This window comes from Tasmannia lanceolata, unplaced genomic scaffold (assembly GCF_043159265.1).
Source record: "Tasmannia lanceolata isolate RefF3 unplaced genomic scaffold, GAP_Taslan_0.1 ptg000012l, whole genome shotgun sequence".
NCBI classification, from domain to species: domain Eukaryota; kingdom Viridiplantae; phylum Streptophyta; class Magnoliopsida; order Canellales; family Winteraceae; genus Tasmannia; species Tasmannia lanceolata.
Genome location: NW_027518689.1, coordinates 40807827 through 40878871, shown reverse-complemented (window position 1 = coordinate 40878871; position 71045 = coordinate 40807827). Strand labels below are relative to the sequence as shown.

Here is a 71045-nt window from a genome sequence, read left to right as displayed (position 1 = left end):
AATTTGGATGAGGCAAAGAGAGAGTTGGATAAAAGAAGTACCACGTGACAAGGGGAAGGGATAGGGTTGGTGTTGGGGTGCAACTTGGGTCGGGTTGAAGCCAACCCTAGCCCAACCCAAGGTAGCTTTCCTTCAACCCTCACCCGACCCAACGTGAGTCTTGGCTCAAGGATGGTCAAGCCTGACCCAATCCGCCTGTAAATCTCTCAACCCTAGCCCAACCCATCTAACCTGCTTTTCTCCAAATCGGGTCGGCTTGATTTCGGGTTCACCTAGGGCCAAACGGGAAAAATGCAAGAAAAAAAAACTTAACTCAGAAAATCAAGATAAAATTAGAGGACAGAGGTCGGGTCGGGTTGCAAGGCCTCAACTCTAACTTAACCTGAAATTAAATTGGGTTGGCTTTTCCCAATCCTAAGTTAAAAACGGGTTAAGCCCGTTGAGTTCTGGTTGAGTCCGACCAAGTTGGACCCCTAGGTTGGTGGACAACACTTGCGTAATAAATTAATATTCGCTAAACCTTGTATAAAATGTGGTCATCAGCAATATTAACTATTAGAACCTCAATTGTATTTAAATAGCAATTTTGTATTTAAATAGCAATTGATGAAAATATGGTACTAAGCCATTTAGCAGCCCTGTTATGGTGCCGAAACCATATTAATTGAAAGACCTAGCCGACTTATAAATGTACTTTTGCCTGTTAGACATGGACCACCGATCAATCTTGCCTCTAACCATTCTTTTAAAGGCCATTGGATCTAATGGTTACCATTATTGTCTATCAGCATGAATTCCTTTTGCCATGACCAGTTCAAGATAGGACACACCACAATGGTCTGTGATAGCTAATTTGTTGTTGGTTGTCTTAAATTTGTATGTAATCGTTGTCTCTGAAAAAGTGGAGTGTGAATATCAATTCCACACTTTAGTTCCCACCTAAACAGGTTTCTCTTCTGCCTTTGCAACGACAACAGAGGTAATAGATGTTGGCATAAGAATTTATAAGAAGAACGGGAAGCCTTCCTTGGTTGAGAGGAACTTCCTCCAAACCCTTGCTAATAGCTCTAATAGTAAGGGGTGTGGAAGTATCAATTCCTTCTAAAACCAAAAAGTAAGCATGGAATTGATATTTCCACACCCCTTGCTATTAGAGGGGTTGGAGGAAGTTCCTCCAAACTGATTTGGAGCCAGTTTTGTTCATCCATTAGCTTCTTGAAATTTGTTTACTTTGTTTTATTGATAGAGAAGGAAAGTGATAGTTACACCCCCTTTGTCTTGTATATTAATAGAACAGCTGAGACATTGTTATTTTTATATTAATAGAATAGGAAATTGATAACTCCTTGCTTTTTAATCTAATTCTATTAAGATGAAAGGGTCAGGTATTGTGCCTTTTTTCTCATATCTTACTTTTATTCAGTTTTCTCTCTCTTACATTGGTTGAGAGGAACTTCCTCCAAACCCTTGCTAATAGCTCTAATAATAAGGGGTGTGGAAGTATCAATTCCTTCTAAAACCAAAAAGTAAGCATGGAATTGATATTTCCACACCCCTTGCTATTAGAGGGGTTGGAGGAAGTTCCTCCAAACTGATTTGGAGCCAGTTTTGTTCATCCATTAGCTTCTTGAATTTTGTTTACTTTGTTTTATTGATAGAGAAGGAAAGTGATAGTTACACCCCCTTTGTCTTGTATATTAATAGAACAGCTGAAGCATTGTTATTTTTATATTAATAGAATAGGAAATTGATAACTCCTTGCTTTTTAATCTAATTCTATTAAGATGAAAGGGTCAGGTATTGTGCCTTTTTCTCATCTCTTACTTTTATTCAGTTTTTTTTCTCTTACATTGGTTGAGAGGAACTTCCTCCAAACCCTTGCTAATAGCTCTAATAGTAAGGGGTGTGGAAGTATCAATTCCTTCTAAAACCAAAAAGTAAGCATGGAATTGATATTTCCACACCCCTTGCTATTAGAGGGGTTGGAGGAAGTTCCTCCAAACTGATTTGGAGCCAGTTTTGTTCATCCATTAGCTTCTTGAATTTTGTTTACTTTGTTTTAAGATGAAAGGGTCAGGTATTGTGCCTTTTTCTCATCTCATACTTTTATTCAGTTTTTTTTCTCTTACATTTTTATATTATAATACTTTATTTTGCAATCACACATGCTATAAGAGTTAGGTTACTCCTAGGGCTGCAACTCGAGCCGGGTTTTACCCGACCTGCATCGACCCGACCCGAAAATAACTTGGGTCGGGTTCAGGTTTCATGGGTTTCGGGTCGAGCCGGGTTGAGCATTCAAAAGCCCGCATGAATCTCGGGTCGAGCCGGGTTTGAAGGGGCCCGACCCGACCCGAGTTACATAAGTTATAGTATGTTCATTTTTTTCTATTGTTAGTTAAAAGTTAAAAGTGGAAACCCACGCACCCACTGTTATTGTATGTGAGTGTAATTTCTGCTTCTATGAGTTGAGTTGATTCAAGCGTTTGATTCAGCATTGTTTGATTGTAATTACAACATTGTTTGATTACGGCATTGTTTGATTCAAGTGTAGTGTGAGTGTAATTACATCATTGTTTGATTCAAGTGTAATGTGAGTGTAATTTCTACTTCTATGAGTTGAGTTGCCTTGCCAAACAAGAATTTTCCTTAAAAAATTGCGTCAACATGAAAAAACTCGACCCGACCCGAGATTTATCATGGGTAGGGCCGGGTTTGGGAATCGTGGATTTTCCGAAAAAAAACCCGACCCGACCTGACCCGAGATATTTCTCGGGTAGGGTTGGGTTCTCCAAAACCCGACCCGCCCGACCCGAGTTGCAGCCCTAGTTACTCCTTTGTGACTCCTCTCAATTTACCTTATATTGATGCCTCTCTTTAAATCTTTCTCTCTCAAGAATTCATCTCCTCTCCCAGATTTTGTCTTATTCATTTTATTCTTTGATGGTCCTTAGGCAAATCCCTTGTTATAAAATTGCTAAAATACTTGTATCCATGCAATATAAGATTTCTAAGGAATCCTTTTGATTTATTCTAAATCATAACCCTAATCAAATTTGGACGTGGACACCCCTAAATTTTCAAGCCCTCATCGATCCTCAAAGAGGATATTTCGGATTAAAATTGGCATCCAAATTAAGCGAAAACTAGGAGAAACACCCTAGATAAAAACGTATCTACATGAATCCCCCAAAATTTTCATAATTACCAATCACGCCATAAATAGCTTTTAATTTTACCTTTTACCCATTTTACCCTTTCTCATACCGCACTTACAAATCCCCAAAATCTCCCCATCCATTAATCTCTCTCTCTCTCTCTCTCTCTGGCTCTCTTAATTGAGAAATTTTAGCCGTGCATGGACGTGCAGTCCAAAATTACAGTGGGCCCACATTATTTTGGTGATCGAAGCTATTCATTTGTTAGTCCCTGACGTGGATAGGAAGTGCACTGAAAATCTCCTCCGTAGATGATCCTAACCCTCCAATTTGTTTATGTTTAAAATGGGGATCAGAGGGTTATGATCGTCCTATGGAGGAGATTTTCTGTGCATTTCCTATCCATGTCTGGGACAAACAAATGAATGGTTTGATCACCAAAATGATGTAGGCCCACTGTATTTTTGGGCTGCAGTTCAAACGATTAATGGATGGAGAGATTTTAGGGATTTGTAAGAGTGATATAAGGGTAAAATGGGTAAAAGGAGAACTTCAAAGCTATTTATGGCACGATTAGTAATTAAGAAATTTTTTGGGGTGATTCGTGTAGATATTATTTAGGGGATTTTTAGTAGTTTTCTTTGATTGTAAAAAGATCCGTTTGATCAGCCGGATTGTTGAGGCCCGTTGACACCCTTATATCCTTTTTACAGGGAAATGATATATTCGCCGGATTGTGTAAACGAGTAATCATAAATACACTACAAGGGGGCTGTCCCAAGTAAAAAAAAAGTGGCAAATATATCAGTTCCCCACCTGTACCATGAACTTGAAAGAAGCAATAAAGAGACGGGGTGTCACTATCAGAACAGCATGGAGTTTTTCATAATGCCCTTCAAGTTCGATTTGGACCTCAGAGAGGAAACTAAGTAGAGGCACACCACCTAATATCAAGTGTCTGCGTCACAGCATGTCAGCATGCCCAACCTTACAAGTTACAATAATGAAATGGTATATTCGCCCCCATTTTCTTCTACGGACCACCACCTTCTACTCTAAAAGAGTAGTCATAACTCATAACGAAGGTTTTAAATTTAAGACCGAAATCCTCCTAAATTTCGGATCTTGGTCAGGACCGACATCGAAACGTTCCAAAACCGAAATTGCTGGAATTTACGAAGTTTCTGCAGAAATCTTTGCTAAAATATTAATTTTTATTTCTTTACAAAATTTCAGCCGAAATTATCAAAATTTCGAGTGCTTCTACTGAAATTTCGATTTGGGTGAAGACCGAAATTTAAAACATTGGGACTACTCATAAAATTAACACACACTAAAAGGGGGTGGCACAAGAGAGAAAAGGGAGGCGAATATATCACTTCCTTTCAATAAATACATGAGACATTGGTTTTCCGCTTTTTTCTGAGAAATCATGCACATTTAGGGGCACATGTGGCTATGAGGGAAAGTTTTTCTCGACATATGGCCATCTCCAAGTGTAAATTGGAGAGAAATCAGGAAACAAAATCCTGAATCAATCGATCAGTTACACTTGGAGATTGTGATTTGTCAGGAAAAAACTTTCCTTGTCAGCCAGACCGTGCCCTTAGTAACCGTGATACATATATACATAGACAGCTCAAAAGCATTTCCTCTGTTGGACCAACTTGAGAATCATTTTTTCCATGGCGGATGGAACACAGAGAAAGCCTTTAACAGGAGGATGGAGATCCTCCATTTACTTAATAGGTACTATTATATTTATATAGAATAATCAGAATTGATTTTTTTCCATCCTGTTTTTTCAGTATTTTTTTTTTTCTGTGAAGAATCGCTTCTCATAATCTGGGAATGGTTTTTTGGTAGGAGTGGAAGTGGGGGAGAGATTTGCTTATTATGGAGTGTCTGGGAATTTGATAACATACATGACTAACATCATGCATGACTCTACTGTGGTCGCGGCTAAGAACATTAACGTATGGAGTGGTGTTTCCACATTGCTTCCTTTCTTTGGAGCCTTTGTTGCTGATTCTTATTTGGGTCGGTATACAACCATTCTCTTCTCTTCCCTCATTTATCTCCTGGTTAGCTCTCTCTCTCTCTCTCCACCTAGCTTTTGACCTTTTCTTTTAAAAGAAGTTTTATTTTGATTTTAAATTAAAATTTTGTCTTTATATGATATAACCACAACTTGGTCTCTTGGGATTTTGGCAACTGATATCGGCACTGCTATGTTTTTATAACTGTACTAACTCATCTTGTCTTTTCTTTTTTAATTGGCTTCTCACAGATTTTTTTTTTTGGGCATTGTAATAAACTTTGAAAGCTAGTTAAATGATAATTCCCTACTTGTTCAAGATTTTGAGAATCAATTGTGAGTCCAAAACTAATTGTTGGACTTTACGGTTCTGTTCGTTTCAGATTCTGACAACCGGGGTGTGAGAGCCCCACCTGATTATTGGCCCAAAATTAAACATAATTATGGGCCAATAATCACTTTGGGTTGTCACAATCTGAAACGAACAGAGCCTAAAAGTTAAGTTGATTTAGTGCAATTATCAAAACATGGTAGTGCCAATATCATTGGCCGGGTTTATTTATTTATTTATTTTTTTCTGCCATTTTAAGGGTAGCAATTCTATGATTTCCACTTTATTTTGTATAAATATTTGAAATTGCTCTTTAAAAAAGTAATTGTATTTTGGTTCTTTGCTCTCCAATTTTTTTTTATAGTATGTGTTTGTAAGGCTGCCATGTTGCTTGAGGGGGCACCACTAGAGCAGGATCATTGTATCCGCTAGAAAACTTATTTGCACTATCGACCAGTAGTTTGTGAGGGCGGTGTTTATCTTAATTAAGTACAGAGGAATTTGATTTGTGCCTCTGGTTAACCGATAAGTCAACTTACCTTTATCATCTAACCCTTTCACTTTATTTTATTTTAATTTTTTATGATCTATGACATGACCTTCGTCATAATGTTAGTATAATTAGAAACCATATATAGCCCATACATAACATCCACCTGGCTACGCTCAGTTGGTGTACCTAGCTGTTTATGTTCAAAAGGTAAGACACAATGGATGGACGATCCGGACCACTCTCCTTCTTCACTTCATAATCCATATATGCATGTATATATGTGTATGGAATTTGCTAGGAAATTTCGCAAAAAAAAAACTGCTTCGCGGCTCACTCTTTCAGGAGAGAACAGCCACCTCAGATGAATAATACAAAATCTGCTGCTAGGTGGGCTGTTCTCTCCTGAAAAGGTGAGCATCAGAATGGTTTTTTGCGAAATTGCCTAGTTTGAATACTATTAGTGCTTTTACTACTCTTACACACACTTAATTAAGTAGGATTGATTGCAGGGACTCATCAACTTAGTTCTAGTAGCAACAGTGATCAATCCTCGACTTCGAAAATTCTTCCTTTTCATCTCTCTTTATCTAGTATCGATCGGCCAAGGAGGACACAAGCCGTGTGTTCAAGCATTCGGGGCGGATCAATTTGACGAAGAGAGCGTCGAAGAGAAGAAAGCCAAGAATTCCTTCTTCAATTGGTGGTATTTTGGGATATGCAGCGGGGCAGCATCAGCCTTGGTGTTTGTAATATATGTTCAAGACAATGTGGGATGGGGGGTCGGGTTCGGAATTCCGGCTATTTCCATGGCCTTTTCACTTTTGCTCTTTCTTTGGGGACGGAGATCGTACCGGCAACGAGCTCCGGCAGGGAGTCCCTTAACTCGAATTGCACAAGTTCTTGTTGCAGCAGCTCGTAAGAGGAAGCTTTCTTCCACAAGGGATAACCAAGGTGTAGACATGGAAGATCCTCCAGGAACAAGATCACTTGCTCATACCAATCAATTCAAGTAAGTTGGCCAATACACTTGTTTTACACTTCTAACACAGGGTTTAAGGGGTCCGTATAGCAAATAAAAAGTGAGCTGGTAGAAGTACAAGTAGGGCCCACTTGTTCAATGATCCAAACCATTTATCTGTTAGGCCTTGTTACAGATGAGCCATGGATCAAAATCTAGTCTTGTCGGACAACTCTATCCTTTGTTGGCCTAATTGGATTGATCTATGTAGTGTTCTGATCAGAAGAGCAATGTAAGGGAGCTTGGGAGATACGCGGCCAAAGGGCCATGTAGAGCTCCAATATAAACACAAATAAAACACCGAAATAAATGAACTTTTATATATCAAAACAACTTACAATTAACTTGGTGTTCTTTTCCCCCTTTCCTTAGAATCTATACACTTCTTCTCTCTTGAACCTTTACACTTGAACCTTTACTCTTTACTCTACTCTTTAAGCTTACAATTCTGTACACCCATGAATTCGTACTCATAGATACAAGACACTCATAAAATAGCTAAATACATTAAACACTATGTTGTAGTCCCCACGAGTCCTTTAGGTATCTTAATCAATATCATAGGAACTCCCCATGACTTTTTATGATCTAGCCTAGACATTAACAAGTGAAGAAAACATGCAATGACTTGCATTTTCCACACAAAGACTTTTGACAAAACCATCAACATTGATTTTGATTCTTTGTTTTCTCATTGTCCCTTTAATAGATGGAAATCAAAGGATAAGAATAATCCGATGTAAGTGGGTTTTGATGCATTGCACATCCATAGCTAGGGCAAGCAGATAAACGGTCTGGATCATTGACAAAGGCCCCGCATGTACTTGTATCTCCTCATATTTTCCGTCGAAAAGGAAATGATATTTTTACCGCTCGCATTTCCACCTCCTTTTGTTTGTATTTTCCCAAAAGTGAAGTCATTTGTACTAATTCTTATCACCAAACTATTGGACCCCTCATATGCTTTTGCATCAAAACTCGGTGGCTCAACTCAGCCCAAAGGTGGGTTGAGCCGAGTTAACTGGAACCACTGACTGTTGATTGAATAAAAACCCAAGGATATTTTGCTACTAATGTAGTGCTTAAATAGCTTTACTTATATTTCTGACATTGCACTACGAAATAAGTGGTCATAGTTGGAATCTTAAAAGTGGATTTTTTTTTTTTCACTTTTTATGCACAATGAGTTGTTGACGAGCCAACTCGTTTTACTAATGAGTTAACTCAAATATGAAAGAGTTTAGCATCTATGAGAACAAGGGGGTTGTAAAAAATATCATCTTCACCACTTATGACACTTATCACTAACTCTGCCATTGTAGATTTTTGGACAAAGCTTCCATCATAGATGAGCAAGATGAACTATCAGAGAGCAAAAATGACTGGAGACTTTGCACCATGACTCAAGTGGAAGAAATAAAACTACTAATAAGACTAATCCCCATCTGGTTAAGTTGCTTGATGTATGCAGTGGTGTACACCTTAGGTGGGACTTTCTTCACTAAGCAAAGTAGCACAGTGGACACCCACATTTTCTCCTCCTTCAAAGTTCCCCCTGCTTCCCTTCAAGTCTCTACAGGCCTCACCGCCATCATCTCCCTACCAATCTACGATCGCCTTCTTGTTCCGACCTTACGAAAAATCACGAAAATCCCGTCAGGCCTAACGATGCTCCAACGGATCGGGGTCGGGCTCTTTCTCTCTGTGATTGGCATGGTAGTGGCAGCTCTGGTAGAGATGAAGAGGCATAGAATTGCTGGAGAATTCGGGCTTATTGATCAACCAAAGGCTACAGTTCCAATGAGCGTGTGGTGGTTAATTCCACAGTATGTAATTACTGGTGTTTCAGATGTATTTACCATTGTGGGTCTGCAAGAATTCTTCTATGATCAAATGCCAGATGGGATGAGAAGCATGGGGTCCGCCGCTTATCTTAGCATCTTCGGCGTGGGTAGCTTCTTGAGCAGCGTTGTCATCGCTGTTGTTGAGAAGATCAATCCTAAGTGGTTAGGGAATAATCTTAATGATTCACATTTAGATTATTACTACTGGGTTCTTGCAGGGTTGAGTACTTTGTGGCTTTGTTTGTACATGGGTGTTGCTAAGTGCTTTGTTTACAAGCAATTACAGGAGTAAGCTTCAATGGATCCTTGTGTTGGCTGATCAAGTTAGGAAAGTTAAGGGCTGTTTTTGTTGTTCGTTTCACAAGGTATGAAAGATTCTCTCTCTCAATACCATCACCATGGTAAAGAGAGATAATTGGACTTTTTACAAAAGATAGTTGTGGGCCAACCAGCATTCCATCACTTGTTTTACATTGACTTTCTTCCTCTGGCGTTGCCTGGCCTGACCTGAGTCTTTCTTAACTTCTCTCTTCTTTCTTCACAAGCCCTATCTTGTTTCATTAAAAAAAAATTGTCATTCAAAAAAATCAAATATTAATAATTTGCGTGCAAGGGTTATAATAGTTTTAGAAATGGCAAAAACTCTTTCAAGCATTTTTATTTTTTATTTTTTTCACAACAGAATTCTAATCACTTCTTTGTTATATCATAAATTAAGGGAAATGATATCAGCGCTCCACTGGTTTGATACTGACGCTCAAGTTTCTTGTCTTTTAGTATTTAAAGGGCTTGTGAGAGCTTTTTGGGACTGTAATAACCTTTTGACCGCCCTTTAAACACTAAAAGACAAGAAGCTTGAGCGTGAATATAAAAACATTGCAGTGCTGTTATCATTTCCCTAAATTAAATGCTTAAAACATTTATTTAGATTAAATCATATACAATCGATCTCTGTTATTAATCCACCACAAATGGAGAAGTTTGGAATTGAAATGCTTGAAATGACAAACATCAGAGGGAAGGGAAAATAAAATAAAATCTCAGGCCACTAGTTTTGTAGTGATAAAGTGCATTCGACCATTATGACGCCAATTATATACATAAGTCCCATTTGGGACCCACTTTAAATGGGACCCACTAGATCGTTAGGATTAATCCAATGGCACCTGTCCACGTAGTCAGTCATCTTTTAAACCAAGATTAAGAATCAACTCACTTAACAAAGCCTTTGTCCCAAACTATCTGGGGTCGGCAAGATTAAGAATCCTTACTTAAAATTAATGATTTGGCGTGTGTGAGAGATTCACATTTGGGACCCACTTGATCGTTAGGATTAACCCAATGGCACATGTCCACGTAGTCAGTCATCTTTTAAACCATGATTAAGAATACTTATTAAAATAATGAACGGGTGTTTAGTTACTGGTGCGAGACATAAAAAAAGGGGTGTTTAAAACAGATCAGATAGACAGGAAACAGCCACCTTCAAAGAACAACCATATCCATTGGAACTCCTAAAAAACTGATGTTCAGAGTCTCTTTTTAGAAGCAAAAGGAAGTTCAAGAAGAATAAAGTCATGTATTAATGTACAGCATTCTAATTTATAGCCTTCCATCCTATGGAGAAATGAGATCAGAGAAAGAAACAAAGGAAACAAGCAAAAGCACAAAACAGTGGACAGTCCCATGGCCTCAAATTTTCAACAGAAGCTCTGGACAAAAAAAACCCATTTCCTGTTTGTTACATTGAACTAAATTATAATAATAACAAGATTCCTAAACTATTGTTGTTTTTAATGGTTGGGATGTGAATGGATCAATCAACCTTCCATCGCCGCCTTTTCAATTGATGAATACAGGACACCGTTTGAGAAGAACGCCTGGCCAACTATACTCAAGACTGGTATGTACCTTGGGTATGTCACCCTTTTCTTGGTGAAGGGAATTCAGAAATCGGCAGACGTGTCTGAACTAAAGTCACCGGAGCATTTGTTGGAGCTGCATGACTTGTTGTCGCTGGTCTGGTGGCAATGAACTCAACTGTTCCGGTGTCAGGCTCTTAATTTGCTGCAGTAGAGCAGGCTCTAATTCAGGCAGAAGCTGCACTCGAAAGAAAAAATCGATGAGAAAATCAATACACACAGCATAATAACTAGTTTTCATCCCATGGCTCATTCTAGTTATCAATTACGAACGCTTAGCAAGAGCTAAAATGAAGATTAGCTTGCCATTTTTCTGCATCAAATCAATGTTTACTTGTAGTCTTAACAGAATTTTATGTTCTCAGCAGTGGGGCAACAAAACTATTCACCAAGAAGAACAAATAAAAGTGAAGTGTGCATTGTACTCTCTGTTAAGTGGAACTATCACTGGGGGAAAAGTGCGCTTGAATTGCGAAATGAACAGAGGGAAAAAATAAAGGAAAGCATTCAATGGAAGGATATGAAGGCAATATATGGCATTTTATCTTTCAGCTACCCTGTAAATAGCACTATTGCAAGGACAATTGTGTCACATATGTCCAGAATCAGGCATGCCAACTCCTCACCAGTAGCTGTCTAGACAAAGTTGGCTGCATAACAACACAAGTCCAGAATTCTCAGAATAGGGAGTAACATGCAGAAAAAAATTGTCATTGACGTTTCTGTCCTTTCTATAACCATGTTTAAGAAAAAATGTGTCATCCTTTCTGCAAGTTTTTTTTATCTGTTCATTTTTTTTTTTTGGGGAGGGGGGGCGCTGGTAAGTATGGTTGTCCCTTTCCAGAATTACGCAAAATAACTGAACTGGGAAACTTCAAACAGAGTAGAAATTGATACTGATGAAGGAAAAGATAGAAGATGGATGAAGGGAAGAAGAGAGGGAAGAGTTGAGAGAAAACTTGGGAGAGAATTAGAGATATTGGTTGACCCCTCGGTCTCCTCTATCTCTCCTTAAATATTATAAATATAAGGTATTTACAATAATGCCACTAGTAAGTGAAAACAATATAAAATTACACTTATACCCATGTAAACATAAAGTAACCCCAATAAACTCCTTATATCTCAACACTCCCCTCAAGTTGGTGCAAAGATATCATTCATGCCCAACTTGCTAACTATCTGGGACAATCGATCTGAAGCAACAACTTTAGTAAGGATGTCAGCAAGTGGTGCATGTGTAGGAATGTAAGGTGTACATATCAGTAGTTGCTTGAGCTTCTCATGTATGAAGTTACGATAAACTTCAATATGTTTTGTTCGATCGTGTTTTAAGGGATTATGTGCAATTCTAATGGAAACTTTTTCATCATAATACATGTTCATAGGACTAAATGTAGAAAGTCCTAACTAAGCTTAACAATCTATGAAAGCAACAATACCTCACACTCTATGAGCCCACTAGATCTGGGAATAACTAACTGTTTCTTATTGCAATAGGTAGCAGGATTACCCCCATAAATGAACAATAACCCAATGTCGACCGTCTGTCTAATTCTAACACAGATCTAGGCTAGTCGACATTTGTGCATGCCTCAACTTTCAAGTGACCATCCTTCTTTAACAGAAATACCATGGTAGGTGAACACTGATACCTCAAACTGCAATATATAGCATCCATGTACGGGGTTCCTCGGAGTGTGAATCGACATACACAATATCAGGTTGAGCAAGAGATAAATCAATCAATCTCTCACAGTCTCACCATCCTCACAACCCAACCTGTGATTTTACTCAATAGGTGTCGTTGTTGGCTTCAATCCCAAGAAAGTATTGCAACTTGAAAGGGCCAGTTCGATTTCAAGAAAGTACTGCAATTTGCCTAGTTCTTTAATATCAAATTCAGACCTTAAATGACCTTCAACTTGTGAATTTCCTCACAATCATCAGAAGTTACCACATATCATCAGCATAGACGATTAGAGCAATTCTGCCTTGAGTTATTCATTTGATGAACATGATATGATCATCTTGGTATTGTGAATATCCCATCTTTATGGTGTTACTAAACCAATCAAACCAAGCCAAAGACATTTTTGATATCCAAATGATGAAGGGACAAATTCGATTTTGCAGCAACATAGAATAGCATTCGGATGGAGTTTATTTCGGCAAATGGGGCAAATGTCTATTGAATCTGTCCACCGATCCATCTTGCTTGTACTTTATGGCATATAATCACTCATATCCCACCGGTCTATGTCCTATAGGAAGATCCACTAATTTTCAAGTACCATTTTTTTTTCTTGAGATTTTATCATCTCTCCCATAGCATCTCTCCATTTAGGATGAGATAAAACATCTACAACACTGGAAGGGAAAGATATCGAAGACAAGGTATCTAGAAAGGAATGGTAAAGAGACGATGACTATTCTTAAACAAAATTAGATATAGGATGTTGCATACATGTACGCTTACCTTTACAGACAACAATGGAAAGATTAAGATCAGTGGGAGATATACCAACAGAAAAAAGGGCTAGTATGATCAAGAACAACAGGAGGAGAACTAGGATCAACCACACATGAATTCAAGGGTAGATTCTCCAGAGGTAATCGGTCCCTTTTTTTTGTTTCCTCCTCGTATTTACTTGCAACCCCTTCCTAGGCTCATTGTCCTTCAAATTAGTGTCATCGTCCGTGTCGCTTGTGTCAAATGAAGAGGGAAACACAACAATATGAAGAGAAAATGGTTCATCTCTTCGTTGGCACTAGTACCCACTCCCCTGAAGAGATGACCCCTGGGAGCAAAAAAACAGAACATATTCATGGAAAGTGACAACCAAGGACACAAGTCGATGGCAGTCGACAGGATGGATGATGATAACATGGATACCCTTTCTGTGTTGTGGAGTAACCCAGAAAAAACACACTTGAGGGCCTTGGGATCAAGTTTAGTACGCGATATCTTATGAATTTGAACAAAGTGCACAGCCAAAATTTTTGGAGGAACAGGGAATAAGGGTCGATTGGGAGGAAGAATTTTCAACCTGTGATTTATACCCAAGAACATGTGAGGGCAGTCAATTAATGAGAAATGTAGCAGTAAGGACCCCATCAGACCAAAATTTTTTTTTAACGTTTGTGCTAAATATGAGAGTTTGAGTCACTTCCAGTAAACATATGTTTTTTCTTTCAGCTATACCATTTTGCTGGGGCATATAAACACACGAGATCTTGTGTAATATCCAAAGAGATGAAACACAATTTTTGGAAAGCTCCTCACAGTATCTGAATGATCTTTAGCTTTGTGTCAAATTGAGTACAGACCATCATTGCGAATTTCTAAAGATAGCAAAAATGTTGTCCTTGGATTTCATCAGGTAAACCGAACTACAAGGAGTATAGTCCTCTACAAAAAAAAAAGCACTGATATCCAAATAATGCAGTAGGGGAAGGCACCCAAATGTCAGAGTAAACAAGTTCAAAAGGATTAGTACTGGTACTATAACTCATCGTAGAAGACTAGAAGAGTACAATGGTTTTTAGAAAGCTCACACATCTAACAATTAAATTTCAAACGAACTTAATCAAATAACTTGGAAAATAATCGTCCCAAGTACTGGAAAGACAAATGACCAAGTCTAATATGCCACTCCATTAACACATCTTTGTGACATTCAGGACTACTACTGATTATACTAGAGTGGTGAGCTCCTGGAAGCCGGGATGGGGTCTCGTGTAGTCGTGTAGTAGGTAAAGTTCTTTAGATTCACAACCACTACCAATTGTCACCCTCGAATATAGGTCGTGAAACACACGATGAGATGGAAAAATGTGCAATATCGTTCAAAGCTTTGGTAATGGAACAAATGGACAGATGACTAATAGCATGGTTTTAAATTTTGACCAAAATCCGAAATTTCAGACCGAAAGACTGAAACCGAAATTCGCCGAAATTCCAAATTTCGCCAATTGGACCGAAATTTCGTTTTAATGGACCGAAATTTCATTTTAATGGCATTTTTTTATTAAAAAAAAAATTGTTACAAAATTTCGGTCAGAAATTTCGGAATTTTGGTCAGAAATTTCGGAATTTCGGTCCGAAATTTCGAAATTTCAAAGCTTAATACCAAATTTCGGACCGAAATTTCGGATTTCGGTGGGGTTCGAAATAGGTACCGAAACCGAAATTTTAAACCTTTTCAAGTTTTGGAACATGCAAGACAAATGATAATGATAAAATAGGCGTGATGGGAGCATCTCCTTTCCCCACAATCAAGGCAAGCTCACATCAGCAACTTTGACTTTGTCACAATCAAAACAAACAGAATAAGATGAAAACATACAAGGCATATCTATCATGTGGTCTGGACCCGGAATTAATGATCCATGACATGGAAGCCAAAGAGTGGAATGGAGATGCGCATGTACCTGTGTGGGTATAGGCAGAGGTAGATGAACATTCGAACTGGGACACTCGAAGACGCATGTGTTCCACCTCATTCTGAGAATTATGAACCACCATAGGAGAGGCAGAAATTGTGGGAGATGCCTCATGGGAAGTTTCCAGTGTAACAACAGGTGTAGGCTATGTGGAAGATGCAATGTGTGGTAAGAAGACTCCTTTTTTGCGTAGACTGTGTTGGTCGACCTATAAGGTCCCAGCAAAGCTCCCTATCATGGCAGGTGCACTTCAACTTATCGCAATCCATGGAGAAGTTCTCGCCACCTCCTTTATCACCGTTTTGGAAACTGTAGGTAGAGGAAGGGCCAACTTCTCTATCTGAGGAGGGTGATAACTTTGTGCATTGGCCAAGCGGCTCTCTTCACTCTGAACATGAGCATAGACTTGCTGAAGATTTGGTAAGTAGTCGTGATTTAGAAGTTGAACTAGAATCGAACTCTTGCTCCAAATTAAGGCCAACCAAAAGATCAATAATACGGTTCCGCCTGGCACGTTTCCTGTAATCAACTGCATAAGGATTACACATTGGCTCAAATGATCATAAAAGTCGAGCTCCTCCCACATGCTCATGAGTGCATGGTTTTAAATTTCCCCGAAACGACCAAAATATTTTTGTTTCCATCCCCACAAAATGAAATCCCAATGAAGTCCTTCCACATCATTATTTCCAACTGAAATTCCGGAAATTTGATCGAAATTCTCGAAATTCCCAAAATTCGACCGAAATGGTTGGAATGGCAAAAAAAAAAATGGAAAGATGCCAACATCATTGAACTGCACAGCAAAGTAGCGGCATCTTATGCATGGGATGTCAGATCGGCATGGGACCAATGCAACTCAACTCAACTCAATTAAGCCGTCGGCTAATGAATCCTTTAGAAAATTTTCATGAAGAAGGTGAAAGGATTTACCCGGCTCAAATTGACTAAGTCTAATCCTGACACTAGTTAGGTTCGTCTACATGAATCATTTTCTTCCATTCTATCCTATCTAAGCCTCTAAGGTCATGTTCTCTGTTATGTTCCTAGCCCTTAATTCTTTCCTCACTTATTCTACCCAAGTTGTTTTCAGTCTGCATCTACCTCTTTTTACTCCGTCGACTTGGCACGAGTCACTTCTTCTAATCGGAGCATCCAAAGGCCTATGTTGGATATGGGACCAATAATACCTCGTAAATCTATGTGGTATTGACATAGAGTTGGGGCCTAGGAGGGGAGACAAGTTACTGTAATTTCTTATATTTCATTACAGTGTACTTCTTTATTGACTTTTATTGTTCTAGACAAGCGCGCCAATGCATGTAACTAGGTGTTCGATGTGATTAAGCCATTATTGATGGTTTTGTTGCTTATGTGATGGTTTGTAATAATGTATTCGTGCTTATTCTAGCATTTCCCAAAGTTCCATCTTAAAATTTCATCATTTGAATATGTTTCCCTGAGTTTATAAGATTTCCACCAAAACCGAAATGTTTTCGCTTTTGTGCCGACTGAAACCAAACCGAAACCGAAATTTAAAACCTTGCCCAAGTGTGGCATAATAACTAGAAAGCGACTTCTCCTCCTGTCGAAGGTGGAAAATATCCATCCGGAACTGATAGATCCTCATAAAATTTTGTACTTTGAGAATAGGTTTGTGCTGCCATATCCCAAATATCCTCTGTTGTCTGCAGGAATACAAACCCTCGACTAGTTTCGGTTCCATAGAGCTAATAAGAACCGACATCACAGAGAGATTCTTTGTCTCCCAACGGTCACGAGCTGGATCATCTTTTGTTGGCTCGATGGCTCTCCTTGAAAGATGCCTCAGTTTGCCACGTCCTTCGACATGCATTTTTACAAAATGTGACCACTATAAATAATATGGTCCATTCAATTTAACAGGGACCATAGGCACCAGCATGTTATCAAGGGGCATCACTTGATTCATAGCCAACTCTGGAACTTCCAATGTTGGTAGAACCAGTATCGTTGCTACTGTTTGACATTTCTCTTCACTCCAGCGATGATAATCTAATAATATTTTGAAATGGCAGTGATACTATAGGGTCAAGGCAAACACCAATTGATGGAGAAAACACAAAATTGGATTGCTTACACTAAAAAATCCAATAAAAACATTACCTTGTGTAGATTTACGAAAAGGATAGCCAAGATTGGATTTCAAACATGAAGAGAACCCAAAAAGCCCAATGAAAAAGTTGCCCCGTCTAGCGTTGATCTCTGGACCCAAAACTCTGGTGGGGTTCTACTCCCAGTATGGGGTATCCATGATTAAAATTTCAGCAAAAAAAAGGCGATGATTGATACGGTAAATAGAAATCACAGAATATGCAAAAAATAGGAAAAAATATAAAAACATAATACAGAATTGCCTCCCCAAAGCATCTTAATCTATGGCTAAAATTTTAGGGCTTTGTTATAACCCTTTGGTCAAAAACTAATCAAACACGAACAACTCTTAGTAGGGAGAATAGAAAACCTTAAGGGGCTGTCTGGATAAGCGGATTCTAGAATCTTGGATTTCCTCAAAATTGTAGATGGGAGACAAGAGAAGAAAGAGACCAGCCGTTGTTTTCTGATTTCTTGCCCTTCTTTCCGACAGCAATAGAGCAGGCGATCGTCCCATGTTTCCAGGTTTTAGAACTCTCAGGATGGGGGAGGGATTTCTAAAACCCGGGTTTCTTACTTAAAATCCAAGAAACGCTGTCAGGACAGCATACAACAGCTTGATCATGAACCCTCTTTTACACTGTTTTCAAACTAAAACCTGGATTCTAAAATCTGCATATCCAAACGGCCCCTAAATATACCGCGAAAAGAAACATCGAACTTCATAAACACACCAATTTGATTCCTGACAAGATGTAAGGGGTTTCAAGATATGTCTTTTAAATTTGTCCAATACATTCATTGCTTTTGTCCAAGAAATTAATTGTATCGTCCAATGCAGGATGATATGTATTAGTTTTCTAGTGTCCGATAGCAAAACATTTGAACACTCAACTCCAAACTGAGGCAGATGAGCATGCAGAAATTACTTCAGCAAAAATGACATTGAACCAGAGATTTCATATTGCACCCATTGACAAGTAAAGATGGCATGGATTGTGAGCTACCAGACCGTCTGGTTTAAACCGTTTGATAGTTTATCCCATAAAAGCATAATAAATCATGTGAATTAAAAGGCTATTGACGGGCAGAAATTACCTGTGGAACTTGTTTCTCGGACTGTGGTGCGCCATCACCAGAAGGCATTCGGTGTGCAGGTAATGAGCTGGATCCAAACACTTGATTTGGCACAGACCCAATTGAAGAGTTCTTTCCGCTCATCATCATGCGAGAAGCACTGCTTCCGTCTTCCAATTTCGCTAGTTTTGAAGGATGATTCATCAGTTCCGATGTATCACTGCCCATGCCGGTTTGCTCGGCCATCCCCAAAGGAAAGTTCATATGTGGGTTACCCCTAGGCATCCAAGTTGCAACATTGCTAACTGGAGCGGATGTCGCAGCCTCCCTAGAGATCGTCTCGGCTCCGCCCGGAAATAATGGAGAACTTGATGAGCCCGGCTGCAATTAAACAAGGATTAGACATGAAAATAATAATCTGATATAGATGTCAAAACCCATCCAATGGAATTGATTCCTAGCCACTTAATAGCTGAAAATTTGTGAGAAGAAAAGCGGACCATGCTGAAATAGATTCTCCCCCTTGATTGTAGTTTTTATCATTCGTCTGTAATTTGTAGGGAATAAAGACGTATGCAGAGAATGTCAAATAAAATAAAATAATGCAACATTTTAAGCATATATTCAGGGAGATTTTCAATTCCCTTTGGACTGTTCTAAATTGTCTAATTATATGTTTTTTGCGTTGCATTTCATTTCTGGGGCAAACACCTAGTATCTGAATCAATTCAATGAACTGTCAGAAACTTCGCATCCATCGGATTTATGAAACCATTGCTTCGATCCAGAAAACAACGAGAACTGAGAACAAGCAGACCTAAGGCAGTCCCTCACCCCAGCCCATCTAACCACGAGAACAGCATCGTGTAAATATAGTTTGAAAGGCTCACACTTTGTGAGTGTTGCGTGTATGCGCGACACTCACAAAGTGAGGGTGCGTGCGTGTGTGTGTGTGTGTGTGTGTGTGTGTGTGTGTGAGAGAGAGAGAGAGAGAGAGAGAGAGAGAGAGAGAGAGAGAGAGAGAGAGAGAGAGAGAGAGAGAGAGAGAACCTGAAAGGTCGAGTGAGAAGATAGCACGTGGGGCAGAATTGAATGCTGGAGAGATGCATTTGGAGGGGCCAACTGATTATTCCCTAAATTTGAAGCTCCAACTGGTCTGGGATGTTGCAGCAGAGGAGGTTGTATTTGATGCGTCAAAGCTTTGGGAGTGGCCAGTGATGGGATCTGTGGTCGAATAGACAGACCACTGAATGGCTGTGGCCGTATAGCTGAAACCCCCGAAACTCCAGAAAGCCCTGGCATAGTTGTCGGTAACAAAATTTGCGCTTGCTGAGAATGCTGAAATTGAGGTTGCATATGGGCATGCTGAGCTGGAGGAACCGAAGTCTGGGAGAACAAATCATTTTGAGGACCATTCACAAAGAAAAGGAAAAAAGAAAGAAAGACAGAGTGCATTTTGAGGGATCGTAAACACCTGAGTGTCAGGTATTCTGGGAAGCATCCCAACCTGCATGTTATTATGCACAGGAGGTGTTTGCCCATGCTGAGATGGAATTACTGGCGGCTGTTCCGGTAACCTGTCGGACAATGGTGGAGGCAAGAGTGAACTGGATGACTGCCGAATATTTGGCATCTGCAACTGCGGAGTTCAGGGACAATATAAACATATTTGCTTAGCCGCAAACCATAAAGGCATGTTTGGCTACCGTGAATTTTTTTTTGGGCAATGATAAATTCGCACCCCCTGGAGTAAGCATACGCACCACTTATACCACGATTTGACGTCAAAAGGCGCTAAAAGGGGTGCGTATGCGTACTGCAGGGGGTGCAAATTTATCATTGCCCTTTTTTTTTCATGATAAATCGGTGGTCTCCAAGTGGAGATTAGGGTGAAGTGGCTAAAAATCAGGAAACAAAAAACAGGAAACTAGTGTCTTGGGCGATCAGAAGTGGCAAAAAATCAGGAAACAGAAAAATCTACTCGATTTTTTTTGTTTGTTTTGTGATTTCTAGCCACTTCACCCGCTCTGCCCCTCTCTCACCACTTGGGGAAACCAATTTATCATGTAAAAAAAAACCTGGCTGCCAGACGTGCCCTAAATGTGGGGAAATGACAATCTTTGAGGTAAATCTGTAAATGAGACATACTAGTTGAGGAGTGACCATCCCAAGCATTATCTGTGCCTGCACAGCCACATCGAGAAAAGAAAAGTCCAGGTTACAGTTTGGTACAAGAATGTTATAAATGAAACAAATGAAAATGGCTGTGCACAGACCCAAAAAGCTAAAGATCTGGAAGCAATCAGAAGTAAAGCATTCTTCCCATTGGACATTAGGAGGTTGTTTAATTCAAAACAACACACCTATTTTTTTTTAATTTCAAAACAACACACCTAATTATGTCATTGAATGAAAGTGGGTATGCATATATCAATGCAGGATAACATGAAGCTCAGCTTCAAACTTCTTAATCAAAACTAACCTGAAAAAGAGCTTTGGGTAATTGTGGACTCGCAAGCAATAGTTGTCGAGCTAGTGCCTTGTTTTGTGTAGCCATTACCTGCGATCAGAATGTCACACATTTAAAGCCTAAAAAATGGGCATGTTCAATCACCAAGACAACAAAAGAGATATATCCTACTTTCATCTCTGACATGATTGCATATAACTGGGTCTTGGACATTTTGGCCAGATAGTGAGTTAAAGGATCATTGCCTAGACCAGACTGGGTTTGGAACCCATTTGGGTTTGAAGAGATACTACTAGTTTGTACGTCACCCAGAGCCCTCGCCATGACAGATGCGGCAGTCGCAGCTAATGGAAGACCAATTGGCTGACTGAGAGCGGAGTCCCCAGGGTTTGCGGGGCCGCCTAATGGTTTCTGATCTGCTCCATGTCCATAAGAATTAAGAAGCAATATCAAAGAAAGTGGCAGGATGATTAAGAGTAATACTTACAAGAAAAGAGTTAACATGCAAACAAATTCAAAGTTGGAAGACTAACCGGTGTTTAATGTCAACCCTGGTCCACCACGACCCTACAGCATAAATTTCCAGTTCAAGAATATGAGACAAATATCCCGCCAGATAATGTGAAAATTAATATTGTCCTAATAATAGCATTCATTCATTATCCCATGATTGAACTGCATGAGAGAGAGAGAATGCATAGCATAAAAATACCTACAAACGTAGAAATCATTGCAGTTACAATAGAAATAAGGTTTAGTCACATACATACGAAATGGATACATGCTTCCTTTCTTTAAAGTTGATACTAAAAAATCACAAGGAAATTGCAATTCACAATATTTAACAGATTAGGACAACCACAAATTCTATTGCCATTTTCCATATTATAATAAGTTATCACAGTTGAAGTGGCGAAGGCTAGAAATTAGAATTAACAAGTTCAAGAAAACATGTCAAAGCCACAAATGAATCCCAGCTGTTTTAGCTAGGGAAACATGGGGATTTTATTGTGTTTCTGTTCCATAATCATCCCCAAAGTTAGAGATAACTTTGTTTAACAGCCAACTCTTCCCCCTATGAAGCATTCGTCATAGGATTTAAGCACTTTTGAATTTGTAAAGATGAAGAAACTTGTGTGCTTGGAGGGAGCTCTACAGTCTACACAGAGAACCATGGCCTCTGCAAAATTGAAGAGGTACCGAGTTCAGTTATCTCTGGTCCATTTATAGTTTGGAGATGTTAATAGGGTTCTTGTTTGTGGTAACAATGTTTTAAATGTCGGTTTTGGTTTTGGCTTCGGTCATCGGCGAAACGGAAACATTTCGGTTTCGGAATGAAATTTAGGATGAAATCTTGTAAACAAATATGTCGACATCTAAGTACGAATCATGGCCAAAACCCAGGTAAAAGATTATTCACCACTGTTTTTTTTTCCTTTTTTTCATCACTTTTCTGGAGTGGAGTTGATTTTTGTTAGGGTGTCTGTCGAAATTGACAGACACTTTTCTTTATTTATTTGCATGTTTTACATCTTTCGACTGAAATATTAACAAAATCCCAAATCTCAGGATTTCAGACGAAATCTAGTACTTTTCTGAATAGCTTCTGGCTACAAGTATAAAGTCATCTCTTGGCCTGGATGACCAACCCAACGTGTGTCATGAGTTTTCCTTAACAAAGCCCTCCCCTCCGCAATCCGCCACAGCTAGGAACATACACTCACCCCCCTTTAGCATAGCGAACACCATCATCTGCCCACAATCGCCGAGTAGTGCCATCAAGGACTTGTTGAAGAAGCTTAATGCTTGCTGCATCCTTCTCTATCTCCTCTTTGATCCGAGATTAGAAGTCTGACTCCACTGCACTAATGGCCACCACCTAAGAAGCACGGGTACGGGTGCGGGGTACGGGTACGACACAACACGGGTACGCGGGTACTTGATTTTCCAAAAAACCCGGGTGCGGGTACGTTCAGGTACGTTAAATATAATAATATTTTTTATTATTTTATTATATATTTATAAAAATTAAAAACAATTAAAGAACAATCAAATTACAATTAACATCAGCAAAATAGCAAAATCTAATATTACTCCATATTTCATAAGTTCCAACTTTAAGTACAAAATGTTACGATCGCATCATTCATAAGATACAATGTCCGTCGCCTCATCTCCAATATCATCATCTACATCATCGGTAAAAACAACGGCTTCCAAATCCGGCTCATCGAGTGAAAGGCTAGCAACTTCAAGCACCCCAACATCCTCAAAAGAGTCAAATGAATCTCCACCTATGTCCCACATCCTCGTCTCTCCCTGTGCATACTGTGGAGATCGTCTTGATAGAAGACGGAGATTACTATGAACAAAAACCAAGTCCTGAGCCCGTTGTGGAGTTATCTTGTTCCTTCTCAAAGAACGCACAAAGGAGTAAGTGCTCCAATTCCTCTCGGCACAAGATGAAGACGAAGGCTGCATAAGAAGCTTCAAAGCTAAGCTTTGAAGCATAGGAGCACACGTACCGTGGACAGCCCACCAATCATGAGGCTCTAAAGTAGCTCGGTCATTGATAGAATCAACGTCATTGAATAATCCAGACTTCATAGAGAAGTGGGCAAACTCCACATTAGCCTTCGTGCGATCTGCTGAATTGGGAAAGTACCTTTTGAGGCACTTTACCCTCTCTGCATAAATCTCTGTATCCTTATGTGGAGGAACACGATTTGAACCGGCACTAAGCCATTCTTCGCTGTAATACCTTCAAGAATAGAAAAAATAATTTAGTTTCATGTTAAAAGTAGGAAATAAAGTTCACAATGAACATAACTATTAATCTAAATAAAATTTTAAGTCACCTAACCTTGGATTCAATGAATGAGCCAAGCAATGAAGCGAAGTGTTGCTCTTTTTCAACGATCAAAAAGAATTTCTTGCACCACTTCATAAAAGCTAGACTCTTCTTCTTTTCTCTTTGCTTCCTTCCTATAGATTGCCGTCTTCACTTTCTCAATCATCGTGTCCCACATATCATAAACCAAATGAAGACAAGGCTTATCCGTGTCACACTCTCTTAGCATGTCATACATAGGAGATGTAAAAGAGAGTATGTAATCGATAGAATCCCACCAAATGTCATCCAACACCTTCTCTTTCACAAACTTTGCTTTTCCTACATCATCATCTCGATAGCAATTCCATTTGTCACTAATCACCATCGATTGTAGACCTTGCTTTAAGAGTTTAAATCGCTTAAGCATCACAATAACACTCGCAAAGCGAGTCTCGGCAACGGAAAGCAACTTCAAACTATTGAAGTCGTTGAATATGGCCAATCTCATCGAATGATTCATGATGAAATTCTTCACTAGCATGACATCTCCCGCAATATCCGAGATCCAACTACATTCTCCATAGACAATTTGATTTACTTCCACATTCTTTGCCGCACAAATGTTCTTCAAAGCAAGATTGAGTGTGTGCACCACACACGGGGTCCAAAATATGGAAGGAAATTGAGCTTCAACAAGTTGTCCGGCCGCCTTGCAATTTGGAGCATTATCGGTAACTACCTGGACAACCTTATCATGTCCAACCTCATTAATGACTTCCTTCAATAAGTTAGCAATGAAATGCTTGTTTTTTGTCTCCCCCGAACAATCTATCGCCTTAAGAAACATAGCTCTACCTTCCGATACCGCCATGAAGTTAATGAGAGGCCTCCTCTGTGAGTCGCTCCATCCATCACTAACAATGCTCACGCCTTTCTCCCTCCACGTGTCTCTAATAGGTTGCAACAACCTATCAATATTAGCCCTCTCTCTTTGAAGTAGAGTTGTCCTAAGCAAGTTGTACCCCGGAGGCAAATACCCCGAAAGTGCATTGTTAGCGGCAAAAGTGTAGGAACTAGCATAGTATGGGTTTCTTGCTAGGTGAAAGGGCAAGCCACCAGAGTAAAACATCCTAGCAATCTCGGCATGTAGTTGATCACGGGCCGCCATGTTGAAAGCTTTTTCAAGTGCACTCACATTTCCACTTGTCTTTCTCTTCTTCAAATCATAACTTGGAGCCACAAACATACTTGTGCAACCCAATGATCCAGTACTCGACGATGGCGGCAATGGCACTTTCTTGGGAGCATTTTGCTTCATAATCTCTTTGCATTCTTCCTCAAACCTTTGCATTGCAAGTAGATCACTTGCTTTCACTTTAGAACATGGTCCGATTCCTTGTCCCGCTATCTTCAACAAGTGCGCCCTAACCCTTGTGTAGGAGCTACTGAAGCTCTTACTGCAAAAATTGCATTGCCACCTCACATTCCCTCCACCCTTAGGATCTTTATCAAATCTAGAGACATGCTTCCATAAAGACTTCGACAAATCTTCATCAGTAGAAGACGTATGTGCGGTTTGGGCGGCACTACTAGCACCGGATGAAGACATTCTAAAATCTATTAAACAACAAAAACAATTTTAGTACGCAACGTTGCAACCCAACAAAACAAGGGACTCTAATTCTCAATTACACAAATTGAAACAAACAAGGTTACAAGGCAACACCAATTGTAAATTTGTATACACAACCAAACATACCCATGTAAATTAAACAATTGTATACACATTATACAACCAAACATACCCATGTAAATTCAAAAGGCAAGTGGCAAATGGCAAATGGCAAATGGCAAATGGCAATCCAATGCAATGCAATTATAAATTTATAATGAAGCAATTTTAGACTCTCAAGTCTCAAGTCTCAACAGGTACTGGCGTATTGCATCCAAAAATCAGTTTTGGACTCTCAACAGAGTAACAGACAACAGGTATTTGCACCCAAAAATAAGTTTTGAACTCTCAACAGCCAACAGGTATTCCACCCAAAAATCTGTTTTGGACTCTCAACAGCCAACAGGTATTGCACCCAAAAATCAGTTTTGGACTCTCAACAGCCAACAGCCAACAACCAACAGCCAATAGGTATTGCACCCAAAAATTAGTTTTGGACTCTCAACAGCCAACAGGTATTGCACCAAAAACTCAGTTTTGGACTCTCAACAGCCAACATGTATTGCACCCAAAAATCAGATTTGGATTTTGAGAACAGATTGTGAGTCCGAAGCTGATTCTTGGACTCAAAATTAGATTCAACAGACTTTGAGTCCAAAAATCTGCTTTGGACTCACAATCTGTCCTCAAAATCCAAAAGAAAGAGGGCCCAATAATCTGTTTTTGGACTCAAAATCGATTCACAAAATCCCCAAAAAAACAGATTCACAAAATCCCCAAAAAAAGAGAGAGAGACAGAGATACACAGATTTAAGGCCCTGTTCGTTTCAGATTTTGACAACCGATTGTGCTCCCAAAAGGGAGAAAGCCCAAAACCTATTTGGAGATTATGACAACTGATTGTCAGCCCTAAATAGGTTTGATTAAAATTTAAAAACAATCAGTTGGCAAAATCTCAAACGAAAAGGGCCTAAGTTTGGAGATTATGACAACTGATTGTCAGCCCTAAACCTATTAATCTGAGGAAATAGGTTTGGGGAACACAATCGGTTGCCATAATCTGAGGGAGGAAAAAGAAAAAAAAAATGGGAGGAATAGAGAGAGAGAGAGAGAGAGAGAGAGAGAGAGAGCAGTAGAGAGGGAGAGAGAGAGAGAGAGAGAGAGAGAGAGAGAGAGAGAAATACCGGAGGTTCCGTCGGAGGGAGAGCCGGAGGGAGAGGGAGCCGGAGCCGGAGGGAGAGGGAACCGTCGGGAGAGCCGGAGGGAGACGGAGACGGAGCCGGAGGGAGAGGGAGCCGTCCGGGCCGGAGGGAGAGCCGTCGGGAGAGAGAGAGAGAGAGAGAGAGAGAGAGAGAGAGAGAGAGAGAGAGAGAGAGAGAGAGATGTTAGGGTTTTAAAAAAACCTAAATCGTGCATTTATACTTTTTTTAAAGTTTTAAACCCCCCCCCCTTTTACTCCACACACACCCCTTAACTTAAAGTTTTTTTTTTTTTAAACGTGTCAGGTGCGTCGGGTGCGCACCCCCAACGCACCCGACACGCACCCGAATCACAAAAGTTTCTTTTTTAAAAAAAAATTTCTGGGGTGCGTACCCGGGACGTACCCGAGCGTACCCGCACCCCATATGTGTGGGGTACGGGTACGTGACCCCCGAGAGAGTACCCGTGCTTCGTTGGCCACCACAATCTCTTCTACATGCTTTCGGCTTAAAGCATTTGCCACTTGATTGTGCCGCCCCAGCTTGTGCACTAGTGTTAGGTCAAATCTGGGGCGGCACACTCCAAACTACATTTAGATGGTGAAATAGCGGTTGCTACATTGTCTGTCCACACTACAAATCTGGTGCCGAGTAAATAATGCCTCCATACTCGCAAACAATGCACAACGGCAGTCATTTCCGTCTCATGAACAGAGTATCTCTGCTCTGTTTCATTGAGTTTCTGACTTTCATATGCCACGGGGTGCCCCTCTTGGACAAGCACCCATCCAATAGCACGATATGAGGCATCCGTGTGAACTTCAGACGACAATTCAAAGTCCAGAAGGCGTAGGACTGGTTTTAAAGCTACTGCCTTCTTAATCTTTTCAAAGGCCTCTCTACAAGCATCATTCCATATCCATTTTTGGTCCCTACGAACGCTACCTGATCCCACCCAATGCCCAAGGAACATTACCTCCATTTGGGCAAACTCGCATTTTTCTTTCTTTACATACAACTGGTGCTCCCTTAGTTTGGTCAGCACCTTACATAGATGTACATGTTCTTCTAAAGACCGACTATAGACCACTATATCATAAAGATATACCACAACAAACCGATCAATGTACTCATTAAAGACATCATTCATCAAATTACAAAAGGTTGCAGGTGCATTTGTTGGCCCAAAAAGCACGACCAAATACTCAAAGGAACCGTAGTGAATCACGCATGCGATCTTTGGCTTATCTCCAGCAGCAATGCATACCTAATTGTAGCCTGACCTTAGATCCAGCTTGGTGAAGTACGTTGCTTTTGACAATTGATCAAACAGATCTGCCACAAATGGTACAGAGTACTTGTTTTTCGCTGTCATTTTGTTTAGCACGGAGCGAGCCGTTTCTTTTGGAATAGTACCGGGGCACCATAAGGGGCTTTTGATGGTTGAATCAGCTTCTAGAAACTCCGCCAATTGGCTGGGCAACTCCTCCAACTCCGAGGGGGCCATGCGATAAGGTGCTTGTGCAGGAGATCAAGCTCCTGGCAACAACTCGAGGTGGGAGGACTTTTGGAAGTTCTAGGAGCATTACTTCTTCAGACTCTCATAGTAGTTTGCTACTGAGTCCTCTACTTCCACCACTTTTCCGGGTTTCATTTCAACAAGAGCAGCAAGATATGTGACTTGCCACTTCCTCAATCCATCTTTCACTTGCAAAGCCGAGAGCATCACAGCCTTTTGCTCTCTATCATGCTGCTCATCTTTCATGCTTGGGACAAAACAAGGGTTTTCTTCATTTCCAATGAAAATTCCCCCTAAGTGTGGTAATACTGCCACTCTTGCTCTTGTAAAGAAATCATTCCCCAAGATGACTTCAAAATCGTCCCAAGGGAATAGCCATGAAACTAGCTTTCCCTTTCCACTCCTCCATTTGTAGATCTACATCATTGACCATTCCATAATACTTAAATAGGCTTTGCTTCCGAATTCACTCCCTTCATACGGCTAGAGTTTTTGGACACCTTGAACCCAAGTCAGTCAACTTTTCGATCTGCAACGAAGCTATGTGTGGCACCTGTGTCCACCATTGCCTTCACTACCTTGTCATTCACAACAGCCCTCACATACATTAGGCCCTTGAGAGGGGAGGGACTATCTTGTTGAATCGCAACCAATATCTATAAGAGATTCACTGTAACAGGAGGGGATGGTTTGGTTCTGGATTAGTTCTGTTAACAAAAAGTTTAGAGAGAAAAATGAATGAGTTAGGCTTAATCTCCCCCTGACTCATATCTTTATACTAAAGACTTAGTTAAGGACTTTGTAAACATATCAGCTAATTGGTCCCCTGACCGAGTAAACACAGTGCAAATCTCTCTTTTCTGGATTCTTTGATGGATAAAATGACAATCCACTTCAATATGTTTGGTGCGCTCATGGAAGGCTGGATTGTTGGCAATGTATATTGCAGCTTTGCTGTCACAATAAAGCTGTGAAGGAGCAGATGAAATGAAGCCAATTTCATAAAGAAGTGAACGTAGCCAAATAAGTTCCGTGCTTGTCTGTGCCATTGCCCTGTATTCAGCCTCTACACCAGACTTAGCTATAACATCCTGCTTCTTACTTTTCCATGAAACAAGATTGCCACCTACAAATGTACAATACCCAGTGGTGGACCGTCTATCTGCTGAGGATCCAGCCCAATCTGCATCAGAAAAGCCTTCAACTTTCATATGGCCATGTCTTTTGAATATCAATCCCTTCACTGGAGCCCCTTTTAAATACTTGAGAATTTGTATCACCGCAGCCCAGTGAGAAGTACGTGGATAGCTCATATACTGACTGACAACTCCAACAGCATATGAAATATCTGGCCGAGTAACCGTGAGATATATAAGTTTACCGAGAAGCCTACGATACCTGCCAGGATCCTGCAACAACTCTCATTCTTCTGAAACGAGTTTCATATTAGGATCCATGGGTGCAGAAGCTGGTTTAACTCCAAGATTGCCTGTTGTCCAAAATTGTCATATCCACATTCCGTGCATCGCCATTTGCGGTCTGGCGTAGTCCCTCTATTTTCTTCATTTCTTCTATCAGTAGCTCTTCGATTGCCTGCTGGGATGGTTCGAGTCCGATCTGCCCTTTCAAACCCATAGGTATTCCGTGGCGAGGTTCGGGGTGATGCGTTAATACTTTGTCCTTTTCCAATTAATATAAGGCTTGTCCTGTAGCAATCCTTCTGCAGATGTAACGCTTGAAGGGTATCTAGAACTGAGTATCCAACATCATTAAAGTCTAGATATACATCTTTTAAGACCTCTATTTCAAAACCACAACTGCAGTAGCTTCTACTGTGATGACCAAAGTAGTCCCGCTCCCGCGATCCCCCCTGTGAGGACCAAGGAAGTCACACATCGGCAATCTCCCCCGTTGTTGACCGAAGTAGTCGTGTACCGTCATCTCATCTAACATGAAACTGGTTTAACTTAGTTGGTGTGCCTGACACTGGCATATGGCCGGATAGTCCGAGCTTCCAAGATAAGGGAATGACACCGGCTCCAGCACGTTGGAAGGACAAATGTTAAAGTTACATTTGTAATTTTAGTAATATAATTCTTTGCCATTAAAAAAAAAAGGATTGGGAAACAAGGAAACTCCCAACAAGATGATGGTTTCCATGTTATTTTAATGCAGGCATTAGAAGCAGGCTTGCAGCCAAACATTTTATAAGATGGCCAATCAAGTTTCAATTTGCCACAATTGTTGGAAAATGAAGAAACAAAAAATGAGCTATAGCACAATATCTTCGGTTGTTTTAGAGAACCAAAGTTGCTCTAAGGGCAGTAAAGTAGTCCAGCCATTACAAAGGTTAGTAGAATACAAAAAATATATGAACAGAAAATAACACATACACCTAACCCCAACACCACCTCCGAACCACCACCGTAAATGAAATAAAGAAAAACAAATAACTGATCATTGTTGAGATTGAATGATAATCGAATATAACCTACCATATCTCCCTAGAGATGCCGTAAATTAGAAGAACAAACCAAGTAATAGATCTATATTTTGCCTAGACAAAACAAATTATGGCCACGAGAAATAAAACAAGAAAGGATAGATAAACCAAGAATGGAGAAGCCAGGGAATGCGGAAAAACCCGACCCGACTGGACCCCACCCAAGAAATTATCTTAGGTAGGGTCGGGTTTATGAATCTCGGGTTTTCCTATAAAAAAACCCGAACCGACCCGAGATAGTTTCTCAGGTAGAGTAGGGTTCTGCAAAGCCCGACCCGAGTTGCAACCCTAATAAAAACTCTTATGACTATCCTGAATTATGAGTACTCGACCGCGCCAACCGAGTACTCGACCGCGCCGTCCCGAGTCGACTAGGATTTACTTTGGCCGCGTCCAGCGCCGCATCCGCGTTTTTAATCACATACATAGATGTTAACTGTATTAATATATAGATAGGTTATTCAAAAAAGAGCACATATTTTATAGATATATGCGCACCGGTTTTCAGGAGGAATCTCTTTGATTGGGAGTTAGAGTCGGCATCTCGTTTTCTTGAGCTTCTTGATGGGTGTTACATTAAGAGGAACGGTTTGGATAAAAGAATATGGACCGCGGAATCTTCGGGCATCTTTTCTGTCAAATCTTTCAATTTTATCTTAATGCCTAATGGTGTATCATCCATTTCAACCAAGATATGGAAATTTCATTGTCCGCCTAGAGTTTGTGTTTCTTCGGGTGGGCAGTATGTCGTGATCAGATTCAAACGGTTAACTTTCTTCGAAAGCGTGGTATGTTGCTTATTGACCATTTCCCTCTATGCTTAGATGATGGGGAATCTGTTGATCATCTTTTCATGCATTGCTCATTCACCTGTCAGATATGGGCTTACATTTTTCTGAGGTTTGGTATTGCTCGGGTGTTTCCATTATCTATTTCAAGTTTGATGCTACAATGGGAATTAGTGCCATGGAGCAAGAAAGGAAAAACTTTGTCGAATATATGTTTGCTTGCGACATGGTGGGTGATTTGGAAAGAAAGAAATTCTAGACTTTTTGAGGGGATTGGCAAATCACCTCATTGGCTTTACATGAAAATTATTGCACTATCGATATCTTGGGTGAAATGTCTTCCGTCCTTCCGCTTTGTATCGGCATTCGATCTATGGGAGGGATGGAGGGTAGTTTGCTTCAGTAAGGGAAAATAGGCCTCGGATTAATCAGCGTTGGGAGGCTCCACCTTATGGGAAGTGGAAATTGAATTTTGATGGTTCGAGTTTTGGAAATCCGCGCCCGGCTGGGGTTGGCGGGTTGTTCCGTAATGACCATGGTGTAGTTGTGTGGGCCTATTTTAGTCCTTTGGGGAGATGTGATGCTTCGGAGGCAAAAGTGAAGGCTGTATATCATGGTATCAAGAGATTAGATAGAGAGTGCTTGGATAACGCCATTGTGGAGGGCGATTCACTCAATGTGATTCGTTGGTTGAAAAGGGTGGTGTTGCCTCCTTGGAGATTTTATCCTTTTTTGATGAAATTGAGGATTTAATTTCGGTATCGGGTACTGTCTTCGAACACGTGCGGAGGAGTGCTAATGGGGAGGCGAATGCGTTGGCTAGAAGTGGGGTTGGTCGTACGGAGTTGGAGTTGTTTGATTTTCTCCCTCTGTAGTTTATTTTGTAGTTTTTGTATTTTTCTATCTTGTTTCTCCCCTGTACCATTTTGGGTGTGGTCCATCTCGGTCGTCCCCCACCCCCCCTTCCTTTAATGATATCTCTTTGCCATTTCAAAAAAAAAAAAAAAATTATAGATATAAAGAATACAAATTTGGATTGACATTCTAACTATAAGCACATGAGTTGATCTTCAGAGTAAATATGTAAATCGTTCAGTCAAATAGAAAAACGTCATGGATAATTAATTATGCACCTCCCAAAACTAGTGAGCTGGTTTGCAGGGAGAATGTGTTGACCATTCATTCCAGAAAAACGACATCTCTAGTTACTTATATATCTTGTTTATGCTTAATTTTCAAGATAATCCTGATTTATAAGGTAAATTATATTACCACCATTTTGAACAAAATTGACTTAGAAAGCGTTCAGATGTCTGAAAGTTCACCAAATTACATTTTTTGTTCTAGGACTCGATAAATCCCTTGTTGGAAGGTTTAGAAATTTAGTTATTAATATCTCCAAATCAAGGTAAGTAGGCTACAATTAGAAGCAAAATAAAATGCTCCTGAGTCCTGAATCCATAAGCGCTTGAAGCCAAAACCACATTTCAAAAAGCACTACAACCCAGTGACAATGATGTGAAAAGAGCAAACTTCACATCATATGTAATCATCCCATATCTCGTGATTTCAAAAGCCCATCACATAGAAGGTCATCCTAGACAAACCGCAAGGACAGTAACAACAGTAAGTTTCCACCTTTATTGAGCAAGATAACAACATTATTGCAAAAAAGAGAGAACATGTTCAATATAAAAACTGAAATACAATCAAGTACAACAATCACTCTACAAAATCAAATCACTAATTAACATATCCACACGAGAAGCACCATCCTAAGCAAGTTTGTCCTAAGTTTGTACATACACATACAGGAAATTAGCATTTGGGAAAACAGAAATTTCTGATAACTATTTATCTAGCTGATCCTTACCTGTTCCCGATTTCTCTCAGCGCCTTTATCATTTTCAGCAAAGTCAACCCGCAATTGGCGACCATTGATTTCATACCCCTGGAGATTGCGACGAGCGCTCAGAGCTGTCTCTTCATCCTTATACTCACAGAACCCGTAACCTTTTGGCTTCCCAGTTTCTCTGTCAAGTACTAATCTGAAATAAAGAATATTCATAAGCAAGACGCCAACCAGTGTACGAAAAAAAGAGAGAGAGAATCTGAGCACATTCATGATATGGTTAATGTATGTACTCTGTCACACAAGTATTTTGCCATTCACCACTCTCACAAAAAAATGAGAAGGATATTTCACACTTACGCAACAGAAAGATATAACAGTGGCTGCTGAAGGATATATAATTTTGTTTTTTTTTAAATACAAGAGATTTATCGCATAGAATAAATAATAAAGCAAGACTGTAATTTAATCGTACAGAAAGATACACATCAGCTTCCCCCAAATGATACCACCCACAGTAATCTCAAACCCCGCTCCTGATTGTTATACAGAACTGGATTTGATGATGGTTACAATTCGCCAGCTCCGCTCCTTCTTTAGCCAACTTGTCCGCTTGTTCGTTGGATGATTGCACTTTGCACTGAAACTCTGGGTTAATATTGGAACATATATCTCTATTTTCAGCTATAATACCTGCTAGTTTCAATGGACCAGTAGGTAGATCTATTTGTTGCCCACATAATAGCATTAGAAGAATCCCCTTCAATGATTAGCCGGCCATTCAAGGATCCAATGAAAACTCTCAAACCGCAAAGGAGTGCACTTACTTCCGCCTCTGTTCCCACTGGGCCAGAGAAAGTTAATAGAGTACACCATTTGAATCGCGAAATATACCACCAATCCCCACATGACTCGGATTACCTTTGAAACTTCCATAGAGAACAGCTTGATCCAACCATTAGGGGGTGGACAGCACTTTGCGGTAGCTCTATTATTCGCACCTTTTTTCCCATAATATAGTCCTCTAATTTCTCAAGATATCACCCATGCTATGTAGTATGTATAATAAATTTTGCCGTTCCTTGTCCAAAAGTTGAGATCTATCTTGATATCTAGAAGTATCCTTCCCCTAAAGGACAAATATTTCTTCTTCTAAGAAACCAGCTTCCTTTCGAATCTTTCCACTACTGGACCAGAAGGTATCCCATAACCAAGGATAGACCAAGATATGCGATAGGCAGCTCCTCTTTTCTGGATCCTAGGACCTTGGCATGTTCCAACACACCCTCATCCAGCATATTAATACCTACTATCGAGCTCATGACAAGGGTAATCTTTAGCCCATAAATCGCCTCAAACCACCTGAAAATTCTCTTCAAGTTCATCATTTTCTCAACACTCTTATTAAGGAAAATGAGAATATCATCAACAAACTGAAGATGCATTATGGAGCACGCATTCCTGCATTGGCAAATGGCTTATCGTCGTCCCCTCCCTGCGGGATTCTCTTGGGAATGAATAAGTATCCATTCAAGTCCTCCCTGTTTTGTGCTCGACAAGTAGTGGCGAATGGATGTCGTTCCAGAAAGGCCCTCAATAAAACCTCTTTCTTCCACTTAGGATAATAATAGGTTGATAGTTTCTGCCACAAAGATAAGTAGGGGGACAATGGATAACCTTGTTTAACGCCTCTCGAAATTTGAAAGAAGCCAACCAAGGCACCGTTTGCTATAATTGAGAATTTTGACGTTGAAATGCACTCTTTAATGCATCTCCTCCATCTCTCGCTGAAGCCCATCTTTTCCTGGATATAATCCACAAAGTCACAATCTACATGATCATATGCTTTCTCCAAATCAATCTTGAATATAATTCCCTTGCCTCCTTTTCTGTTTCTTGGTGTCAAGGATTTCATTTGCTATAAAAATTCCTACTAGAATTTGTCTGCTTTTTATAAACTCTCCTTAGAATTGTGAAATGATCCCTTTCATAACCTCTTTGATTATGATTGCTTGTAACTTTGCCAGGACTTTGTAAGCACTAAGAATTAGGCCAATCGGCCTAAAATCCTTTGGTTCCAAAGCTTCTTCCTTCTTCAGTAAGAGAGTGATGAAGGTAATGTTGTTATCTTTGCCCATCTTGCATCTGCTGTGAAATTCCTGATTAAAGGCCGTGACATCATCCTTGAATGGCTCCCAATGCCTTTGGTAGAATGCCATAGGAAAATCATCGGGGCCCTGAAGCTCTATCTTTCTTCGTGCTGAAGATTGTAGCTTTGACTTCTTCCTCTTCAAATTCTCTTTCAAGCCATTGACTTTGCTCATGCTAGAGTTTTTTTGAAGTTCAACCCATTAGAGATTTTTTTTAAGTTCAATCCTTTGGGAGTTGATGATTACTTCGACCATTAGATCCTTGCTCCGATTTCAGTTCTTCAAACCAGGTTTTAATTTGTTTTTGAGCGTCAAGATGAAGAAAAACGTTTGTGATGATGGTTTTTCTCTCTAATTCATTCGTTTTAAGATTGTTCCTTAATGGTTCTCAAGGATTTTTTTTACTTTTAATCAATATTTTCCGATTGAATTTATCTCGGCTCCTGGCCGAAACTGATTGTTTCAACTAAAAATGTCATGGTTTCGAGTTTCGACCAAGCTTTTAACCCATGTTTTGTTTCCCGATTGTTTCAATGTTTTTGAGTCAAGAAAGATATAATAAAATGTAAGGAAAAATGATAGAAAAAGAATGACAAAAAAAAAAAGGTAACACATAATCACACATTTCACTAGATGTACAATCCGTATAGTATTTCACGAGAGAGAGAGAGAGAGAGAGAGAGAGAGAGAGAGAGAGAGAGATTCAAACTGTATAGGTCATTTGATGGAGTGAAATGCCAATCTTTCCAAGCACTTGTACTGATATCAAGGTCAAGGAGAGAGGCATTATTCTATGAATATCAGATGGAGCGACTCCACATTCATGGTCCATTGTCAGGGAGGGAGCGAGGGTTACTACTTACAAATAGATCCGATCGGCTCCTACCTAGACCACTTCCACAACATGACTATCAGACGCCTACTCCACCAGCTTTGAAGGAATTTTCTCGAATGTGACAAGCTGTTTTCATTACCCTTGCAGTATCATCTAAGAACACAACTGTACTCGATGCTGAGGTTCCAATGCTTTGGCATGGCACCAAGAACCATTACTTATCAAAAGAGAGACTCTATTATGCTGTCAAATGGCCTAAAGGGAACTACCCCCCTCCTTGGTGGTGTTTCTACAATTACTATGAGATGGGGCTTATTCTTTTCTCCTTGTTATTTAGGAAGACATCTCACACTCATAGGGAAACAAACTACCATCCTACTAATTCTGAAATTCAACCCAATTCCTTGAGAAATTTCCTCATTGCCTAGATATCTAGGGCCATACAACTCTCTAAACCTTTGAGAAGATACATGAAGCAACATATGCGTAAGAATTAGACTTTTATCTATCCATTACCAATACACACAAGATCAAATCACAATACCAAGAGGTCCTAAAAACTAAAACCAAAGAAAAAACATTCAACCATATATGAAGCAAGATTCTAGGGTTTTCCATACTGACCTAAACGAAACAACAGGCCCAACCTCTTCACAGATTTGTATTAGCTGCTCTTCAGTCGCATCATACGGTATGTTCCCAACTGCCAGGGTTTTTAAACAAAAAAACAAGATTCAGAAACAAATATAAGGAAATTTACGCGCTCTATCAATAGAATTATCTTTTCAATCAGATCTCATTGTTCTTAAGGAATTTGTATTAGAGAAAGATAGAGAGATGCGTTCTTTGTTACTAACCGAATACGCAACGGTGTTGAGAGGAGTTGGCCATCATAAGAGCTTAATCTTCTTCCTTCTCGGCATTCTTTTTCTGCAACTCCGACAGAGAGAATCCGGTAGGGGGGTGTCCAGAGGAAAAAATTTCATCTTACTTTTGTTCTATATATATTGGGAATTCGTATGTTTTGTAGTGTTTTCCTCTGAAACTCCCGCTCGGTTGTTGCTAGGTTATCTTTCGTCTTTCGTCTTTCGTCTTTCGTCTTTCTGTCTTCTTTCTTGAAGATTAGATCATTGGAAAGTGAAATGGGTACGATCGAGATTCGGCAGAAGGGGGAAATACGGTTTCATTGACCCTGGCTGGGGAGCAACGGCTTTTTGAGGTTGAGCCATGATGGACCGGGTCTAGACCTGGCTAATGGGATTGGACCCACGCATTGTAGATGGGACCACTGTGTGCTCCTACAGTCCTACAACATCAAATTAAGTATTTTTTTGCTTGTGGGGTGCTAAAGTTTTGTTCACAAATAAGTAATTTTTCAAAAGAATGCACATATCATCATTTACCTTTATGCAATTTGTAGAGATTTTGCATGTTGTGTGTAGGGCTGGCAATTTCACCAGTAAAAACGGGGCTCTGCCCCGGTCTGCCCCATGCGGGATGGAGTGGAGATGGGAATGGGGATTTGAAAATTTGCCCAGAGTGGGGATCGCTCTAGGCCCGGCCTGTCCCGATTCAATACCTTACATTATGCCATTATAAGTATATAATCTACACTATAAAAAAATTAAATTAAATTTTTAAAATTCCAAATCTGCTCTTTTGGCCTTTGTTTTTTAGTGTGTGCGGTGGGGACGGGGATTAGATATTTCCCGTGGGTGGGGGGCGGGGATTCCCTGCCATCCCCGAAGCAGGGGACAAGAAATTTTTCTTGATGCGGGGACAGGGATGGGGAATGCAACATCTGGCCCCGCCCCGCCCTGTTGCCAGCCCTGGTTGTGTGCCCGTGAAGTCTAGCATTTTTTAAAGAAGTATAGTGGATCCCACTTCATAGGATGATCCAGAGTGTTTCTTCGCTGGACCACAAGGTAAATAGGTTGTACCCTGTAAATCATCTCCATCGGATGATCCTAACCCTCCAATCTATGGAAATATCTATAAGGTGCAGTCCCTCCATATATTGGAAGGTTAAGACCATCCTATGGAGATGATTTACAGGGTGCAACCAATTTACATTGTGGCCCAACAAACTAACAGTTTGGATCTTCCTATGAAGTGGGCCCAGCCCACAGACGGCATATTAAATCTCGCAATTTATATTTCCTGGCATTTACATGTTCGAACTTTCATTTTCCAAAGGTGGTGCGGACTGTTATATCACACATATGTTCACACTTCCGACTGAGATTGAAGTGGTGAGAGTGGGGTAGGGCAGTGGCAGGAGAGAGATTTGAGAGGGCATGATTAAGATGAGCCTGTGAAGTGGCTAAAAATCAAGAAAAAGTCTATCCTGTTTTGAGTAGAGTTGTTGTTTTTTGATTTTTTGCCGCTTCTCATCACTTTGGAGACTAATTTCCTGTTTTTTGTTTCCAGAGTTTTGGCCGCTTCACCCTCATCTCCACTTGGAGACACCGATTTATCATGGAAAAAAAAATAATAAAAAAAATATGGCTGCCAAGCATGGCCTAAGGGTATCCAAAAAGGTCCTTAGTTTTGATAGGCATTCAGAAGGAGAATACTCCTGTCTTTAGTAGGCCAGACACATTATTATTCTGCTGTGGGCTTGCTTCATTCTATTACAGTGAGTTTGTGTAGCATGCATTCCTATGTGCTAGACACTCACCACTGGACTGAATAGCACTCACCTCATCCCATCGCTCCTATGTCTGAATGTTCCAAACCCCTCAATCAAGATGGGTTTTATAGTACCTTTTTTCTGTTGTTAAGAAATCCAAATGCTGCAATTTGGAAGGTTTGATGAGTTAAAATGAGGCTGTCCAGCACGAAGATGACACCAGGAAGTCAGCTGTTTTCATAGAAAAACAGAAGGGCATGAAATCTCAAGGTTGATCTAAGATTGATGGTTGGGGGATCAAAACTCTCTCTCTCTCTCTCTCTCACACACACACACACACACACACACACACCAAATGGGTGACTATAATATATTGGTGTTAGTTTTATGTTTTTTGTAAACCGGCATTTCCTCTTGGTTTTGGTATTACTCATTTAACTAGAAGAAACAAAAGCCAGCTTCAAACGGTGATTCTGTTTCTTATCCACCAGATCAACTGCTATGCCTTATTTTATGAACGGGGAAAAAAAATCTATTACTTAATGGGGGAAAATACATCTTTACTGTTCCTCACATAGCTTAGAAGGCATGGAATAGAGCTGCTTTAATGAGTGCACCTTGAAAATCCATGAGAAGCTCAGCTCTCTTACTGTCAAAATACTGCGGGTCCCTTTGGGAACACATGATCCTTTGGGATCTCACATTTCTCTGCAGCAATCTCATCAAATGGAATAATAAATAAGTGGGTTAGAAACCTTAAACTGAATTCATCGGTTCTGGAGGCCCTCGACCGCCTTCTTCCAATGCCACACCCGCTGTTTCGCATCTTCAAATGCAAACACTTTCTTGGGCTAAATAGTTCAGAAAAAAAAAGTAATTTTAGCGAAGGACTAAACCGTCGAAATGTGTTCAAAAGAGGGGGGGGGGAATGGCGGGAGAAAAATACCGTGATAATCTTGAAATGGGATGAATTTACAACTTGGATGCTTAGGTCGTTGGGATTGTCAGACCAGATTATGTTTCCTTTGAGAATCAGCTTGGAAGGGTCCACATATATCAACTTGGGTTTGTCGGTGAGGATGAGCTGAACTTTCTTCTTTGTTAGCTTCTGTATTTTCTTCACCTTGGAGATCATAACCACAGACTCCCCGGGATCCAAAAATTGTTGCCTGTTGTTTGTACAACACTGAAGATAAGCAGCTGCTCATATAGCAAAAGATAAGAACAGTATGCAAAACTACTTAAATGATGGATAATGGTTGAACAAGATGTTAAAATGCATGCAACAATGAGTATGATGACAATTTCAAATAAATGGTGCTAAAGTGCATGCAATGTGTCCCCACCCCAAACCCATGAATCTGATCTCCTGCTGTAAATTAACGATTTGCAACATGAAAGTATTCCATGAATCAAACCGTCGAGAAGTTAAAAAAACTAAGTATCTTACAAGGCCCAAGGATTTAAAAGTCGGTTTCGGCAGAAATTATGTAAAAAAAAAAACAGAGAGATAATATTTCGGTTGTCATAAAATTTCCACCGAAATTTCGGTGGAAAATTTTAAAATTTCAGTTGAAATCTTTTACATTTCAGAGGAAATTTCGTAAATCAGGATGAAAACGAAATTTCAGAATTTTGCCGAAATCTTGTACTTTCCGATTCCATGTACTTTCGGTGTTGGTCGATACCGTCACCGAAATATTTCGGCCGAAATTTCAGATTTCGCCCAAAATTTAAAACTATGACAAGGCCCCATGTGCTAAAAGAATCCCCATGAGGTTTTTTAACATGAAGCTATTGAGAATCAATGCCGCAGGTAAAATGCATAAGGTGGGCTAAGACAATACCATCTAGAATCAAAGGAATCAATTGAAGCAAGCCTAGTCATATGTGAATTTACTTCAGAAGAAGTTGCACCGCCACTAGCATCGAGAACTGTGTCGTGTTGGGAACTGTCGTCTCCAACATGTGAGAGGTTCCACTCAGAATCTTGAACATCATCGGCCTCAGACATCTGAAACAAAACCAAATAAGACATGGGTGTTAAATTATTGATATGTGACCAGTAGAAAAGAGTAGTATAGCATCCAGGGTTCAAAAAACAGAACATTGCATGCATTTAAGAATAAGCAAGTTGAAACAAAGAGGATCATACATCCGACTCCAAAGCAAGTTTTGGTGCCGATATCCCCCTTAAATTTTCCCAGTCAACTCCTTTAAAGAAAGGATGAATCTTGAGGGCAGCATAACCACCAGGTCCACAACCAAGCCTTTTGCTGGGATCCAAATCCTGCAATAAAAGTTCTTACAAGAGTAAGGCTACAGTAACTCAGTTTCAATATAAAAATGAATTCCCTCACCTGTAATTGCAATTCAGAAAGCATCACTGTATAGTTCATAAATGGTTTGTTTATTGACAGGAGTTTTCAAACTCTCATCCTAATTTGTATGCATAACCATACACCGGAGAAACCTCACAGACAAAACCCTCACAGGGCTTTGCAGAAAAGCTCACTTAGTAAACCACTACAAGGAAAATACCACAAACATTGTGTCTCTTAATATAACTGTCCTAGCTGTGCATCAGGTTAACATTATTCCAGCCTATGTCTCGAGGCCAATCACTCAATTGATACAATACCCTAATTATGTTGGCATGTTGCAACACATCAAGCTTCTTAAGCTAATCCAGTAGAAAGGGCCAGTAGATCACTAAGGCTAAAGCCTAAAATCTGTGAGGGAGAAAGAATTTAAACCATGATAAAGGATAATTTTTCTAATAATCATCCACCACAAATTTGATGCCTCTAGCTCCTGACATCACAAAACTAACAGTAACTTCAAGTTTAAATAGATTGGCTCCTCGAAATTAAAATCTACCTTTGAGCAGAAATAAAATAACTGATTTTTATTTCAACTCCCGAATGTGGAAAAGTAGCATGTGAAACTTGCAATGGTGTGGCATAAAAGACACATGTAGTTGAATCATCCTCAATTAGAATATGAAACAACAAAATCAAACAGTGAGTAATAAAGCTTATCACAATGGCAGGTAAATTAGCATTTTCTAGACGTAAATTCAATTATAGTTTAGATAAAAATATTTGTAGTACAGAGCACAGATGACGAGCTGAATAATAAGAGTATTTCGAGATAATCTAATGGTGTAAACTACAATAAACTTATATTGCAACCAAAGTTACATATGACTTCTATGTCGCTTACCAATAATTTATCAATAAGGTCTCTTGCTTCATCTGAAAAGTAGTCTGGAAATTTGAGATCTCTGGATATAATTCTTTGAAAAATTAGCCATTCGCTTGCATCTTTGAAGGGAGACGTTCCAGAGAGCATCTGGTATAAGGTGCAGCCAAGTGCCCAAAGGTCATTTCTGTTTCAACATACAAATAAGTGAACGAAGATATAAAGGAAAGCATTCACACAAGACCAAATGAAAACAATGAAGAGGCAATGCAAGTATATTATTGTAAATGTATGCATAACATATAACATATTTAAATATTTACAGAATGAAAACATAAAATATTATCAAGAGAAATATTCATCCCGATTGGTGTGTTGAGACAGGCCTGATATATTTATGATTTTTCTGAACCACAATCTGTTTTTTTTGTTTTTGTTTGGGAGAAATCCACAATGTCTATGTTAAATGAGGTATTGTGATATTCACTTACCCAAAAGTTGCAGGAGAAGAATTAAGAACTTCTGGAGGGACATATGCAGCTGTTCCCACAAAAGTGCAAGCCTTCTCATCTGAATAAGCTCATCAAGAGGAACAACATAACCTATCATATCATTGTCAGAGCAAAGGGTAGAATTCAAAATAGGGATTCGCTAGCGTCCATCGCAGAAGACATTTCACGGATGGGCTGTTGCATTTGAGAGCAGCCACACAGGCTCACTTTTCAGCAGATTCTGTCTTCATTCATGAGGTGGCTGCTCTCAAATGCAACAGCCCATCCGTGAAATGCCTTCTGCGATGGTCGCTAGCAAATCACTTCAAAATACTGTTATAACCTTACTTGCTGAAGTTGGAAGGACTTTAATTTGGCTATCCTTCGTTGGCTTTACGCTGCCAAAATCAGCAATTTTGATATGTCCTTCTGCAGTAAGCAGCAAATTCTCTGGCTGCATTATAAAAAATGTTAGCATGTCATGCTGATAAAACAAGGCGTACCTATATCAAAAAGTACCTTGATGTCCCGATGAATTAATCCCACACCATGTATGTATTCCAGAGCATCAACAACTTCTGTTGTATAGAAGCGAGCCTCAGCTTCGGGCAAACCACCTTTCTGCATGCAAAGTGAATAAATTGGATGCCATAAATGATTAACTTAATGGGCACGGTATTATTTGAACCACTAGTTAGTCAAGAAGTGTTTGAAATTTACCCTGTTTATTTGGTCAAAAAGTTCTCCACCTTCACAAGACTCAAGTGCCATGTCTTCATGGTATAATCAAAAGGACCATGTCAGATAATGAACTCAATTGGGCAACTAAGGCAACTATAACAGAACAAATACCTACACAGGGAATATGTGTCTTGGAATGTAAAAAAAAGCCTAATAATGCCAGGATGATCCAACTGATCAAGTACAATCCGCTCCAGCTTCACATATGATATTTTATTTTCTTTGGTAATGAACTTTTTATCCATGATCTTCAAAGCATATACATTTCCTGTGTCCTTCTTCCTCGCCCTCACAACCTGATGAAGAAACTATATTAGACACAGTTCAAAGAAAATAATAAAAGCAAAATGTAATAAACTGAAAGAGAACAAAACCGTGCAGTATTTTTTCTTTCATCTTTTGTAGGTAAGCTACCTAAATTAAAGAATCCAATGCTGCTATTGATAGCATACCACATTTGGAGAGATCTGACAAAAATTTGAAGTTGGACCTCTAAACTTAAGTGAAACCCAAATTATTATTTCTCATTCAGCCTTCAATAGCATCAAAATCGAATCAAACAGCCATCCATGCAAGTTTTGACAACAACAAAAATTGAAATACCTTTTCAAGATTTCAATGTCTTTCAATATAACGATCTTTTAGTTGCCTTTTAAAGGTTTTGAAGATTGGTATTTTCATCTTGCTAATACCCGACAACTCTCCTTGGAAAGTGTTCCAAGCTTGTTGGCCTTTGACACCAGAAATTTTGAGTATGGCACTTGAAAACTTCCAGCTGGATAAGAAATAGTGGGTAACATGTTTTAGGGACATCTTTCATTTGATATTGAGTTTAATGTTGGCTAAACAATTTCATTTTTCACCAAGTCCAATAACTCTTGAGATAAAACCATCCACATCGCGGTGCTCTCCAGTCCAGATGTTACACCCTTCACCTCCAACCATGAATATTTTGGGTGTAAGATTCTTCCACAATTGCCACCGATACTTCCTTTGGTTGATACTTCCTTTGTTTGAAAAGTAGTTCGAGGGAAAATAGTCTTCCGAAAATTAGCACCTACCATTGTCTCTACAATTTCCTATCAATTAACTAAACTAGACCTGCTATGATTAGGGGTGTCAACGAGTCGAACTCGGATCGGATCTACCTGTGTTCAAGTCACAATCCGCTCAGATCCAAATAAGAGAATTCTTTGGATCCTGTATTCGGTGTTTGAATTCACGTCTGTTCAGACTCGGACTGTTTGCCGGACTGACCAGGATCAACACTATTCAAAGCTAGATGCAGGAGACCAAGCATGAAGAGGGCCACTTTTCCATATTTTATAGGCTATATTCATGCCTGTCAGTCTCTATTGAGTCTCGGTATAAAAAAAAGTATCTAGATTGACTGCTGAGAGCTTTCTGAAAATTGTAATAGCCTGACAGCTAGTTAAACAATGTAAAACAAGGTGAGGTTGCCCCATCATCAAAACATTGTCGTGCAGATATCAGTTTGCTTTTTCTATTTTTCTTACTTTTTTACTCCAAAAATCAAAATCATAAGGCTTACGCCTAACACCTGAAGGCTTATGCCTCACAAAAGGGATGAATAACTCGCCTCACGCCAGTTACCATTCAGAAAAAAAAAAAAAAAAATCGCCTCACGCCTCTGCCTTTGTAACACAGTTCTAGAGACAGGTGCAGGAGATGCAAATAAGCAAGGAAGAATTATTGGAGGAAAAAAATTAGAGCGCACAAATCACAATGGAGAGGATATATCAAGGATGGAAAATATGGAGATCTTTGGTAATGATATGAATACTGGAGGCGAAAGAGAACCATAAATTCCATTCTGAAATTGTGCTATATGTGTTGAGTTGATTGTGAGAGGAATTGAAGCTCGCATTCTTCGGGCTCTAATATATGATGATGGCAATTTTTAAGTTGTACATCGAGATTGGGATTCACGGATTAAGTTGACCTTCCAAATTAAGTATGGAACATATGGAGAATTTTGGTAATGATATGAAGAGATCAAGATAACCATAAATTTTAGTCCAAAATTGTGCTCTGTGTTGAGTTGATTGCGAGAGGAATTGAAGGTCGCAATTTTCGGGCTCTACTATATGGTGATGACAATGTTCCAGTTGTAGATTGATATCAGGATACAACTATACAAGGATAAAGTTGACCTTCCATATTACAACGGTTATTTTACATGCTAAAGAGGACTTGGATTGGCTCAGTAAGCTAGAAGATATATTCAAAAGCCATGATGTTGTCAATGTTTTAAATTTTGGCCGAAATCGGAACATTTTGGCTGAAATTTCAGATTTCAGCCGATATCGAAACATTTATGATGAAATTTCAGATTCGGCCAGGGGCAACACAAAATTTACCTGAAATTGGTTTTTTACAAGATTTCGGATTTCCCTTTTTACAAAATTTCCACCTAAATTTAATGATTTCCACCAAAATCACGAAATTTCCATCGGGATTGCCGGAATTTCCACCAAAATTTTATACATTTCAGTGGAAATTTAAAAAAACCGAAAATTTTGTCAAGGTTTTACATGATTTTGGCTGAAATTTCCACCCAAACCGAAATATTTTGGTTTCTGAAACCAACATTTAAAACCTTGGTTGTAGTGGAGAAGTTAAATGGGTTGCTGCTAAACTTAGAGACTACGCATATGCTTGGTGGGAGCAATTGTAGGCTACGAGAATTAGAATGGACAGAGCCAAATTAGTCCATGGGACAAGATGAAGGTAATTGGATCTAAGCTCTTACCAATCAATTATACCCAAGAATCATACCAACAATACCAAAATTTGAAGTTAGTTGTACATAAGAAGAGTAAACTAACAAATTTTATGGTACAAAATCTTGTATCGAACTCATTGAAACATAGAGTCAACATGTTGCTTATATATAAATGGGTTATGCTCATCAATCCTAAGCCGAGTTGAGCTGCAATATGTGTAGACCATATCAGATACCATATGAAAGAGGAAGCGCATTTTAATCAATTAAAAAATGAGCCTCTTTTTGTTGATTGTTAGGTGAATTAGGTTTAGAATCCAAGCGAGAGGAGCAACTCATCAATCTTCTAAAGAGGCGTGGTCCAATTTGCTCTCAATAATCAACTTATATATAAAATTCACAATAATGAGGCCATGGTTGACTTTCCAAAATCTTTTGGAGATTCAGTTTATGATTATTATGACAACATTGAGAAGGATATTGGTTCTCCTAATGATATGGAGTTAAGAAACAAAAATAAAAGAAGCACACTTTCTAATCAAGTGCAATTGGAGGCACGTTACATGGGTTTTGACTTTTCAAGGAGGGAAGAAGTTGGCCCCTTTTGGAACATCTTTGGTGATAAAATGAAAGCTGAAATGGGATTCATGATATTCGAGATGAAAGCAATGTGGGATGACCAGTTCCACACAAGAAAAGGTACAGAAAGGCACTTATACAATGCAAGATTGGTGTAGTTGGATTATTCAAGATAGGTACATTTCTAATGATTCTTGGCCAATGCATTCTAGAAAGATTGGGAAAGGAGTTACTTGAATTCTTTTAGACATGGTTCAATGTTATGAATCATGAGTGAAAACTGACACAAAAACCTATGAAGCACGGGTACGGGTTGCGGGACGACACGACATGGGTACGGGGGTACGTGATTTTCCAAAAAACTGGGTGCGGGTACGTTCGGGTATGCCGAATATAATAATATATTTTAATATTTTATTATATATTTATAAAAAATTAAAAAATAATAATTGGAGAGCAATCAAATAACAATAACATCACAAAAATGGAAAATTCTAATATTACTCTTCATTTCATAAGTGATTAAGTTCCATATTTAATAACATGAGGCATCAATACATCATTCATTAGAAAAAAAGTTTGTCGCCCGAGTGTTGACTGGTGTGTTGACCAGTGCCTGATAAGATGAATTGTTTTTAGAGACCAAATTATGAGATTTTTTATACTAGACTTTTGGGATTTAATAATGTTTGGACATGATAGATTTTATGAATTTTTAATATTTGAAAAATACCCCACCGTTTGGAAGTTAATAAAGTTAAAAATTTTGACCCGACCCTTTTTCTTCGGATTTTGTACTAGAACAGGAGAGTTGACTTTTTTTCCTTTTCGAATTGGGTCTTGAAACTATTTTTAATAAATCCAAATAGGGGGTATTCCGTTATTTACATGTAAAGCTTAAGTAAATTGACTTAAATGGTTTACATGTAAATACTAAGTACAAGAAAGGAGAGAGAAGAAGCACAGGAAGGATTTACACCGGATAAGAGAAGTAAGAGGTGTCGGGTACGTTGGGGTGCGCACCCGACACACACCCAGCAACCAAAATTGGGGTGCGTACCCAGGACGTACCCGGGGCATACCCGCACCCCATAAGTGTCGGGTACGGGTACGAGAGCCCCGGGAGAGTACCCGTGCTTCCTAGACAAAAACTATTACATCATGACATGGTTCTTCACTTTGATATCTTGTGGAAACACACAATAGAATTTGCTTGGATTGGTGTCAAAGAATATAAATATAATAAAGCTCACAGTGAATTCTTACCAATCGAGAAGCACCAATGTAAATCAAGTGGGGTCAACGGGTGTCCAATTGATATGAAGTTAAGAAAGAATGGTCAATTAAAAGTTTTATTGACTTTGAGTAATTTTTCATGAATTTTCAGAATAGTTTTTAGAAGTTCTACAAAAATCCACTATTTGTTTTCAAGCATATGAAAATATTAATAAAAGAAAAGGGTACGCTACAAACAAGAAAAAAGACCAAAAAGGAAAAAAGGAGAAAACAAAAAAGAAAAACAGCTATAATGCAAAACACTTAGCCAATGGCAACAAGGCTAGATTAGACCCAACACAGCAAGAAATGTTGCTTATCAGACAAATCTCACCAAATTTTATATTGTAATGTTGACCCCGAAGTTAGCGAATTTGTCCACCTTAAGGGTTTCTTCCCTATGGATATGGGAGACATTTCTGAAGTAGTTTTGCTAATTCCATAAAAATCCGGCTTAAGCCAGCTTTCCAGGGGAGCTTCCCAAATGTCATGTTGTCTACTATGGGGAATTTAAGACAAACAAGCAATATTAGGAATTTAGATTTTTTAAAGTCAGATATCCTAAAAATTGGTTTTAGAGGCCTGTACTGAAACTTTAGCAATGATTTTGCTAATGATTTCTCAACATTTTTACGCTTACCTCTAAAGATTCTAGAATTTCTTTGCACATAATCGAATACTCCATGATGGGCGATGCCGAATTCCAAAAGTCATAAATGTTCTCCATCCAAGCTATCATATCTTCTGGAATGTTGGGGGTTGGTGCCATGGAAGGGAAAAGGTAAAGTGCTCTGGAATGTATGCCTACGGGCAACCCTGTGGGTCCTCTGGAAAGAAAGAAATTCCCGAGCCTTTGAGGGAATTCCAAAATCTCCTTACTACTTATTCATCAAAGTGATAGCATGGGTGGGGACTCTTCCTTCCTTTCGATTTGCCTCAGCTTTTGACCTTTGGGAGGGTTGGAAGGAGATGTGCTTTAGAGTGGAAAGACGTCCTTTGATTGTTCAAGAATGGGAGGCACCGACTAATGGTTACTTAAATTAAACTTTGAAGGCCAGAGTATGGGTAACCCTGGTCCAACAGGCATAGGAGGGATCCTAAGAGACTCTAGTGATGATAATATTTGGGCATTTTCAGGTCCTCTAGGGATTGTCGATTCAAATGAGGCGGAGGTGAGAGCTTCCCATCAGGCAATCAAATGTTTGAGTGGTGAAGATATGGCTAGAGTGATAGTGGAGGGTGACTCCATGAATGCCATTAGATGGCTAAGTGGATCGGCTGAGCCTCCTTGGAGACTCGCACAGTACTTCGATGAAATTGAGGACCGGGTGGAAGAATCGTCAATCATCTTTAAACATATCAGAAGATCCGCCAACTCTAAGGTAGACAGACTCGCTAGGGATCGTGTGGGGAAGCCGGGGTTGGAGATGTTTGATTTCATCCCCCCTTGATCTTGTTTCATTCTCTATTCTTCTTTCTGTTTTCTTATCATCATCGTGGTTTCCTTTCGTACTTAGTTGACCTTCTCAGTCTCCCTCATTTCTCTTGAATAAAATTGCTACCATTAAAAAAAAAAGGTCAAAAATGTTGTTTAAGTCAAGTAAGTTGCAGTCAAATTCAAAGTAGTTGGGGAAAAACTACCAAATTTGGGAAATCCAATCACAAAATCTAGCTCTAAATAGACAATGGAAAGAGGGAGGATTTTTCTCAAGTTTTTGAGTTTGAATATTCTATCCTAAATTCAGCAAGTTTAGTTGGCTGAAGATAGAGTTTTCAAAGTTTTCTTTAGTAAGAAAGTTAAAGCTTAGTAGGGAATATAGTAAGTTCATGATGCCTAAAGGAGGTAGAAATACTCTCTAAAAGGGCTGTTTTGTTTTCTGAATGACTATAAAAGGGCTGTTAAGAAGGTGCTTTTTAGTTTTTACAGTTTTTTATAAAATTCCGAATTAGAGTTTTGGGAGCAATTCTTTTGTGCCATCTGGACATCTAGTTGAACTTCTAGTGGCTTTGTTGAGTTTTTTTTTTTTTTTTTTGAACTTCTAGTGGCTTTGTTTCAATAAGTTGTTCTTCAAATTTCTTTTCTAATTTCAGTTCTAGTTCTTTCTTTTCTCCAAATGGGTTCACTTGATCAAAATTCTTTGGAGTTTGAGTTCCTGTGAAACTGAGATTAAGTCTGAAATTTACGACTGATTGTTCCACATCATCAACTCTATGGTCTTTGGAAAGGGGAGTTGCTTTGTGATAGTCTCACCCAACTGCTAATGTATCTTCATCCTATGATTTTTTTTTTGAATGGCACTTCATCCAATGATTAATAACTTATCATTAATCAGAAAAAAAAATGTTAGTTTTAGTTGTGTTTAAGACAATGTACAATTTCCAAAACATCGAGTTCCTATAAGTGCATGTACGGGTGTGGCTTTGTCTTAAAAGTCATGGGTATGCTCCCCATTGACGCGAGTTCGAATCCCCTGGGGCTTCCGCGATGCGCGTGGTTTACGGGTGATTGAGCACATCCATAGGGAATAGTCCTGCCCTGAAAATTGGGGTGGGGATACCCTATGTCATAAAGAAAACAAAAAAAAGTCCCTATAAGTGTCAAAGAATTGGATCAAGGTGGTGGAAGGCACTTTTGTTGAAATATGAAATGGGCTATTGAGGATGAGTTTTGGTTTACATTTTCTAATATCAAGGATGTCTACCAGAGATGTTAAATAACCCATCAATCTCATCTCTTATCAGATTACTTGGTGGATATAAAAAGTCATCAATGAAGTCTTGCTTAGCTCATGATATCAAATGTTTGAAAGTCCTAGACAGAATGAATTCCCCCACTCCTGTATCCAAAATTTAGACACAAAATAATTCTTGCAAAAGATTCCTACGCCACAAATGTAATAAATATGTTAGAAACCAGGAAAAAAACCCTCAAGATTACAATTATACCACAGATCTCCCCTTAGAACAATCCCTTTGTGCTCCTAACAGGCTTTCTTTTATCATCCCCAAATACAATCAAAACCCATCATTCACCACAAACAAATTCAAGAAAACCATAAAAATAAAAACAACAAGAACCCATCTCCTCCCCTAATTCAAAAATACAAAAAACAGGAAAATAAATACCTTAGAATAAGAACCCACTCCATAGATCTTCCCCAATTCAAAATCTTGAATCGTGAAATGTTCTTGTGGAGCCCTAAATGCAAAACTCTTAGATCTCTGAACACCATTAGGACTACTTAGACTAGTGCTAGGGTTTGAGCTTTGAATACGCATCTTAGCCTCAAAATCCTTCTCCATTTCTTCCTCACAACCAATCAAAATCATTCTTCAAAATTCCCCAAACCCTAAAAATCCCTCTCTCTATATTCCTCTTTTTGTCACGGCCTCCAATGACGGCAGTCAAAGCAAAGACAAGAATCATCAGATTCCTTCTTTGAACTTCTGATGAAGCATGAAAAAGCTAGGGTTTCATCTGCCATATTTTTGCAGCCTTAATTTGTATCCTTCTAAAGAACCCAATAAGAATCAGAAGAAGAAGAAGAAGAGGACTATGATGTGGATGGGTTTTATTTGCTTTTTGTAATGATGCCCTTTTCATCAATCTTTATCTACATGTTTTGTAGAAAGAGAAAGGGTCTTGTCTTCTGGCCAGGGAAGATTGAGAAAAGGGCAAAGAGAAAGGGCACATGGCATGCAATTATGGGGTCGTTTGCAAACCCCAAAAAGTCGTTGGGGGTACCCATGATTGGGTCATTCCCTTGCCCTCTAAACAATAACAAACCCACTTGGATATAGCTGGATATATCACCTGTTTAGCTGTTGGGTCTTAGTTCCCATTGTTAGATTGGGGGCTAGCTATTTATATCTGCCTTTTTTGTAGCTTTGGGATAGACCCATTTCCCTTCTCTATTCTTTCTTGGAAAAATTATTAAAAAAAAGGAAAATTATTAAAAAAATGTAAAGTTTTATGTAAATTGTTAATAAAGGGTAGTGATTTGAAAATTATAAAATAAGGGGTGTGAGGTGAGAGAAAATGTCTTTTAAGATAAATATACCATTTTTTTACTTTTTCTTTCTTACTTTGTACACTGTTTTTTTTTTACCGCTCTCTTCTCAAACGGGCCTCTTCTCGGTGGAGAAACGAAACTTCCCACCGTCGTACGTCGGCATCAATCTCGCTGACGCACGACCTACTTGCCGGAAAGCATCCCCTCTTGCTGGAAATCAGTTTCATCCACTATAGAAAGGTAATTTTTAAACATTTCATCTAGGGTTTTGTTTATTTTGGGTTTTTTTCGTGATGGGTTGGATCTCACACACCACGAACCATGTTTGTTGGTATCTGAACCTGTTTTAAGTACCACTTTAGTAGTTTGTGAGAGTGATTTGCATGAGTATGTAGTTTTGAAGCCTTTGAAATGCTTTGCAAGGGGTTTCATTTGGATGGATTTAGAAATTTTAGGGTTTTAATGGGCTGGAACCATTAATTGTTAGAAACAAAATATTTTGATATAGGGTTTCTAGGTTCTCAATGGTTGGGCTTTGATTTTGTGTTTCAAAGGGTTTCGTTGAGGGCTTTAAATGGGAACAATGATCTCATTTAGGGTTTCAATCGGTTTGGGGTTTATTTTGGGTTTTAAATGGTTTCATTTAGGGTTTGAGACATATCGACATTTTATAGATTGTGAGATACTGGTTGCTGTGGTCCCAATTTTTTGGTGAACTAGAGACTCAAATTCTAAAAATTTTATATGCCGATTCACAATTAAACACATCTTCGTCCCGCCAATATACTGAAATGATACTTCATCATTTAAATACCCATCAACGTGTAAGATAAAAGAAGCCCTTCTTTCCACCATTTTCGCAAACCCTATTAGGATAAGAACCATTATTAAACCTTCATACAATTTCAATACAAACTATGAACAACCATTTACAATGATACAACCACTTTAGAATGTTAGAACCACAATTGGAACAATAAGTTAGACTCTTGGAACCACATTTTATATCTCGGAACCACTGCAGAACTACATTTTATACCTCGGAACCACTAGGGAACCACATTTTATACCCCGCAACCACTCCGGAACCACATTTTATACCTCGGAACCACTAGGGAGCCACATTTTCTACCCCGGAACCAGTAGGGAACCACATTTCATACCCCGGACCCACTAGGGAACCACATTTTATACCCCTCAACCACTACGGAACTACATTTTATACCTCGGAACCACTAGGGAACCACATTTTCTACCCCGGAACCACTAGGGAACCACATTTTTTACCCCAGGACCACTCGGGAACCATATTTTATACCCCAGAACCACTAGGGAACCACATCTTATACCCTAGAACGACTTCTGAGCCATATTTTATACCCCGAAATCACTAGGGAACAACATTTTATACCCCTGAACCACTACAGAACCACATTTTATACCTCAAAACCACTAAGGACCCACATTTTCTACCTCGGAACCACTAGGGAACCACATTTTTTACCCCGAGACCACTCGGGAACCACATTTTATACCCCGGAACCACTACAAAAACACATTTTATACATCGGAACAACTACGGAACCACATTTTATACACCGCAACCACTACGGAACCACATTTTATACCTCGGAACCACTAGGGAATCACATTTTCTACCCCAGAACCACTAGGGAAGCACATTTTTTTACCCCCGGGACCACTTGGGAACCACATTTCATACCCCGGAACCACTAGAGAACCACATTTTATACCTGTGGGACCCGATCCCGCGAGAGGGTTGCGGCGCGAGCCGCCACGCTCTCTCTTGGTCTCTCGTACCCACGCGAATGGCGTGTGCTTTTTATTATTGATTTTAATTACCCAACCAAGCAGGCAGCAACCAAGCCATAGGGTGCAAACAAACGTGCAACCCAGTACCCATAAGGGCAGGGGTAAGCCGCCGTGCCTAGCAAGGTGTGATTTAATTCATCTTTTCCGTGAACTTGGGATCACTAAGGCAATCCGAATTCCACACAAAAGAGAGTGACAGAGTCGCCACCTAGATGAGGGATTTAGGACCCATAATTGACCAGAAATCTAGATTCGTTACCTGGTGACGAGAATGGAAGGTATGGGGAGTTACCACCACATGCACCATTCCTGCCCGATAATCGGTCTTCAATTCCAAAAGTTAACTCTTTTGAATTTCTTTTAAATGGCTCATTTAACTCTATATTAATGTGCGAACTACGTGACATGCATCCTAAGATATAATTTTAATGTAATTCCCAAATGTGTATCTTGATTTTCTTAATTTGTTTGAATTCAATATAAGTGAAAGTTCTCCTAAAATTCTAATTTCATGGAAAGTCCTAAGTGATTTAATTACTTTTAATTTAAGGATTAATGTAGAAAACCTCACCACTTATGTGTGGAGCCGACTCGTGATTGGTATGCCATCAAGCATCCAAGCTGCCTACGTACCCAAGCCTCACTGGGATCAGAGTCGATTGTAGTTCGGTGCACCTGAACTAAGCTACTTATGCCTAACTCATCTAGGACACCGATCTAGACCGGATTGACTGTTTCAACAGTTTTAAGAGAAATTATTTAATTCAAGTTGAAGATTTTATTATCCTAGGACTTCATCTAAGATGCTATATGGTCCTATCTAAGTCCAAGACGTCCCTTAGACTAATGTATGTTAACCTACATCCTAGGTAACTAGGTTTGTCCTAGGGGAAAAGTGAAATGACTAGTGTAACTAGATCTATGGCACGATTGCTATCCATAGCAAACGCCCGTTATGAGGTTGGACTCCTAACTCTAGGACTCCCTAAAACTTAGGACACAACGTGACGTAAGTGTTCCTAAGGGGCCCTAAAGGTTCCTACGATAGGAGACCGTAATCCAACGGCTTCTAAGACACGGATCGAGTTAATTCGATTTGTTGAACTTAATGATTTTCAATTTTTGAGGATTTTTTATTCCTAAACATCTAAGGAATACCAAAGGCTCTATGGTTCGCAAGTTTCGGCCTCGGATCGCAACCATGGAAGGGAATCGTGCTCTCAACACTTGTATAATTTAGCACGTAAATTATAGTATCTTATTGCCTGGCATATTTCTCAGGATTTTCATGGACAGTGGACCTCGAAGCCAATATCATAATATAATTTACGCACTCCAATTATGCAGGATTAATCGCAATTAGTATACGATTACGGTTGCGATCTCGACAGTTAAATTGTCACAGAATAGCCAATTTACAAAGGCAATCTATGAACCCTAAGGTTTCTGTTTCAAAAAAAGTTAGAGATTGAATTTATGATGAAAACTTAAGGTTTTTTGGAGATTTTTACTGACTTTTGTATTGATTTGCTATTAAATTGTGATTTAATATCATTAAGACCAGATTGCTAGGAATACACAGTAACCCTAAGAAATCGAACTCCACATCAGTTGAAAATTTTCCAGTAACAAGATATGGATGATTGTGGCTTACTAGAAAATTTTCATGAATTATCATTAAGATTTGATATCAATTCCCGATTTTTCAAAATCCAAATCAGATTATAGATTAACACAGCAACCTATATCATATCAGTTTCAAATTACTCCAAAATTTTACAAAATAAAGATAGAAATGATTAAAGCTTACTGAAAAATTTTCATGAATTATAATTAAGATTAGATATCAATGTCCGATTTTTCAAAATTCAAATCAGATTATAGATTAACACAGTAACCTATAGCATATTAATTTCAAATCAACTTAAACTCTTACAGTATAAAGATAATCATGAAAGTAGACTACTGTATGACTTTCATGAATTTTTATGACGATTTGATGCCTATTTAAATTCATACAAAAATCAGATGAAACCAAAGAATTACTTAAAAAGCAAACCTAATGGTATCCTAAAATCAAATAAAAAATTACAGTAGATATATAATAGAATATAGAATTTATTATCAAAATTTTAAAATTAAAACTTAAATTTCCTCCATAAATTTGGTTTTTAAATATAAGAGATTAATTTGTTTCTTATGCGTTAAAACCCGTTTATTAAAATAAATTGTAAAATCTTATCAAATCTTTGCAAAATTAATTGTAAATATTTCTCTAACATTCCAGTAACCAAAGTTACTGGTTTGTAAAGAAAAAGTTTGAAAATATATTAATTTAATAAGAAAAAGAATTATGGCACGTAAAACGGGGAAGCGATTAGAAAACAGTAAAAATCATATTTTTTTAAAAATATTTTTCAATGGAAACTTCTATTTATTATTAGGCTTTAATTCTGAAAAGTTTCATCAATTTTTAAAATGATTTGGTATTTATTAAAAATAGCTGAATGTTAAAATAATTAATAATCCGATTAAATAAACTCCAAAAAATATGAAAATTTTTGGGTGATCTAAAACCCTTGTAAAACTACTGAAAACAAACTTTCACTAAATTTGGACATGATTTGATATACTTTTGGCTCCATTCATTAAGAAATAACCCTTTTCGGGATTATTCTTTGAAAAATAGAATGAAAAATAAAACGGTTGAACCGCTGTTGGAAATTAAGTTTCCAGTAATTTTGTATTTTATATAAAACCCAGAAAATATTATTTTTTAAAAATAACTATGTTTTCAAACACTTGCTTTGATAATCTAATTTAAATCCATATTGAATAAAAACAAAAGGAAACCATTTTTAAATGGAGGAAAATTAATTTTTGGATCAAATTTTGGATTTTGAAAACTCATAATCTATATTATAACATACTGGAATTTCAAAGAAAAAATCGTTGATTTGATCCATCAAAATTAAAACCCTAGCATGCTTTTTCTACTTCATAAAGATGAGGAATCCTTACCGTTGATCGCGATCCTTGTCTCTAGGGTTGGTCATCCAAGATATACGCTTTGTCCAACCCTTTTATACGCTAAAAAAAAAGATCCAAAGAATCCTCCAATAATCATTGATTCTGTGATGCCTTGGAGAAGAAGAAGGAATTCAAGAATTCCTTTTGTGAAGAACACTTGAGAGAGAGATCACATCTTAAGAGAAAAGTATTTTTTTTTGGGAGGAGAGAGAAAAATGATGAATTTGGATTTTTTCCATATCTTTTCTAGCATTGTTTGCTTTGATTTTTATACAAAAAAGCTAGGGATAAGAGAGAAATAGTAATTTCCAATGTGAGAGCTCCCTTTTTCGGCTTGTTTTCAATTTTTCTCTCTTGCTTTCTTTCTTTCTTATTTTCAAATTGGATTTGATTCCAATCTTAATTTCTTGTCAATCAAGACATGCTATTCTCATTCCACATTACTTCTTTGGAAGAAAATATTTTTTAAGCAATCATTCATCTTTTCCTTCTTTCATTCTTTTCATTTTTTATTCTTTTTATTTTTCTTTTAACAAATATGATGTCACCATTGTGACATCATCAAGGTTGGGTGCTCAACTCATGTGGGTCAACCATGTGGGCCGCCCACCATGGTGGTTGACTCATATGGGTGAACCCACATGAGCTCCATCTTTACGGGCTTTAGCCCAATGGGCCATTTCACACGGGTTTCGGGTTTTTCCGTAAAAAATCAATAAAATCTTTCTAAATTCAACATTCTATATATGGACCCAACCCATTTGAAATTTATGGTGCATCCCTCACACATGATCGGACCATCTTTTTTGCAAAACAACTTTTCGGACCAAAATGCTCCTATTTGACTGTTAGACATCCAAATGCGACCAAAATACCCTCAGATTGGTTCACCCATAAAGGGAAAAATTAAAAATGGAAAGTCTTTGTTGTCAAACTTAAAAAATAGAAACTTTTAAAATTGGGTTCTTTCGGTGAGCAATATTAAACAGGATCATTTGGTATCCCCTGAAAATACCCAAAATGCCCTCAACACTTAGAATTTCCAAATTAAGCGAAACTCATGAGAAATTCTAAATTTAGCAGTTTTTCCAAAATTCAGGAAATCATTCATAATCTCTCATACATATTTCGGGGATCAAAAGAATTACACAGGAAAAGACCAAATTACCCCGAGGTGCTAGAATTTGGCGAGACTAGGGAATGCTCTCAGGGAGAATATGGTATTTTCACTCGGGGTGGATGCTTTCAGGGAGAATTTTTGGTATTTTCACTCGGGGTGAATGCTCTCAGGGAGAAAAATTTGCTTTACACTTGGAGCGAAATGCTTGATTTGGTTACAAACTTCATTTGCGAGTAGAAACTCCACTGGGGATAATAAGGTAAACTCTCAACGAAATGATGCGAAAAATCCCCGGAGGATTGCCAAGACAGACTCTCAAAGGAATTTTGACTGAGAAGTTGAATTTAAAGACTGTGTTCAAACTCCTCTTATCTTCATTTATTGAGAATAGCCATCTCGATCAATGCTCATTTGATATCTTTTATGACCTGATTGCTCAGGGCATAAAAGATGCTCCTAGTATTATTATACTTCCATGACAAATTCATAAGAGAGCAAAACACAGGGAAAATGTTAAAATGCTTTTATTTCTTGAATATTTGAGGTTACAAAACTTTCAGGTTTACAACAGACTGTATCTGCCCGACAACCGCCTTTCATTTCCAGTGATCTTTGCCATTCTGGATGAGTTTGAAAACCTGTCAGATGGACTTGAAAATCTATCATCTTCTGAACTTCGTTCCACTGCGTATCACCTTTGAGGAGACACAACTTCATCATTTTTTACCTTTCCCTTCTTGCTTCTTGCTACCCCAGCTTTGGGAAGGATATTAAACTACACAGGCTTCCCCACACATGACTCTGAGGCTTAACCTCAACTCGGCAGAGAAAAGACTTGGATTACCCACAAATGAAGACTTTAATGGACACAATGACCGAGACTCGAAGAGAGACTGAATCTGCTTCTTAGTCTGATAAGTATTTTAAGATGGTATAGTCTACCACTCTTAGAATCTTTTGAAAACCGTATTTAAAGGTATTTTATTCCTCTTTCCGGTATTTTCATCATGGTTATTATCCCTTTGGATTGCTTAGTCTTAACCTCCTTAGCTTAGAAAGTGTTAGAAGAATTTCTGTTGGCGCTCACTCAGACTTTGGAGTAGTGCCGCCGAAGAAATAAAAAAAAAAATCTTGCTGGCTTTCAGAGGCTTTGTCCTTTTTGAAGTCACTGCCATGACCAAATCGCCTTTTCAGGTTTTCGATTTGGCGGACCGCATGCCTTAATTTTTGCCTGGACTATCTGTCATTGCAGATTTTCCATCCAGCAGGTTCAGCACCCTAATTTTTGCCTAAGCTGCCCTTTCGGGTTTTCAGCTTAGTGGGTGAAATGACCCTAACTTTTGCCTAGACCTCCCTTGCGGGTTTTCAGTCTAGCGGGTCTAAGACTTCATCATTTTTTTCTTTTCTTTCTGTTTCTCTACAAACCTGGGCTTAAGTACACCAGAAGGACTTTTAGGTAAGCTTGGGTTCAAACAGGTTACAAATTTGGTAAGTTTTCATGTATTTGACCGAATCTGGCCCTCCAGACTGCCTACGTATCCCCAAAGAAAATGGGAATCAGGTCATGACGTAGTTCAGGTTAAAGATCTTTTATGACGCAAGTCATAAAAGATGCCCCTGGTTTGAATTTATCAAAGAAATAAGGTTTTCTCTTTTTAGGCTCAAAGGATTTGCAAATGGTTTTTGACTTTGAGGTTGTTGGCTTTTAAGCTCTGATCGATCAAAAATGGTCTCCTGGTATATTTAAGCATAGTACTTCTTTAGTTGGTCCAGGTTTGTAGGTTCTGTTAATTTTTCTCCATTTTCATTGAGGAGTCTTACGGCTTTTCCAGGCAGGACTTCATCAACAATGTAAGGACCAGACCAATTTGGCCTGAACTTTCCTCTGGGATCAAATACCGGTGCTCGGTAAGACTTCAAGACAAGGTCTCCTGGTTTTAGGTCTCGGACCTTGACTTTCTTGTTGAAGGCTCTTTCGATTCTTCTTTGATATCCTTGGATATGATACAAGGCTCTCAACCTCTTTTCATCAATCATCTGCAATTCTTGATGTCTGGCTCTTGCCCACTCAGACTCTGACAGATTCGCTTCCATCATAACTCTTAGGGACGAGATTCTCACTTCAACAGGGAGGACTGCTTCCATTCCATACACTAGAGAGTATGGAGTTATACCTGTAGAGGATCTGATCGATGTCCTGTAAGCCCACAAAGCAAAAGGAAGCTTGTTCGACCAGTCCTTATAAGTCTCGGTCATCTTACTGATTATGACCTTGATATTCTTATTCGCTGCTTCTACAGCCCTGTTTGTCTGGGGTCTGTAAGGAGATGACTTATGATGCTTGATTTTAAACTCTTCGCACAGGTGCACTACTTCTTTCTTGAAATGAGATCCATTGTCAGAAATCAGTTCATGAGGTACTCCATATCTGCAAATGATATTCGCACGGATGAACTTCGCAACTGTATTGGAAGTTATGGAAGCAAATGAAGCAGCTTCTATCCATTTCGTGAAATAATCAATGGCCACCAAGATGTACTCGTGTCCACTTGACGATTTAGGATTTACTTTGCCAATGATGTCAATCCCCCATACTGAGAATGGCCACGGCGAGGTCATAGAATGCAGCTCTGACGGAGGCACATGAATAAGGTTCGCATAGACTTGGCATTTATGACATTTCTTCACAAATGCGAAGCAGTCTGCTTCCATTGTGGGCCAATAGAATCCAAGTCTAAGGATTTTCCTTGACAGCATTTTACCGTTCATGTGAGGACCACAAACACCTTCATGTGTTTGCTCTATGAGCTCTGCAGCCTGATCTTCATCAACACACAGAAGCTGTATCCCATCAAACGACCTTCTGTATAATTCTTCACCACAAATGATGAAGTTGGCAGCGAACCTCTGAAGAGTTTTCCTCTCTTTGCTGGAGGCCTCAGGTGGATGCCCTTTGCCTGAAATGAAATTTCTAATGTCTGTATACCACGGCTTTCCGTCCAGAAATCTTGCCGATATTTCTATCGCATTCACATGAGCTGGAGCCCATTGCAACCTCACAGCTAAAGGTTGAACCTCCATTGTTGCAGAAATGTCCAACATTGAAGCTAGAGTAGCCAGAGCATCGGCGAAATGATTTCTTGTCCTTGACAAATGAGTAAAGGTGACATTCCTAAATTTCCCGACCAGAGATGCGAGATAAGTGTGATAATAGATCAACCTTACCTCTTTTGTTTTCCAATCCCCATTTATTTGACAAATGATCAGGATTGAATCTCCAAATACATCGATGTCTTGAATTCGCAAAGCCAAAGCTGCCTCAAGTCCTGCGATACATGCTTCATATTCTGCCATATTGTTGGTGCATTCAAACTGCAACTTGATGGCTATCGGATTGTATTCCTTCTTTGGAGATACTAAAACTACCCCTATTCCTTGACCATGATTATTGACAGCTCCATCAAAGTACATAAGCCACTTAGGACTCGGAGTCTCTTCTTCAATGTCCATGATCTCTTCATCAGGAAAATCAGCCTTCAGAAAAGCATTCTCCTCAACAGGAGCATCAGCCAACTGCTCAGCGATGACCCGTCCCTTAATTGATTTCTGAGTGACATAAGTGATGTCAAACTCAGACAGCAATAGCAACCATCTTGCTGTTCTTCCCGTAAGAGCGGGTTTTTCGAACAAATACTTCAACGGATCCATCCGTGAGAGCAAAAATATCTTGTTCGACAGAAGATAATGTCTAAGCCTTTGAGTTGCCCAAACCAATGCTAAACATGTCTTTTCCAAGACAGTGTATTTGATTTCATACTCTAGCATTTTCTTGCTAATGTAGTAGATGGGTTTTTCTTTCTTAGACCCTGCCTCCTGCTGAGCAAGCATACAACCCATTGCTGTATCCGTGATGGACAAATACATCAATAATGGTTGACCAGGAATGACTGGGGACAGGACAGGAGGCAAGGACAAGCACTGCTTGACCTTTTCAAATGCTTCCTGACAATCTTCATTCCATCTCTTGGAGGAATTCTTTTTCAACAACTTGAAGATGGGTTCACACGTCATAGTTAAATGAGATATGAATCTTCTCAAGTATTGTACCTTGCCAAGGAATCCACGAATCTGCTTTTTCGTCTTTGGTGGCTGCATTTCTTGGATAGCCTTGATCTTCTGAGGATCCACTTCGATTCCTCTCTCACTGACCATGAATCCAAGCAATTTCCCTTATGTGACCTCAAATACACATTTATTTGGGTTCAAGCGAAGTTGAAACTTTCGGATTCGTTCAAAGAACTTTCTCAAAGCTATTGTATGCTCTGGCCGAGTCTTGCCTTTGACAATCATGTCATCTACATAGACCTCGACCTCCTTATGAATCATGTCATGAAGAAGAGTAGTCGCAGCCCTCTGATAGGTGGCACCAGCATTCTTGAGACCAAATGGCATCACTCTATAGCAATATGTCCCCCACTGAGTAATAAATGCTGTCTTCATCATGTCCTCGGGCGCCATTTTGATCTGGTTATACCCTGAGAAACCATCCATAAAGGATAAGAGTGCATGGCCAGCTGTATTATCAACCAGGAGATCAATGTTCGGGAGCGAAAAATCATCTTTTGGACTTGCCTTGTTCAGATCTCTGAAATCGACACACATCCTGACTTTCCCGTCCTTCTTAGGCACCGGTACAATATTTGCAAGCCATTCAGGGTACTCAACTACCTCGATGAATTTCACTTCGAGCAGTTTCTTAACCTCATCATGAACTTTCAACTCCCATTCTGTTTTAAGTTTCCGGAGTTTTTGCTTCTTCGGCTTGATGCCCGGGATTAGAGGTAATTTGTGTTGGACAATGTCCTCACTCAATCCCGGCATGTCATCGTAAGACCAAGCAAAAACCTCCTTAAACTCTTTTAGCAAGGTGATTAATTCTTCGCGCTCCTCAGGAGATAAAATTTTGCCAATTCGTATTTCCCGGATTAAGGTTTCATCACCTATATTTACAGTTTCAATTTCCTCTTCAAGTGGTTTAGCTCGGCGACTCTCATCTTGTTGAATCATATGTTTAATTTCAAGGGGAGTTTCGTCGGCTACCTCATTGGAGGGGGAGTCTTGATTCTTATTATTAGTTATTTGATCAGGTTTAGAAGCAGAATCAGTAGAAGAGACAAGTACAGGAATGTAAGCAAAAGAATCTTTTATTTCATCAGAATGAATGATTACATCAGATGACTCGCCCACGTCAGGCGTTACAGACTTTGAAACAGAATGAAAAAATAAGTCGACATCAGTATCGACACGATGGGAAACATGTACAGACAAAGAATCAGTGAAGACGTCCTTAAACTCGGACTCAACACCACCAAGAATAGGCTCATCACCCACTCCAGAAGTAGACCCAACCTCTACAGTACCTGCATCAAAAGAAAAGTTAGAAATGACAGACTCTGGGACGGACTCAGAAACTGACACCAATTTTGAAATGACTGACTCTTTTGAAGAGACTGGACTATATTGAAAGAATACTTGGGGTATAACCTGTGAGGTCCAGTTATCCAGAGTTCCCTCAGCTGGGGTAATGGAGCTTTTTGGGTTTATGAAAGGTGTGTCTCCTCCAATCATCGCAATAACTGGTGCATCCACTTGGAACAAAGAGTCTAGGGGTTCTGATTCAAAACTCTCAATCCAGTCTGAGTCTTGCTTCTCTGATTCAGCTGCCTCTGCAATCTGCTCAAAGAAAAAGTTCTTCGGTAGTTCATCTGTAAAGAAAATCTCTAGACCCGGCAGTTTCTTCCCAGCCTCATCATACCAAGGCTCAGAAAAACCATAAAACGGACAATCAGCCCCTTCCTTTCTGAATCTGCCATTCATGATCATGCCGAACGGACCCATAGGAAATTCCAAACCTTGGCGGCGACAATTAGCCCATTTTAACATGTAAGCCTTCATCTCTCGGACTTCTTCTCGGGTAGGTTGATACCCTAACCCGAATAATCCATTCATCGTTTTCATTAATGGCTACTCAGTCAGGCCTTGTAGATTTCTTCCCAGGCCAGCTCCCGGGACATAACCAAATCGTCGCATCATCCTTGCGACATGAACATTGGTGCTTGATAAAAACATGATTTCCTCGTTCATGGCCTCCTCCATAGTGATAGTTGAGACCTCCAGTGAAAACCCAGTCAAGCTGACATCTTTAACATTTTCATCAACTGATTCTGCGGTTATCTGCCCAACTTCAGGTTCTGGATCTCCTCGCACTGTAATTACTCTGTTATTCCGGATGAACTTCAGTTTCTGATGCAACGTTGAAGGAATAACTCCGACCTTATGCAGCCAAGGTCGGCCCAGGAGAAGAAAGAAAGAGGTTTTGATATCAAGCACTTGAAATTCGACTTCGAAAGTCTCTCCCCCAATCTCAACTTCTGTTGCTAATGTCCAGATCACACCTCTTCTAGTGCCGTCGTATGCTAGAATACCCTGCTCAGATGGTATGAAATCTTCTGGTCCAAACCCCAGGGTAGTGGCAGTACTTAACGGGCAAACATTCAAAGCTGACCCATTATCTATTAAGACCTCTGGCACTCTCTTTTTATTGCAGATTATGGTGATTCGGAGAGGGCGAACATGATCTCTTCCTTCTGGAGGCAGATCCTCGTCAGTAAAGGACAGATCTTGGGAAGCTCTTGTCACAGCCACCAAACTAACCAGCTCATCAGGAGTAATCTCAACTGATACTTGGGACGAATTCAGCTCATGAAGCACAACCTGTCTGTGCTTTGGTGACGCCATCAGTAAACCCCAAATTGAAACATTAGCTTGGGTTTTCTTAAGCTGATTCAGCAAGTTATCTTCCTCTTCAATAAGTTTCTGCCTTTGCTTCTGATGATCAATCCCTCTTGCAACCTCAGCGGGATTTTCGACTCTGAGCTCAGCTGGCTTGAAGACTCGCCCACCACGTGTGACGTGACGGAGCTCATCACATTGATCATGCAGAAGTGATAGGTCATCATCTTCTAGCCTTAAAACATAGGGGACTCTTTCGCTGTTCTCTTCTTCATATCTGAGGACATATGAACATTCAGCAGGTTCTGTAGATCCCTCAGCCCGAGCAGACAGTACATAAGTGTGGACCCCGATCCGAGGACGGGTGCCGAGGGACGCGAGATCCCTCCTGCAATCCTCTAAGATCTCCCCAACGTGAAGGAGAGCTCTACCAAGGAACTCTCGAAACTGGTGCCACCCTCGCAGCATAGCATGAGTGGCGATACAAAACGAATGAGATACATCCTGATCAGGAGCCAGGGCTCGAAACCAAGATGTACCTAAAAATAACTCAGAGTCGCCATCCATGGACACGCCATGGAACCAAAACAAATGCTCTGTTTGCAATGGATAACCAGAGATGCAGAAGGTCCGTGCCTGATGACGAATGGAGAAGGTCCGAAGAGCGCCTCCAATTCGCCCGAGTGCGAACACTTGGTCTCTTATGCCATTTATTATTAACCTCGAAGAGTTTTGGGCAAAAATCATGTGAAATGGGAACAATCCTCAGGAGTCGTCTACCTAAGCATGCATTTCCTGAGGACAAAGATAATAAACACCCATAAAATAAAATGAAAGATGTGCTGCCCAAGCATAGCTAGGTTATGAGTGACATGCCTAACAGGTGTCTAAGTTCTGATGGACAAACACATGCATGCTACAGCTAAAGGTATAGGTCTGCACAAGAAAGTAAGAAAACACAACAAAATATACAATATAACACAACAAATCCTAAGACTCTAAATGAATTAGCCCGAGTCCTCGGATGGTCTGGTATTCATCCAAAGAAGCCTACGTATCCCCGCCTCCACGAGAATCAAGGCAACGTAGTTCTTCGCGCCTATTCTAAGCTATGATGCCTAAGACACCTAGCCCTCTATCCTAGACTCGATCTAAAAGACCGGACTAGTTATTAAAGTTTCTTGTACGATTATTTAAATTCCAGTGAATTGTGGATTTTTAGGACACCCTATATGCCCTAACTAAATGCATGTTAGCCCTAGGCTAATGCAAGTGGTTCCTACAACCTATGTGTAACTAGGCTGTATTTCCTAAGGAAAACCAAGGTGGACTAGCGTATCCTATTCTAGTCATCACTCGGCGATGTGGATCGCCGACTGACCGGACGGAGGCGCTCCTATAACTCTAGGACAGACCCCTAACTCTAAAACAAGCACACAACAAACAAACAAACAAACAAACAAACAACCTATCAAAAGAAACACCTAACTCTAAAACTCTCTATCTAGGAGAAACTCCTAACTCTAGAGGGGGATCTTTTGAAAAACAAGGTTTTAAAGGTTTTTGAAGAAAGTTTAAAATATTATTTACAAAAAGTTTTGGCTGGACTTGGGATGTAAATCCCAAGCTGCACTACGTACCTCGGAAGAGGATCAAGCCAACGTAGTTCGAAAATCGAACTCTCTACCTATCAAACACTTACAGCAAATCAATTATTTTTTTATGCTTTAAGTTTCTAGTGTTTTTGAGATTTTTAATGATTTCAATGTTTATGGATTTTAAAATTTCTGATGTTTTCACCCTTTTGGCCAAAGACCGGAGGGAATATACACAACAACACCCTAGGGACGAACCCTAGGGTTAACAGGGGAAACTATGCTCTAATAATACTATTATAAGAGCAAATGAGTCAAAGACTCTCTAATAGCAGTAACTGACGAATAAATGAGTCAAAGACTCTCTAATAAAAGCAACTGAAGGATAAAAGAGCTAAAGACTTCCAAAAAGAGCAACCGAAAGATACAAGAGTCAAAGACTCTTCAAACAGAGTAACTGAGAGATACAAGAGTCAAAGACTCTTCAAACAGAGTAACTGAGAGATACAAGAGTTAAAGACTCTTCAAAAGGAGCAACTGAGAGATACAAGAGTCAAAGGCTCTTCAAACAGAGTAACTGAGAGATACAAGAGTCAAAGACTCTTCAAAAGGAGCAACTGAGAGATACAAGAGTCAAAGACTCTTCAGAAAGAGCAACTGAGAGATACTAGAGTCAAAGACTCTTCAAAAGATAGCAAATGAGGGATACAAGAGTCAAAGACTCTTCAAAAGAGATGGAAACACGAGTCAAAGACTCCACTGACAACAATACAAATCAAAGACTCCACTGATAACATCACACAAACAAATGAGTCAAAGACTCTCTAAAAGAGAAGGAACACGAGTCAAAGACTCCACTATTACCAACTAAAAGATAAATGAGTCAAAGACTCTCTAATAACACCATCTAAAAGATGAATGAGTCAAAGACTCTCTAATCAAGGGCTGACTCCTATGCGAATGGACTATCAAATAAGGAGAAGCTTACAAGCAAAAGGAAACAAGAGACCTTGTGCATATTTGGCAAAGGTAAAACACCCAGCCTGGCCGGACAGCTACCTAGCCCTAAGGTGCAGCAAATGTGCAACCCAATACCCATATAGGATAGGGGTATGAAGCCAAGCCGAGTAGGGTGTTCTCCCAAAAACCAAATGACACACAAAGAGGAGGTTAGCAAGAGAATGAGACCGGGCGGGTCTCCTAAACACACACAAAGATGGGCTCTAAGCAACCTTATCATTGCCCTCAAGGGGGAAGCAAGGCTAAGACAACTAATTGACCAAATTGGTCTCTAATTAACAGAGGAACAAATTGAGGTGCAACCTCAGAGAGGATTCTACAAATGAGGATTGCCTAACGAGACAGAGTATGTCTCCTAGCACAGGTTATAGTATCTAAAGAAATCTAACAGAAATCTAAAAGACCGTGCTAGTCTAATCAAAGAGAGAGGAAAATACTACCAGATAATCGCAAATTCCAATCAATTATTATAAAAACAAATCAAATATCAGCAAAATATGATCTACAACTAAAGAGTGCACAATCTGTAGCAATCATAAAATGATAAACAACATTAATTAGTCCAGACCAGCCGCTGGATAGCCTAATAAAGCAAGAAATAACATTAAACACTTCTATGCCCAACCACAAGTACCACTGCCCCGATATGGGGGTGAAATCAGATGATGCTAAAGTAATCATCTGATATCACAAATACACAGGATAATATTCCTACAAACCGCCTTGAAATCAGACGATATTCGTGTCAAGGACATCGAATAGTGCAAATCATCTGATTTCCTTCTTCAATTAAACAATTTATTTAAAATAAAATTAATTAGCCCAAACCAGCCGCTGGGTAGCCTAATGAAATAAAAACAATAAGCTTTCAAGATAGTCTCACCTGAGCAGTCCATTCATCTTCAAAACCTTGAAAATGACAAATGTCTGGATGAAGACGGAGGATAGCTATGGTCCAAATGTTCTCACCACTCACATAATACCAAAGCCCAAATGAAACGATCAAGCTAGACCAGTACAAGTATGCATAAAAAATTATTTTCAAATCACAGATACTAGAGAAAGCTTCAGTTGTTTTGGTAAACACCCCAAATAATTGGGTTCATACATGCCACGCATCCTAACACCTACGAGAAATGATATTACAAACACTCCAAGTAAATTAAGTCCACACATGTCATGAACAAGGAGACCCTTCAACCATGCAAATACACATAAATGAATTGGATCTAAAAGGGTATGACATACAATTGCCCTGTGCATGGAGGCCGCGGGTATTTCACATGTATATGGAATCACAATCTGGTTGTGAATTGCAAGAACATCTTAATTGTAACCATCACAAACCAGATAAGAGAAATCAAGCTAAAATGGTGCAGATAACAGAGAGTAGGTGCGATATTATCAAAACAAGGTGAAACAAGCAGATTTAGTGTCTTTATCAAAACAGGGTAGTGCTGTTATCACAATGCAAGATGTGCTGTAAACATGAGAAATCGAAATTTGAAGGTTTGACGCGAATCCAAATCACAGTGCTAAACGGGCTACAAAAGTGAAGAATTCAAATCAAAGTATCTGATCTGGATCTAAATCAAAATGCAAAATGGGCTACCAATGTAGAGATCTAACTCAACAGATATGATCAAGATACAAATCAACATGCCAAAATGGGCCACAAATGTAAGAAATTGATGATTTTGATCCAGATCAAAGTGCATAAATGAGCTATCAATATAGAAAAATTTAAAGAAAATGAGAGTTAGGCATACCTTGTTTTTCACCTCTTCCTTCTTTCTCTCTCTCTCTCAGATCCTCTGCAAATTAGAAAATCCCCGATCTCCTTTTCTCCTCTCTCTGCTAATATCTCCTCCTCTGTTTTATGGTTGAAGTTGGAGGAGCAGCGGCGGTGGCGGTGGTGAATCAATGGTGGAGACGGAGGAGGAGGGTGGAGGTGGTTTTCAATGGAGGTGGTGGCCGTGATGGATGGCGGGGATGATGGTGGTCGGAGGCGGTTGGGTGCGGCTCTGATGGAGGTGGTTGAGGCTGTGAAGGTGGTTGGGTGATGATCGGAGAAGGGTTTGCTAGGTTCCGACAGAAAATGAGGCCGGAGAAGAAGATGGTGGTGGCCGGCCGGAGTTGCAGAGATGGGTTTCGGCTGGGGGGAAAGATCAAGAAGAAGAAGAAGAAGAAGAAGAAGAAGAAGAAGCCGGAGATGGGGATGGTGATCGGAGGGGTTCGTCGGAGAAGATGGCTTGGTCGGAGAAGGTTGACGGTGGTGGTGGTTTGATCGGAGAATGGGTTTAAATGGAAGAGGGTTTGACCGAAAATCTGGGTTTGCAGTGGGTTTGGGTGGAGTTGGGTTTTGGATAAAAAACAACAGGGGATATGTGGCCGGAGCTCCGGTGGTGGCTGTGGTGGAGAGGTGCGGAGCTCGTCGGAGAAGACAGCCGAAATCCCTCTCTCTCTTTTTTCTCTGTTATTCTCCCCCTCTCTGTTATTCTCTCTCGGCTGTGTGGTACTGAAGGTGGAGGAGAATGAGATGGGTTTGGGTTTTGGTTTGCAGAGGCGGTGGAGGTGGTGGCTGTGAAGTGGAGGGTACGATTGGAGAAGATGGTGGCGGTGGTGAGGAAGATGACCGGAGATGGGGCCGGAGTAAATCCCCTCTCTCTCTGCAAATTTCTCCTCTCTCTTTTCCGGTTGATGCAGGAGGAGGGGTGGGATGATGAGATGGGTTTCAAAAGCTTGTAGAAGGTTGGGGAGATAGAATGGAGGAGATGATTTGTGGCTGATGGGGGTGTTGATGGGGGTGACAATGGTGGGTGGAGCTCCGGCCGAAGATGGTGGCTCGGGTGGGGGTTGATGATGGTTGGAGGTCGATGGTGGAGATGATGGTTGGCCGGCGGCGAGGGGGAGTGGCCGGAGCTAGGGGTGCGGTGTGGCTATGGAAGATGGGGGTTGCGGTGGCCGGTCCTCCTGCTCCTTCCTCTCTCTGTAATCCAGAAAATGGGTCTCCTCCCTAAAACCCTAATTCGTTTGGGTTTATAAAGAAAAAAGGAGCGATATTCGACCCCCTTTTTTTTCCTGGACAGCCCCCCATATGGTGAATTTGTGACCATTTTTCTATACTAGCAAAGGGGGCTAAACAGAAAACATGGGGGGGAATATTTTTCTTCTCTCTCTCTATCTAAACCCTTTGATTTGATCAAAGGCCATAAAAGATTGCTTGTGAAGGAAGCAACATAAAATTGCCAAGAGTGCCCTCTTTTACATGAAAATGACGTATCTCACCCCTCCCTCTTCTGAACTTGCACCACGACACTGCCCTGGCTCGTTCGCCAGGCAAACGTGCTCGGATCTTGATGAAATTTCACAGGGACCTTGATGGGACCCTAAGCTACCCCAGGTTTTAATTTGAGATCTCAACTCACTGATTTGACGAGGCCTTGCTCAAACGACACGAACTTGGGTCTGGTCAAAATGGGGTGTCTACAATAAGGCTTCTCATTTTCTGTATCACTGTCTCCCTCTTCCCATCTCAGAACATACGGCTCCTCAGAGATTACTGCGCAGATACGGGAATGGTCCAAAACAACTTCCTCTGTAAGGATTGCATAAACATTTGGTGGGGGAGTTGCATGCGTCGGCAAAGGATTGCGAGTGACGTTAGGAGCTTCAACATAAATTTTCTTTGCC

At 39.6% G+C, this 71045-nt stretch overlaps 4 protein-coding genes across 4 annotated transcripts; 1 reads left to right on the top strand and 3 right to left on the bottom strand.

Moving 5' to 3' along the window:
* The first annotated feature begins 4676 nt into the window (after positions 1-4676).
* On the top strand, positions 4677-9385 carry LOC143888225 (protein NRT1/ PTR FAMILY 5.4-like). Its single transcript, XM_077392582.1, has 4 exons — positions 4677-4907; positions 5025-5242; positions 6530-7029; positions 8361-9385. The coding sequence occupies exons 1-4, from the start codon at positions 4844-4846 to the stop codon at positions 9172-9174; spliced, it is 1596 nt and encodes a 531-aa protein (XP_077248697.1). The 5' UTR covers positions 4677-4843; the 3' UTR covers positions 9175-9385.
* Positions 9386-10385: 1000 nt separating this feature from the next.
* CSTF64 (cleavage stimulating factor 64) lies at positions 10386-37458 on the bottom strand. The gene is made up of 11 exons (XM_077392581.1): positions 37139-37458; positions 36906-36984; positions 33318-33492; positions 21464-21497; positions 21102-21346; positions 20943-21020; positions 20609-20644; positions 19935-20099; positions 19511-19846; positions 18482-18841; positions 10386-10982 (listed from the first exon to the last, which is right to left on the bottom strand). Exons 1-11 carry the CDS (start codon positions 37173-37175, stop codon positions 10860-10862), a joined length of 1668 nt encoding a protein of 555 aa, XP_077248696.1. The 5' UTR covers positions 37176-37458; the 3' UTR covers positions 10386-10859.
* On the bottom strand, positions 23374-24810 carry LOC143887357 (uncharacterized). The gene is made up of 2 exons (XM_077391457.1): positions 23794-24810; positions 23374-23691 (listed from the first exon to the last, which is right to left on the bottom strand). The coding sequence occupies exon 1, from the start codon at positions 24632-24634 to the stop codon at positions 23843-23845; it is 792 nt and encodes a 263-aa protein (XP_077247572.1). The 5' UTR covers positions 24635-24810; the 3' UTR covers positions 23374-23691; positions 23794-23842.
* Positions 37459-39370: 1912 nt separating the features above from the next.
* On the bottom strand, positions 39371-51793 carry LOC143888223 (3-phosphoinositide-dependent protein kinase 2-like). The gene is made up of 11 exons (XM_077392580.1): positions 51076-51793; positions 43465-43645; positions 43329-43381; positions 43128-43229; positions 42957-43062; positions 42609-42687; positions 42139-42304; positions 41069-41203; positions 40761-40927; positions 39860-40082; positions 39371-39764 (listed from the first exon to the last, which is right to left on the bottom strand). Exons 1-11 carry the CDS (start codon positions 51277-51279, stop codon positions 39681-39683), a joined length of 1500 nt encoding a protein of 499 aa, XP_077248695.1. The 5' UTR covers positions 51280-51793; the 3' UTR covers positions 39371-39680.
* Positions 51794-71045: the final 19252 nt, after the last annotated feature.

Coding starts and splice junctions, on each gene's coding strand:
- LOC143888225 (XM_077392582.1), top strand. CDS start 4,844: ATGGCGGATGGAACACAGAGAAAGCCTTTAACAGGAGGATGGAGATCC. Junction 4,908..5,024: donor ATCCTCCATTTACTTAATAG/GTACTATTATAT, acceptor GTTTTTTGGTAG/GAGTGGAAGTGGGGGAGAGA. Junction 5,243..6,529: donor CTTCCCTCATTTATCTCCTG/GTTAGCTCTCTC, acceptor GATTGATTGCAG/GGACTCATCAACTTAGTTCT.
- LOC143887357 (XM_077391457.1), bottom strand. CDS start 24,634: ATGGCGGTATCGGAAGGTAGAGCTATGTTTCTTAAGGCGATAGATTGT.
- CSTF64 (XM_077392581.1), bottom strand. CDS start 37,175: ATGATGGCCAACTCCTCTCAACACCGTTGCGTATTCG. Junction 19,847..19,934: donor CCAGAATACCTGACACTCAG/GTGTTTACGATC, acceptor TTGTTCTCCCAG/ACTTCGGTTCCTCCAGCTCA. Junction 10,983..18,481: donor CCGAGAAACAAGTTCCACAG/GTAATTTCTGCC, acceptor TTTCGAGTGCAG/CTTCTGCCTGAATTAGAGCC.
- LOC143888223 (XM_077392580.1), bottom strand. CDS start 51,279: ATGATTTTGATTGGTTGTGAGGAAGAAATGGAGAAGGATTTTGAGGCT. Junction 43,230..43,328: donor TTTTTGACCAAATAAACAGG/GTAAATTTCAAA, acceptor CTTTGCATGCAG/AAAGGTGGTTTGCCCGAAGC. Junction 42,305..42,608: donor TCTTCTCCTGCAACTTTTGG/GTAAGTGAATAT, acceptor ATGTTGAAACAG/AAATGACCTTTGGGCACTTG.